At 47.0% G+C, this 72,089-nt stretch overlaps 1 protein-coding gene across 1 annotated transcript; it reads left to right on the forward strand.

Annotated features, from left to right (window-relative positions):
• Positions 1-18,861: 18,861 nt before the first annotated feature.
• On the forward strand, positions 18,862-52,869 carry LOC132390576 (uncharacterized). Its single transcript, XM_059963185.1, has 12 exons — positions 18,862-18,883; positions 19,612-19,791; positions 21,564-21,632; positions 24,491-24,595; positions 34,773-34,889; positions 35,473-35,604; positions 38,107-38,249; positions 38,692-38,756; positions 39,707-39,782; positions 45,720-45,859; positions 49,119-49,156; positions 52,703-52,869. Exons 1-12 carry the CDS (start codon positions 18,862-18,864, stop codon positions 52,867-52,869), a joined length of 1,254 nt encoding a protein of 417 aa, XP_059819168.1.
• The last annotated feature ends 19,220 nt before the right edge of the window (positions 52,870-72,089 follow it).

Consider the following 72,089-nt stretch of genomic DNA (forward strand, 5'->3'; position numbering starts at 1 on the left):
CTAACACGAAAGGGCGTTTTTATGGTTCTTGGAAGTCAATGCGGAGGTGATGTCAGGGAATTTTTTTCAACGCAGAGACTTGGGTGCTTGGAATGGTCTGTCGGCGTCGGTCTGGAATCGGATACGATAGGGTTCTTTAAGAATCTCCTGGGTAAGTACACGCAGCTCAAAAAATAGGAGATGTGAACCCCAGATAATTTCTAAGGTAAGGACATGTTTGGTACAGCATTGTGGGCCGAAGAGCCTGTATTTTGCTGCAGGTTTTCGATGTGTCGATATTTCTATCTTTCTCTCTCTCCCCGACTCTGTCTCTCCTCGTATTCCGAATCACTCTCACTCAATCTATCTCTACCAGCACTCTCTCAGTCTCTCCTCCTTGCCCGACTCTCTCTCACACAGTCTCTACCAGCAATCTCTCAGTCTCTCTCCCCAGCCAGACTCTCTCTCTCTCAACAACACTCTCTCAGTCTCTCTTCCTAGCCCGACTCTCTCTCTCACTCAGTCTGTCTCTACCAGCACTCTCTCAGTCTCTCTTCCTAGCCCGACTCTCTCTCTCTCACTCAGTCTGTCTCTACCAGCACTCTCTCAGTCTCTCTTCCTAGCCCGACTCTCACTCACTCCGTCTCTACAGCAATCTCTCAGTCTCTCTTCCCAGCCAGACTCTCTCTCTCTCAACAACACTCTCTTAGTCTCTCCTCCTAGCCCGAATCACTCTCACTCAGTCTGTCTCTACCAGCTCTCTCTCAGTATCTTTTCCTAGGCCGACTCTCTCTCACTCAATCTGTCTCTACAACACTCTCTCAGTCTCTATCCCTAGCCCGACTCTCTCTCACTCAATCTGTCTCTACCAGCACTCTCTCAGTCTCTCTTCCTAGGCCGACTCTCTCTCTCACTCAATCTGTCTCTACAGCAATCTCTCAGTCTCTATCCCTAGCCCGACTCACTCTCACTCAATCTGTCTCTACAGCACTCTCTCAGTATCTTTTCCTAGGCCGACTCTCTCTCACTCAATCTGTCTCTACAGCACTCTCTCAGTATCTTTTCCTAGCCCGACTCCCTCTCACTCAATCTGTCTCTACAGCACTCTCTCACTATCCCTAGCCCGACTCACTCTCAGTCAATCTGTCTCTACAGCACTCTCTCAGTATCTTTTCCTAGCCCGACTCTCTCTCACTCAATCTGTCTCTACAGCACTCTCTCAGTCTCTATCCCTAGCCCGACTCTCTCTCACTCAATCTGTCTCTACAGCACTCTCTCAGTATCTTTTCCTTGGCCGACTCTCTCTCACTCAATCTGTCTCTACAGCACTCTCTCAGTCTCTCTTCCTAGCCCGACTCTCTCTCACTCAATCTGTCTCTACAGCACTCTCTCAATCACTTTCCCTAGCCCGACTCTCTCTCACTCAATCTGTCGCTACAGCACTCTCTCAGTCTCTCTTCCTAGCCCGACTCTCTCTCACTCAATCTCTCTACAGCACTCTCTCAATCTCTTTCCCTAGCCCGACTCTCTCTCACTCAATCTGTCTCTACAGCACTCTCTCAGTCTCTATCCCTAGCCCGACTCTCTCTCACTCAATCTGTCGCTACAGCACTCTCTCAGTCTCTCTTCCTAGCTCGACTCTCTCTCACTCAATCTCTCTACAGCACTCTCTCAGTCTCTCTTCCTATCCCGACTCACTCTCACTCTCACTAAGTCTGTCTCTACTGTCTCTACAAGCATTCTCTCAGTCTCTCTCACTCCACACCCACTCTTTCGCTCGCTCTCCCTCTCTCTGCCTTTGACGTTTCCGTGTTCACTAATTAATTGCTGTTCGCCACGTTACGGGATGAGTGTGGGGTTCTTTGGAGAGATACAGAAGGTGTTCTCTGGGACGCTGCCTGAGAGAGTAAAATCTGTAAGCAGAGTTCGGAGCTTTTTTTTTCTCTCCGGAGCGGGTGAGTCTGAGGGAACTCATAACAGTTGTCTATATCATTACGAAAGATACAGATAGACCAGACAGCGGGTATTTTTACCCGCGGGTCTTGAATAACGTACATCAGAAACATGAATTAAGGTGAGAGGGTGTACGTTCCAGGTAGGTAAATTTGGCAAGTGTTGTTTTCACAAAGATTGTTGGGTGTTTGGAACATGCTCCCAGCGTTGGCGGTGGAGGGAGATCTATAGAAGCGTTTAAAACGCTCTGGAACAGACACGGGACTGTGCAGGGTATGGAAGGAGACGGACGCTGTGCCGGCAAAGGGATTTAGTTTAATTGGCATATCTGAACTTGCTGGGCGGAAGGAATTTTATTCGGTGATGATCCTTCTCTGCTCTGCAGAAAGAGCAGAGGGTGATTTGAACTCGTCTAGTGGGAAGCACAGTGTATTGGGTAGAGCAGATCATTTGGCGATGGATCGATAAACACAGAGAAAGGCCAGTTCACAGACTGCATAAGCTGTGAGCGAGACACACAGCCCTCACTGTGACACGAAGCTCGTCTTCAAAGGGACACAGAATATGTTTCTGTGTCACAGACCCAACCCATATCCGAAATGAAAACGGCCTCATCGTGACACTGACACACTGACAGGAACTGCACCACAGCAGGATCTCACCACTCAACGATGCCAACACAGAGTCACGCCCTGCGCTGTCACTCAAAAATACTCCTCCCTCTCCAAAACCACTCAATGACTCCTTAAAACACTCCTATAACACTCCCCGTCACCGTCACGCATTCCCTCCACTACACCACTCCGGCCTCCGTCTTTCATCCTTTTAACCATATAACAATTACAGCACGGAAACAGGCTATCTCGGCCCTTCTATTCCGTGCCGAACACTTACTCTCACATAGTCCCGCTGACCCGCACTCAGCCCATAACCCTGCATTCCTTTCCTGTCCATATACCCAGCCAATTTTAAATAAAATGACAATACCGAACCTGCCTCTAACGCTCCAACTGGAAGCTCGTTCCACACATGTACCACTCTGTGAGTAAACAAATTCCCCCTAGTGTTACCCCTAAACATTTGTCCCCTAACTGTCAACTCATGTCCTCTTGTTTGAATCTCCCCAACTCTCAATGGAAAAAGCCTATCCACGTCAACTCTATATATCGCCTGATAATTTTAAATACCCGTATCAAGTCCCTCCTCAACCTTCTACGCTCCAAAGAATACAGGCCGACCTTGTTCCTCCTTTCCCTGTAACTTAGGTGCTGAAACTCAGGTAACGTTCTAGTAAACTTCTGTGTACTCTCTCTATTTTGTTGACATCGTTTCTATAATTCGGTGACCAGAACTGTACACAAAACTCCAAATTTGGACTTTACAATGCCTTGTACAATTTTAACATTACATCCCAACTCCTATACTCAATGCTATGATTTATAAAGGCTAGCACAACAAAAGATTTCTTCACCACTCTATACGCATGAGATTCCATTTTCAGGGAACTATGCACCATTATTCCTTTATCACTCTGTTCTACATCATTCTTTAATGTCCTACAATTTACCATGCAGGTCCTATTTGGATTATTCCGACAAAAATGTTGCACCTCACATTTATCAGCATTAAACTCCATCTGCCATCGGTCAGCCCACTCTTCTAACTGGCCTAAATATATCTGCAAGCTTTGAAATCCTACTTCATTATTCACAACACCACGTACTTTAGTATCATTTGCATACTTACTAATCTAATTTACCACCAATCATCCTGATCATTAATGAATATGACTAACAACATTCGACCCAGTACAGATCCCTGAGGCACACCACTAGTCACTGGCCTCCAACCTGACAAACAGTTATCCACCACTACTATCTGACGTGTCCAATCCAGCCACTGTTGAATCTATTTTACTACTTCAATATTCATACCTAGCGATTGAACCTCCCTAACTATCCACCCGTGCGGAACCTTGTCAAAGGCCTTACTGAAGTTCATATAGACAAGATCCACTGCTTTACCCTCGTCTACTTTCCTTGTAACATCTTCAAAACATTCAATAAAATTTGTCAAACACGTACATCCACGCACAAATCCATGCTGACTGTTCCTAATTGGACCCTGACTATCCAGATAATTATTTATACCATAACCAAGAGTACTTTCCATTAATTTTCCCAGCACTGACGTCAAGTACCCTTTTTAAACAATGAAACCACATGAGCAATACGCCAATCCCCCGGCACCATCCCCGTTTCTATTGACATTTGAAATATTCTGTCAGATCCCCTGCTATTTGGACACTAAATTCCCTCAAGGTCCTAGGGAATGTCTTGTCAGGTCCCGGAGACTTATCCACTTTTATGTTCCTTACAAGCGCCAGTACGGGCTCCTTTTTAATTGTCATATTTTCCATAACTTCCCAGCTTGTTTCCCTTACCTTACACAATTTAATATCTTTCTCCATCGGGAATACCGAAGAAAATAAATTGTTTAAAATCGCCCCCGCCACTTTCGGCTCCACACATAGCTGTCCAATCTAATTCTCAAAGGGACCAATTTTATCCCTCACTCTCCTTTTGCTATTAATATAACTGTAGGCCCTTTCGGATTTATTTTCACCTTAGTTGCCAAAGCAAACTCGTATCTTCCTTTAGCTTCTCTAAATTCTTTCTTAAGATTCTTTTTACATTATTTATATTCCTCGATCACCTCACTTACTCGATACTACCTGTATTCATTGTAGATCTCTCTCTTATTTTCCGAACCAAGTTTCCAATATTTGTTGAGAACCATGGTTCTCTCAAACTTTTAACCTTTTCTTTCGACCTAACAGGAGCATAAAAATTCAGCACCCTCAAAATTTCACCTTTAAATGACCGCCAGTTCTCTATTACAAACTTCCCATAACACAAATTGTCCAATCCACAGCTACTAAATCCTTCCGCATCTCCTCCAAGTTAGTCTTTCTACAAGCAAAAGTCTGAAACCTGGGTCCAGTCCTACCCTTCTCCATAATTATACTGAAACTATTGGCATTGTGATCACTGGAGCCGACGTACTCCCCAACACAAACCGCCGTCACCTGACCTATCTCATTCCCTAACGCAAGATCCAACATTGCCCCTTCTCTAGCCGGTACCTCTATGTTTTGCTGCAGAAAAACTGTCCGGCACAAACTCTCCTGTCCATCCCTTTTACAGTACGGGCTTCTCAATCTATGTATGGAAAATTAAAATCTCCCACAATCACAACCCTGTGCTTACTACAACCATCTGCTGTTCCCTTGCAGATTTGCTCCTCCTATTCTCGCTCCCCATTAGGTGGTCTATAATACAACCCTATAAGTATTACTACACCTTTCCTATCCCTCAATTCCACCCAAATAGTCTCCCTAGATGAGTCCTGTAATCTATCCTGCAAGAGCAACGCTGTCATATTTTCTCTGACAAGCAACGCAACACGTCCTCCTTTTGTCCCTTCGATTCTAACCCACCTAAAGCTACGAAATACAGGAATATCTAGTTGTCTTTCACACCCCTCCTGCAACCTTCTTTCACTAATAGCTACAACATCATATTTCCAGGGATCAATCCATGCTCTAAGCTCATCCACCTTTCCTACAATGCTCCGAGCATTAAAATAATTCCAATTAAGACTTTTTCCACCTCTTCCTCTCTGTTTATCTCGGACCGTAGACATAACTTTACTGTCATCTTTTTCTTCATTCTCACATAAATCTGTTCCAACACGCTGATTCCCCATGCCCCTTCGTATATAGTTTAAATCCACTGAAGCCTCTCTAGCAAACCTACCTACCAGCAGATATGTACAAATGAAATCAGTATGTACGGGGAGGTGGTTTTGCAAAGTGAAGTCAGGGATTTAGCTATTAAAATAAAGGACAGGAACAGTACCCGTCCCAGTGTGTCCATATATAGGAAGTCCATACAGCTTAGCACGTGGTGTAAGTGGGAGGGCTCCAAAATTTGGAATAACTGCATTTTTTTCCAAGGAAGATGGGATCTGTACAGAAGAGATGGAAGATGGCTTGCAGATAAAATTGAGGGGAACCGATACCCTAGCGGGACGGTTCGTCAGTACTGTGCATGAGAGGTTTTGTGAGACTTGTTGTACTCTAGGTGCAGGGGGATGGGATTCAGATCTCCAGAGCAGATAGCGGAGTCGATATGGAGACAGATGTTGTTCAGACCTCAGAAAAAGTCAGGATTGAAAAGGAAGTGCATCATGCGACTGGTGCCCTGAGCTCCGTATATTTCAATGCAGGAAGCTTCTAAGAAGCGCAGTTGAGCTCAGGGCATGAATCAACACAGTGAAAATGATATTACTGCCATTATTGAGAATTGAGTGTAGGAGGAGTAAGCAGGACAGCACGAATTTTCGTGTTTTCCGTTTTTTAGTCGTGAGAATGCGGAAGGAATTTCGGGGGTGGGTGGGGTGTGACATTACTAGGCTGAGAAAATGCCAAAGCAGTGCACAGTCAGGACAGGCAAGAACATTCGTCTGAGTGAAGCTTTATGGTGGAAATGACAAATTGTAATTGTCTGGCATTGTTACAACTTCGAACATAGAATAGTTCTGCACAGTACAGCTCCTTTGAACCACAATGTTGTTGCCGACCCTTAAACCCTGCCCCTCATATAAACCCCCCCAACTTAAATTCCTCCATATACCTGTCCAGTAGTCTCTTAAATTTCACTAGTTTATTTGCCTCCACCACAGACTCAGGTAGCGCCTTCGACGCACCAACCACTCTCTGAGTGTAAAACCTTCCTCTAATATCCCCCTTGAACTTCCCTCCCCTTACCTTAAAGCCATGTCCTCTTGGTCTGAGCAGTGGTGTTCTGCGGAAGAGGCACTGGTCGTTCACTATCTATTCCTCCTAATATTTTGTACACCTCTATCATGGATCCCCTCACCCTCGTTCTCTCCAAAGAGTACAGCCCTGGATCCCTTAATCTCTGATTATAATCCATACTCTCTACACCAGGCAGCATCCTGGTAAATATGCTCTGTATCCTTTCCAAAGTTTCCACATCCTTCCTATCGTGCGACACCCACTCTGGACTCAGCATTCCAAGTTTGCCGTAATCAGGGTTTTGTAGAGCTGCATCATTACCTCGCGACTCTTAAACTCTATCCCACGACTTATGAAAGCTATGAAAGCTAACACCAGATAATCTTTCTTAACTATCCGATCAATCTGTAAGGAAACTTTCAAGGATCTGTGCACATGTACCCACAGATCGCTTTGCTCCTTCCCAGTACCAAGCATCCTATCAATTACTTTCTACTCTGCCTTGGATTCGGTCATTCCAAAGTGTATCACCTCATACTACTCTGTGATGAACCCCATCTGCCACTTCTCAGCCCACTTCTGCATCCGATCAATGCCTCTGCAATCTTTGACAATCCCCTACACTATCCACAACACCACCGAATTTTGTGCCGTCTGCAAACTTGCCAGCCCACCCTTATACCCTCACATCCAGGTCGTTAGTAAAAACCACAAAAAGTAGGAGTCCCGGAACCGATCCTGGTGGGACACCACAGGTCACAACCATCCAATCCGAATGTACTCCCTGCGCCAGTAAACTCTGCTTTCTGCAGGCAATCCAATTTTGAATCCACCTGGCCAAACCTTCCTGGAAACCTTGCCTTCTGATTTCTGAATATGCCTACCGTGTGGAACATTATCAAATGCCTGACTAAAATCCATGTAAATCACTACACTGCACTACCCTCATCTATATGCCTGATCAAATACTCAAATAACGATGTCAGGGTGGTTAGACAGAATACGCCCTTCACAAAGCCATGCTGACTTTTCCTGATCAGACCATAATTCTCTAAATGCCTATAGATCCAATCCCTAAGAAACTTCAACAGTTTTCCCACCACAGACGTAAGACTCACTGGTCTATAATTACACGGACTATCCCTACTATCTTTTTTGAACAGGGAGACAGCATTCGCCTCCCTCCAATCCTCCGGTATCATCCTCCTAGCCGGAGGCAGAATAATCTCTTCCCTCGCCACGTGGGGCAGCAAGTGGAATATTCTGTCAGGTCCCGAGGACTTATCCGTTCTGAAGTATTTTTACAACTCCAACACAGCCTTTCCCTTGATATCAACATGCTCCAGAACTTCAACCTACTCATATTGTCCTTACCGTCATCAAGTTCCCTCAAAATGGTGAATACCGAAGAGTTGTATTCATTGAGTACCTCGCTCACCTCCACAGCGTCCAGGCACATCTGGCCATCTTTATCGGTCCTTCCTTCACTTCTGTCAACGATTTGCTCTTCACCTCATTCATTGAAGAATGCTTGAGATTTTCATTTGCCCTCCTCGTCAGTGCCTTATCATGCCCTCTTCCTGCTCTCCTCAGCCCCTTCGTAAGTTCCTTTCTTGCTACCCTATATTCCTTAATATCCCCATCTGACCCCTGCTTCCTAATCCTCGTGTATGCTGTCTTCTTATATCTGACTAGATTTTTCACCTCACTTGTCACCCATGGCTCCTTCACCCTACCATTCTTTATCTTTTTCACCGGGACAAATTTAACCCGAACATCCTGCGAGAGATCCCTAAAGAACCTTAACATGTCCATAATACATTTCCATGCAAAGGCATCATCACAATTCAGGCCCGCAAGTTCTAGCCTTATAACCTCATAATTTTCCCTTCCCCAATAAAAAAAAATCCTGTTCTTTCTGATTCTATCTTATTCCATGATAATGTTAAAGGCCGTGGAGCGGTGGTCACTGTCCCCCAGATGCTTAACCACTGAGAGATCTATAACCTGACTCGGTTCGTTACGAAATGCAAGACCTAGTATGGCATTCCCCCTAGTCGGCCTGTCAACGAACTGTGACAGGAATCCGTCCTGGACACTCTTAACAAACTCTGTCCCATAGACACTAAGCATAGACACTAATCAGGTGCCAATCAATATTAGGGAAGTTAAAACCACCCATGATAACATTCCTGTGATTTTTTTCACTTTTCCAAAATCTGCCTCCTGTTCATCAATATCTCTGCTGCTACCAGCGGGTCAAAAAGTATTCCCAACAGAGTAACTGCTCCATTCCTGTTTCTGAATTCCACCCATACTGACACAAAAGAGGATCCTTTTACATTACCCAACTTTTTGCATTTGTAATTGCATCCCTAAACAGTAATTTCACCCCTACTCCCCTTTTCCTTTTCCCCGCTATCTATCCCTTCTAAATCACAGAATACAGGAATAATTGAGAATGCCTTCCTGCTCTGGTGCCAGACAAGTCTCCGCAGTGTCCACTACATCATAATTCCATGTAGGTATCCAAGCTGTCAGTTCATCAACTTTGTTTCTGATGCTTCTTCCATTGCAACACACACTTTAGTCCTTGTACATTACTATTTCTACACCCTTTATTCTGATTCTCTTTCCTCAAATCTTTATATGATAGATCTGGCTTTACTCCATCCACTATAGTGTATCCACTATTGCAGTTCTTGCATGACCTTTATCCTTTTCCACCTCACTATCTGCTCTAACATTTCGGTTCCCCTCCCCCTGCAAATCTAGTTTCAACCACCGATGTAGCACTGGCAAACCTTCCCGTAATCTTTAATCTCACCAGCCTTTCCCTGGCCTCCTCTCTCCTCCCATTCCTTCCTCTTCTGGCAGCACACAGTACACTCACAGAGCTTTAGTCCATGTATGACTGCGGAGTGTGTGATGGATCGTTGCGGAGGGAGCCTTACTCAGTCTACGTTTCCACGATTGTGTGATGGGATTCGATGGAGGGATTCTTGCCATCGCTCTGACTCCTCGTCATAGGTCAGTGGATTTTGGGCTTTAAGCAGACTCCAATTAGAGATATGGAAGACGAAAATGGCAATTCTCACGTTCTGCTCCAACGACTGCAATCTGAACGCCCTTTCTGTGGCCCCACACTACTCCCCTTCCTTCCTCTTATCTCAGCACACCATTCCTTCTCCATGATTCTTAAGGGAGAGAGTGAGCAGCATAGATGTACAAATGAAATCAGTATCCACGGGAAGGTGCTTTTTTCAAAGTGAGCTCAGGGATTTAGTTATTGAATTAAAGGACAGGTCTACTACCAGTCCCAGTGTGCCCAGACATAGGAATTCCATGCTGTTTAGCACGTGGTGTAAAATTTAGAATCATTGTATTTTTTGCCAAGGAAAGTGGGATCTGTATAGAAGAGATGGAAGACGATTTACGGTTTACACCTGAACTGAGGGAAACTGACATCTTAGCAGGAAGGATTGTCAGGACTGTGCAGGAGAGTTTTTGGGAGAGTTGTTGAACTCGAGTTGCAGGGTGGTGGGATTCAGATCTCCAGAGCCGATAGCGGAGTCGATATGGTGACAGATGTTTTTAAGAGCGCAGAAAAAAGTCAGATATCAAGAGTTTATGCATAATGCGACTGGTGCACTGAGCTCCGTATATTTCAATGCAGGAAACTTTAAAAAAAAAAGGCAGTTGAGCTATGGGAATGAATCAATATAGTGAATTATGACATTGTAGCCATTACTACTAATTGGATGTAGGAGGAGCAAGCAGGAGAGCACGATACTTTGGGTTTCCCTATTCTTAGTCGTGAGAAAGCGGAAGTAATTGAAGGAGGAGAGGTGACATTACTAGTCTGAGAAAATGTTACCGCAGTGGACAGTCAGGACAGACAAGGAAATTCGTCTAAGTGAGGCTGTTTCGGTGGAGATGACGAATAAGAAATGCATGGCAATGATACAACGTAGAACACAGAACTGAACAGAGCATTACAGGCCCTTCGGCCCACAAAGCTGTACCGACCATTAACCCATTCCCCCCATGTAACCCTCCACCTTGCATTCCTCCTTACACTTGTCTAGTAGTCTCTTAAATTTCACTAGTGTATCTGCCTCCACCACTGACTCAGGCACCAACCACACTCTGAGTAAAAACACATTACTCTAATATCCCCCTTGAACTTCCAACCCCTTACCTTAAAGCCATGTCCTCTAGTATTGAACAGTGGTGCCCTGGGGAACGACGTTGGCTGCCTACTCTATGTATTCCTCTTAATATCTGGTATACCTCTACCATTTCTCCTCTCATCCTCCTTCTCTCCAAAGAGTAAAGCCCTTGTTCCCTTAATCTCTGATCATAATGCATACTCACTAAACCAGGCGGCATCCTGGTAAATATACTCTATAACCTCTGCAATGTTTCCACATCCTTTCTATAGTGAGGCGACCAGACTGAACAGAGTTCTCCAAGTCTGGCCTAAGCAGGGTTTCCTGGAGCTGCATCTTTACATCGCGACTCTGAAACTCTATTTCTCGACTTATGAAAGTTTACACCCCATAAGCTTTATTTTCTACCCTATCTATCTGTGAGGCAAGTTTCATGGATCTGTGAACACGTACCCCCAGATCCCTCTGCTCTTCCCCACTACCAAGTATCCTGCCACTTACTTTATACTCTGCGTTGGAGTTTGTCCTTCCAAAGTGTATCACCTCACAGTTCTCCGAGGTGAATGTATCTGCCACTTTTCACTGGGAAATGAATAATCATGCGTATACGTCCTATCGAAAGGACAGATAGGTCAGGAGAGAGGGTGCGGTGGCTCTGCCTGTGAGGAATGAAATTCAGTCCCTTGCGAGGTGTGACATAGAATCAGGAGTTGTAGAGTCACTATGGATAGAACTGAGAAATTGTAAGGGTGATTTGTCATCACCTTTATTCCTGATGTTTCTTGTATTGTCGTACATGCACTTTAGCCCTTCTACCTAACTACTTTTACAACCTTTATTCTGTTTCTCTCTCCTCAAATGTTACATCTAGCTTTACTCCATGCACGTTACTTGCAGCTCTCGCATGACCTTTATCCGTCTCCACCTCTCTATCTGCTCTGACACTCTGGTTCCCCTCCCCCTGCAAATCTAGCTTAAACCCCCCGGTGCAGCACTAGCAAACCTTCCCGCACCAGTTCGGGTGCAACCCGTCCCGTCAGTTCAAGTCCTTCGTTCCCTGGGATAAGGCCCAATTGTCCAGAAACATAAAGGAATCCTTCCTGCACAAACTCCTTAGCCACGGATTTATCTGTATTATCTTCCAATTTCTGGCATCACTAGCACGTGGCACGAGAAGCAGTCTTGAGATTGTAACGCTGGAGGTCCTGTCCTTCAACTTTCCACCTGACCCCCTAAGCTCCCTTTGCCGGACCTCCTCCTTCTTCCATACCACGTCATTTATCCCTACATGGACCAGGACATCCGGCTGCTCACCCTCCCTCTTGAGAATACTGAGACCTCGTTCCGAGATGTCGCGGACGCTGGCACCAGGGAGGGAACAGCCCATCAGGGATTCTCCATCTCTCCCATAGAACCTCCTATCTCTACACCCCACCCCCCAACCATTGAATCCCCTATCATTACTGCTCTCCTCTTTTCACTCCTTCCCTTCTGAGCTGACGATCCAGTCTCGGTGTCAGAGACCGTGACCATTACAAATTGTCCCTGGTAGGTCGTCCACACTAACAGTATCCAAAGCGGTATACTTATTATTGGTGGGATCGGCCACCGGGGTGCTCTGCTCATTCTGTTTATGCCCCTTCCCTCCGTTCACAGTCACCCAGCTACCTGCCTCCGGACATTTCGTGGTGAGTGTCTCCCTGTAACTCATCTTTATTTCTGCCTCCGCCTCCCGAATGCTCTGAAGTTTATCCAGCTCCCGCTCCAGGTCTCTAACACGGTTTGTCAGGAGCTGCAGCTGGATGCACCTTTTGCAGGTGTAGCCATCAGGGACAACAGTGACTTCCCTGACTTCCCACAAACTGCAAACGGAGCACTCGATTGCCCTAAATGCCGCCTCTATTACCTATCCCAAAGCTAATTAGATTAATTAAAGGAGATTACCCGGCCTTACCCCACTGGGAGCAAACTCGTCCTCAGCATCTGCTCGCCGAAGCCTCTGGAGCAAAATACTTCCTACTCTGTTTCCCTCCACTACGTCCCCCGCTCCGTTAATCTGCTCGATTTTTAAACTCTCCCGGACCGAATTTCACGCGCTTGCGCAGTCGTGCCCCGTTCAAACTGAAGAAGTATTCCCTTGGAGATATGATGTGGTGGCCGTTACAGAGACTTGGATGACTTAGAGACAGGAATGGATAATACAAGTGCCGACTTTTTAAATTTTTCATAAAGGACGGGGGGGGGGGGGAGGCAAAAGAGGTGGAGGTGTGGCACTGCTGACCAGAGATAGTGACACATCTGCAGAAAATCTGGACGATCTGGTGGAATTAGCTACGGAGACTCCTCTTAGGATGACGATTGGGAACAGGAAAGGTTCAATAACTTTACTGGATTTTTTTTATAGGCCGCCCTACAGTAGCGGTAGTATCGAGGAGCAGATAGGGAAACAAATCCTGGAAAGTTATGATAATAACAGAGTAGTCGCGATGGCAGATATTAATTTCCCAAATATCGATTATCATCTCCCTAGTGCAAGAGGTTTAAATAGTTTGGAGTCTGTCAGGTGCGTTCAGGAAAGATTCTTGACACCATATGTACACAAGCCTGCAAGACGAAGATCTGTTCTTGATTTAGTATTGGAAAATTAACCTGGTCAGGTGTTAGATCTCAGTGAGATCTCACTATGGAAAGGATCTTGGTGATCGTTGTGATGCCTTACAGCAGACTGAAAAGCTTGAGCACGTAGATAATAAAAAAAAGAGGATGTGCTGGAGATTTTGGAAAGCATCGTTTGGATAAGTCGCCGAGCCCGGATGAGATGTACCCAAGGCTACTCGGGGAGATAAGGGAGGAGGTTCTTGAGTCTCTGGCGATGATTTTTGCATTATCAATGGGGACAGGCGAGGTTCCGGAGGATTGGAGGTTTGCGGATGTTGTTCCTTTATTCCAGAAAGGGGGTAGATATAGCCCAGGATATTATAGACCAGTGACTCCAATCTCAGTCGTTGATAGGTTGATGGAGAAGATCCTAAGAGGCAGGATTTATGCACATTTGTGGTATAATATATTTAGCAATAGACAGCATAACTTTGTCGAGGGTAGTTTGTGCCTTACGAGCCTGATTGAATGTTTTGAGGATGTGACTATACACATTGATGAAGGAAGATCAGCAGATTCAGTGTTAAAGGATTTCGGCAAGGCATTTGATAAGCTACCCCATGCAAGGCTCCTTTGTCTTATGGTCTTATGGTCTTATGGATGCAAAACTGGGCTGAGAATTGGCGGATTGTGTTCAACCCAGGTAAGCGGGAGGTGGTTCATTTGTGTAGGTTTAATATAATGGCAGAATATATTACTAATGGTAAACATTGCAGTGTGGCCGATCAGAGGGATCTTGGAGTCCGAGTCCATCTGACACTCAGAGCTGCTGCGCAGTTTGATTCTGTGTTTAAGAATACGGTGCATTGGTAATCATCAGCCGTGGAATTGAGTTCAAAAGCGAGAGGTAATTTTACAGCCCTATAGCAAACCGGTCTGACCAACCCCCCCCCCCCCCCCCCGGAGAACTGTGCTCAGTTCTGGTCAACACACCGCAAGGGTAATGTGGAACCTATAGGACTGGTCCAGAGGAGCTTTACAAGGATTTGGCCTGGATTGGGGATCATGCCTTCTAGTAATAGTTTCAGTGAACTCGCAGTTCTCTCCTTGCAGCGACGGAGAATGTGAGGTGACTTGACAGAGGCATTGATCGTGTGGATAGTCAGAAAGTACCCCACCAAATTTACTCTCTTTGGCTAGGTTATTAACAGCTCCCAGGGTGTCTACCATCTGGGATGTTCTTAATGGACATGTCTAAGTTTATTACACATACCAATAAAAAAAATCTCATACAAAATCAAATCAGCCGGTCATCTCTCCCTGTGTCCCACATCATTATTCTCGAAGGAATTACCCTTTTTTTACCGAATTGGACTGTAAAAGAATTTATCCTGGGAACAAACTGAAATAAAGACACAAACATCGGTGTTCGGTTGACCCCTCAACAGGTGACCCCGTTGCCCTACGCCTCCGCCAATGACAGGTTATCTCTTAAATTTATACATTGTATTTTGGGCACGAGCCAACAGCCAAATATACTCAGTGAGCGAATTCAAGAAGTACTTGTTGGATATCAGCTAGTCTACGAATGCTTCCCCGCGGTGCACAAAATTAGAACTGCACATCTGCAGTCAGTTACTCTTTTACCAAGACAGTGATGGATAAACGTTAACACTACCTCATTCCTGGTATGCAATGCTGCCAGCTTTTGTTAGATCGCACAAGCAAGGCAGCGTCTGCATCTTATCCTGTAACCTTCGTGACATCAACCTTTAGCCAGTACAGATTGGTAAAAGCATTTATTTTTTTCACATTCAGACAAAGTAACTGATCATGAGAACGTAGGATTTAGGAGCAGAATTAGACCATTTGTCCCATTCATTCTGCTCCACCATTACATCCTGCCTGATGTAATCATGTTAACATCCTTGTAAATCTCCTTTGCAACCTTTCAATATCGTTTTCACAACCTTCCTGTAATGAGGCGACTAGAACTGAGCACCGTATTCCAAGTGGGGTCTGATAAGGGTCCAATATATTTGTAATATTACCTCTCTGCTCCTAAACACAGCTTCACGATTGATGAAAGCCAATGCACCGGATGCTTTCTTAAGCACAGAGACAACCTGCGCAGCATCGTTGAGTGTCCTATGGACTCGAACATCCAAGATGTCTCTGATCCACCAAACTGCCGACAATCTTTCCATTATATTTGAACTCCAGAAAAAAAACAAACTCACACTTATCTGGGTTAAGCACCATCTACCACTTCTCAGCCCAGTTTTGAATCCTGTGACTGTCCTGCTGTAATCTCTGACTGACCTTATAATTGAGGGTATCTCAACAACCCCAACCATGTATACACCGCAAATTTACGAAGCAACAACTCCACACCTTCATCTAGGTAACTTATAAAATCACGAGGAGTAAGGGTCCCAGAACAGATCCCTGAGGAACTCTACTGTTCACCGGCCTCCATGCAGAATATGACCCATCTAAATCCTTCTGTGGGTTAGTCAGTTCTGCATCCAGAAAGCAAAGTCCCTTTCTGTCCCATGCACCCTTACTTTCCCAATAAACCTTCCCTGGGTACGTTATCAAATTCTCGTTGAAATCACTATAAGCCAGATCTGCTGCGCTACCTTCATCAACATGTTCAGACACATCCTGAAAAAATTTCAATCCGGCTCATAAGGCACGACCTGTCTTTGCATATCCATGCTGGTTATTACTAATCATATCATGCCTCTACAAATGTTCACAAATCTTGCCTCTCAGGATCTTCTCCTTCAACGTAGCAACCACTGAAGTAAGACTCATTGGTCTATAATTTCCTGGACTATCTCTACTCTATTTCGTGAATATAGAAACAACATCCACAACCCTCCAATCTTGCGGAACCTCACCCGTCCCCTTTGAAAATACAAACATCATCACCAGAGGCTCAGGTATCTCCTCGCTCGACTCACACCTCTATCAAATCACCCCACATTCTCCGACGCTCCAGGGAATTATGTCAAAACCTATTCAACCTTACACTGTAAGTCAGTTTCTCAAGTCCCGGCAACATCATTTTAAATCTTCTCTGCACTCGTTCAACCTTAGTAATATCCTTCCTATAATTAGGTGACCAAAACTGCACACAATACTCCAAATTCGATCTCAGCAATATCCTAAACAAGTTCACCATTACATTCCAACTCTTGAACTCAACACTTTGATTTATAAAGGCCAATGTATCAAACGCTTTCTTTACAACCCTATCTACTTGGGAAACCACTGTTAGTGAGTTATGCATCTGTACTCCCAGATCCCTCTGTTCTACTGCACTATTCAATCTCCTACCATTTACCTTTTATGTTCTACCTTGGCGTGACATTCCGAGGTGCAAAACATCATTTCTGCCATTTTGAAGCCAATTCCTTCAACAGATCCAAATCCCTCTGCAGGTTTTGAAAACTTTCCTCACTGCCCACTACACCTTAAGTCTTTGTATCATCAGCAAATTTGCTGATCCAATTTGCCAAAGTATCATCCAGATCATTGATATAGATAACAAATAACAATGGACCCAGCAATAATCCCTATGGCACACCACTAGTCATAGGCCTCCACTCAGAGCAGCAATCCTCCACTACCAATCTCTGGCTTCTTCCATTGAGCCAATGTCTAATCCAATTTACTACCCCTCCTTGTACACATAGCGTCTGAATCTTCCTAACTAACCTCCCATGCGGGACTTTGTCAAAGACCTTACTGAAATCCATGTATACAACATCCATTGCCTTCCCTTCATCCACTTTCCTGGTAACGTCCTCGAAAAACTCTGATTGGTTAAACATGACCTACCACGCACAAATCCACTCTGACTTTTTCTAATAAGTGTCTGTCTATTCAAATACTTGTAGATCCTATCTCTTAGTATTCCTTCCAATAATTTACCTACTACCGATGTCAAACTTATCGCCCTATAATATCCCGACTTACTTTTTGAGACTTTTTTAAAGAACGGTACTGCATGAGCTACCCTCCAATCACCCGGCACCTGACCCGTGGATTTCGACATTTTAAATATTTCTGCCAGGGCCACTACAAATTCAACACTTGTCCCTCTCAACGTCCGAGGGAATACCCTGTCAGGTCCTGGGGATTTATTTACTCTGAATTCCCTCAGGGCACAAGCACCTCTTCCTCTTTAATCTGTATAAGTTCCATGACCACCCTACCTGTTTGCCTTGTTTTCATAGACTCCAATCCAGTTTCCTTAGTAAATACAGATGCAAAAAAAAAAAAAAGAAACAACAAAAAAAAAACAATCAATACCTCTCCCATTTCTTCTGGCTCCATACATAGCCGAGCTCTCTGATCTTCAAGTGGACCAATTTTATCTATTACTATTCTTGTTTTCTTAACATACCTGTAGACACTCTTAGTATTATACTTCACCCTGACTGCCAGAGTAACAACATGCCTTTTTTCAGCACTCCTGATATCTTTCTTAAGTATACTTTTTATAGTCCTCAAAAGTATATAAAAATTACTCTTTTTATACTCCTCAAGCAAATTATTTCCTCCCCGTTGCCTATACATGTTCAACATCTCTCTCTTCTTCTCTATCAGAATTCCAATATCCCCCAAGAACAAATGTTCCTTATTCTTATTCAAGTTCTCCAAGGGAAGGGCTCTAGGACCCAAGCAGTTTGGCACCTGTGTCGTCGCAGAGCAATGTGTTGATAAATGCCTTGCTGAAGGACACAACACGCTGCCTCAGCTGAGGCTTGAACAAGTGACCATTAGATCACTAGACCAATGCCTTATCCAGTAGGCCACGCACCAACACTTTCACCCTTAACCCATGCCCTGTTTTTTTTTCTCCCCTGGCCTCAGCGTAAAACAGCCTGGTTGCATTCACTCCATCTATACCCATCATTGTTTTATATACCTCTATCAAATCTCCCCACATTCTTCTACGCTCCAGGGAATAAAGACCAAACCTATTCAACCTTTCTCGGTAATTAAGTTTCTCGAGTCTCTGCAATGTCCTTGCAAACCTTTTCTGCACTCGTTCAACATTGTAAATATCTTTCCTGTAATTTGGTGACCAAAACTGCACACAATGCTCCAATTTCGCTCTTACAAATGTCTTATCCAACCTCACCATTTCATCCCAACTCTCATACTCCGATTTATAAAGGCCAATGTACTAAAAGCTCTCTTTACAACCCTATCTACTTGTGAATCCCTCGAAGGTGTACAAAAAGAGTTAGAACATACTTAAGAAAGAATTCAGGAGGGGTAAAAGAAGACATGATGTTACTTTGGAAGTCAGGGTGAAGGATGATCCTAAGAGCCTCTATAGGTATGTTAAGAGCAAAAGGATAATAATGGATACAATTTGTGCTCCTGAAGATCAGAGTGATAATCTATATATGGAACCAAAAGAAATGGGAGAGATATTAACTGTTTTATTTTTGCATCAGTATTTATCAGTATCAGTATTTGTGTATCTGTATCCCCAGGTCCCTCTGTTCTACAGCACTCCTCACTGTCCTTCCATTTACCCTGTGTGTTCCACCTTGACTTTCCCATCCAAAGTGCAACACCTCACACTTGTCTGTATTAAACTCCATCTGCCATTTTCCAGTCATTTTCTCCAGCTGGTCCAAATCCCCCTACAAGCTTAGAAAACCTATCTCACTGTCCACTACATCTCCATTCTTTGTATCATCAGCATATTTGCTGATCCAATTTACCTCATTATCGTCCAAATCAATGATATAGATGAGAAATTACAGTGGACCCAGCAATGACCTCTGTGGCACACCACTAGTCACAAGCCTCCACTCAAGGAAGAAATCATCCACTACCACTCTCCGGCTTCTCCCATTGAGCCAATGTCGAATCCAGTTAACTACTTTATCATCGATACCTCGCAACTGAATCTTCTAAACTAATCTCCTATGTGGGACCTTGTCAAAGGCTTTATTGAAGTCCACGTCTGCGGCCATTCTCTTGCACTCTCGATCCCTCTCCACGGTTCCTCTCACAACACCCCGTCCTCCAGCTCTCGCTTCCTTTCTTTTTCAGCTGTACAGCTTGTGTTTTTTGGTGTCGGTCAGACTCCCTTGTCAAAACCGGCTTATTCTGACAACGGCTACTTCTCCTTCCTGAGCTCAGACACACAGAGGATCCTCCACAGGATAGACGACCGCGAAGCTTCCATGAAGAAGAAACGCACAAATACAGGCTCACGGGCACCTTCCCGAGGTGAGTGGGGCAGAAAGACAGAGAGAGAGTTTCATTTTGAGTCTGACTCCGAGAGCGAGTGTTGGATAGTGTGGATGGAAACCCCCTCTACGTTTGACCCTGGGAGTTTCTGATTGCACATTGAGGAGGGAGTGTCACTCTGTGTCTAAGCCCAGGACCTGTGAGACGCTACACTGGGAGATTCACTCTGTGTTTGACTGGGTCGATGATGAGGGAGCCTCAGCCCATTTCCCAACCTGATATATCGTACGTGGAGCCTAAAGCCTAAACACTCTCTGTGCCCCGGGTCCGCAGAGATGGAAGTCAGTTTCATCGTTGTTTTCTTGACTGTGTTCATGTAATTTGTCGAATCCTGTCGAGAAACCTCAGGGCAAACTTACAGCTGACCCTAATGATCCGCTGTTTGAGAATATGTCAGAGGGAACGCGCCGGACAGGATACACGGAGGAAGCAATGTGACGGTGGGGACGTCAGTGAAGCTGGCGTGCTTTAGGAAGGGGTGCGTGGAGCGACTGGCATAGGAGGGCATTATCGAAGCACCATCGTGGAGTGGGGTGTAGAGAGTGTGATGTGGGAGGACAGAATGTCATGCGGAGCAGTGTTGTGGAAGTGACGTGGTCGAGGCGGTGGGGTGGAAGGGTGAATGAGAGGGGAGCGCTTAGACCGCGAAAGGAGGGAGGGTTGTGGGATGGCAGCTAATAAGGTGCACCTTAAGAAGGGTGGTGTTTGGAGAGGGCAATGAGAGATGCAGTGATGAGGGAGCCCCCTTAAAATATATTTTGATCCCCTCTCGTATTTTCCATCTGCTCCCCCCAGCACTTTGCGCAAACCTAACCCCTTCCAGCTTCTCTATCCATTTCCCTCTCACACTCATTCTTCTGTTTCCCCACTCCTCCCCTCTATCCCTCTTTTCCCATCTCATCGAATCTCCCCTCTCTTGTCCTCACTCTCCTCCTTGTCCCTCATCACCCCCTCTCTTTACCCTCTAACTATTCTCCCTATACTGCTCTCTCTCATTCGCTCCTCTCTAACGCCACCATCCCTCTCTATACCTCCTTGAACCTCTCTTTCTTACGTACCCCCTCTCTCTCTCTGCCCTGTATTTCACGCTATGTCCCACTATTCCCTCTCTCTCACTCTTCATTTTCGCTCCCTCTGTACCTCCTCTTTTGCCTCGCTCTCGCGTGATTATACTGTCCGCTCTCTAACGATCTCGCAGCATCTCTCTACCATTTTTTACCCATTAACACTTCTCTCTCTCTTTGCTCATTTTCTTAATCCTCTCTCCTCTCTCACCTTCCCCCGGTCTCCCAATCTGGCTCTCCCTCTGCACTCTTTCCCTCACACTCTCGTTCCTTTTGACTCTTCCATCCTCTCTCCTCCAATATTTCTCCATCATGTACTTTCTACTCTCTCACCCCTCTGCCTCGCCTCTTAATCCTACGCTCCGCACTGACTACCACGCTTCCCTCACCTCACTTTACCCCTCTCTCCTATTTCTCCTCATTCTCTTTCCGCAATTCTGCTCCATTTTCCCACTCTTCATTATCGCCATTCTTCAGTCATCCACTCTCAACAACTCAATCCATCCATTTCACTCTCTTTGTCGCTGTACTCCCTGTCTCGCTTCCCTCTCTTGCCTCCCTTCAACCCGTACGCTGTCCCCAACCCAATCTCCCCACCGTCTCTGTACCCTCTTCACTTCCCTCTGCACCTAACTGTCCCTGATTCTCTATCGCGCTATCTCATACTTGTCTATCTCTCTTTCGCAGATGATCTGACCTCCACCTACACAGAACTGAACATTCGGAAAGTCGAAAGCCTCAGCAATAGACAAGCAGGTCAGTGATGGAACAGCGACCTCATTCTGGAGGGCTCACATGTCATACTCCCAAATGCTCAAGTGTGTAATGCATTCGTCTCCACCAATTCCCTGGCAGTTTGTTCCACAGACTGACCACCATCTGGGTAACAGACGGTTGTGAATCCGCTCACCAGTTGAATCTTTTTTCCCCTCTCTCCTTATACCTGTGCGCTCAGGTCCTCGATTGTCCAAGTCTAGGGGAAATTATAGCGCACATTCACTCTGCCTGTGCTCTTCGTGTCTTTGTATACCCTTGAAAGGTCATCCCTGCCCTGCAAGGAATAAAGTCGCAATCAACCCAACCTCTTTCCCTAACTCAGTCCCCGGCCTCCCGGCAACGTCGTCGAAATTTTCCCCTGCACTCATTCCCAGTTCGATGGCATCTTTCCAGGGACAGGACGACCAACACTGAACACCATACTCCACGAGTGACCTCACCGACGTCCTGTACAACTGTAACATGAGCTCCTTACTCTTGTACGCAATAGCCGATTGACAATGGACTTTAGGGGCAGGAGTAGGCCATTCAGCCCTTCGAGCCAGCATCCCCATTCATTGCGATCATGTCTGGTCATCCACAATCAGTACCCCGTTCCTGCCTTCTCCCCTTATCCCTTGTCTCCGCTATCTAACTCTTTCTTGAAAGCATCCAGAGAATTGCACTCCACTGCCTTCTTAGGTAGAGCATTCCATAGATCCACAACTCTATGGGTGAAGAAACGTTTCCTTAACTCAGTTCTAAATGTCCTACCCCTTTATCTTAAGCTGTGTCCCCTGGTTCTGGACTCCACCAACATAGGGAACAGGTTTACTGCCTGTAGTGTGTCCAATCCTTTAATAATCTTATATGTTCTAATCAGATCCACTCTCATCCTTCTAAATTCCAGTGTCTACAAGCCCAATTGCTCCAATATTTCAACATATAACTGTCCCGCCATCCCGGGAATTAACCTCGTGAACCTATGCTGCACTCCCTCAATAGCAAGAATGTCCTTCTTCAAATTTGGAAACCAAAACTGAACACAATGCTCCAGCTGTGGTCTCACCAGGGCCGTATACAAATGCAGAAGGACCTCTTTGCTCCTATACTCAACTCCCCTCGTTATGAAGTCCAACATGTCATTGGTTTTCTTCACTGCCTGCTGTACCTGCATGGTTGCTCTCAGTGACTGATGAACAAGAACACCTAGATCTCGATGTATTTACCCTTTTCCTAACTTGACACCATTCAGATAGTAATCAGTGTTCCGATTCTTGCCACCAAAGAGGGTAAGCTCACATTTATCCACATTAAATCGCATCTGCCAAGTACCTGCCCATTCACCCAACCTGTCTAAGTCACCCTGCATTCTCCTAAAATCCTCCTCATATTTCATACTGCCACCCTGCTTTGTGTTATCTGCAAATTTGCTAATGTTACTCTTTATCCCTTCATCTAAATCACTAATGTATATTGTAAATAGCTGCGATCCCAGCACCGAGCATTGCGGTACTCCGCTAGTTACTGCCTGCCATTCTGAAAAGGACCCGTTAATCCCTACTCTTTGTTTCCTGTCTGCCAACCTATTTTCTATCCATGTTAGTACCCTATTCCCAATACCATGTGCTCTAATTTTGCCCACTATTCTCCTATGCGGGACTTCATCAAAGGCTTTCTGAAAGCCCAGGTGCACTACATCCACTGGCTCTCCTTGTCCATTTTCATAGTTACATCCACAACAAATTCCAGAAATTAGTCAAGCATGATCCCCCCCCCCCCCACTTCATCCATGATGACTCGATCGGTCGTGTTATTGCTATCCAAATGTGCCGCTATTTAATCTTTTATAATTGACTCCAGCCTTCTCCACCACTATAGTCAGGCTAATGTCCTGTTTACCCACTCCATGCTCCCCCTGTCCGACTCCATGTTCCGCGGCGATACCAGCTCCCTGTTTCCAAGTCCCAGGTTCGCGGCGATCCTAGTCCCTAGTCCCCCTAGTCTGAGGTTCGTGTTCCTGTTTGACCTTGATTTTCCGATCTTCTGTGTAGCGAGTAAGAAACACCATTTTATTGTACCAATAAAAAAGTGTTTGTGTCGTTCCCCAGCACCCTTGCCACAGCTTGACATACCTAACCCTCTCTGCCCACCTGTCTGTCCTTTTGATTGGACGTATACGCTTGAATGTTCTTTTCCCAGCCCTGGTCCTCTTGCAGCTATGTCTATGTTATTCCTATAACATCTTACTTGCCATTTTCCAACTGAGCCTCAAGCTCATCCGCTTTATTTCTTATACTTCGTTCATTCATGTATACTACTTTTCATCCATCACTTCCCTCGCTTCTAACATCGATCCCTCTTGCACTTGGCCATACTCTCCGATCACTTCCTGAGCGTTCTGCCGCTTTAATTCTGCTTTCGTTCTTACGTTTTCTTATTCACTCTTTTCCTTTAACTCCATCCTTGTATTTACAGTTCGTCCCCGCTCCCCCCACTTACTAGTTTAAACACACCCGTGTAGCAGTGGCAAACCTACCTGCCAGAATGCTGGCCCCCCGCTTGCTAAGGTGCAAACCGTCCCTTTCCTTCTTCTCCATCCACACAGCCTGTTGACTTCTTCTACTCGTTCTGTCGCCCCATTCTCTCCCATTCTCCAGCCGAGCGCCTTCATCTCTGACCCTATTTCCGCTATCGATCCATCCCTCTATCGGCTGCTCTGTCTCCACCTCTCTCTCCATTCACTTCCTCATCTCCCTCAAATTGTGTCTCCGTCTCTCACTCCGCCCCACCATTCTCTTCCTGTCCCTTGCCCTTCTGTTTGTCTCTCTCTCACATTCTCTTGCTTTGTTTCCCAGATGGACTGGACCCCACCTACTCTCAGCTGAACCTTCGCCAAAATGAAGTTCTCATCCCGAAGAAAGAAGATCCTCCTCTTGCGTCGGGACGAGGAAGTCAGGCAGGTCAGAGTTCACGTTGATGACGTAATTCTGAAGTAGTCACGTGAAAAACGCACACGTGTACAAGTGGTAATGCATTTGCATCGACCATTTCCTCTGGCAGTTCCTTCCGCAGACGGCGCACCGTTTTTTAAACAAAAATTGTCATCCTGGTACACAGTTAAATCCCTTTCTGCTCTCTCCTCGGAACTGTGCGCTCTGTTCCTTAATTCTCCAAGTCTATAGAAAATGACTCTGTGCATTCACCTTGTCTGTGCCCCACGTGGTTTTATAAACCTCTGTAAGTCACCTATGAACTCCAGGGTATAAAATCTTAATCTGTCTGATTTCTCTCCATAATTCAGTCCCTAGAGTCTCGCCAATATCCCCGTAAAGCTCCCTCTGCAAACTTTGCTGCTCAGTGGCATTTTACATGGAGCAGGTGGACAAGAACTGAGCACTATACTCCAGGGTCCTGTACAACTAAGTCCTGTACAATGCAAAGTGACCTCTCGACTCCTGTACTCATAGCCTTGATTGATGAAGATGCAATCTTTACCGCCCTATCCACCCTTGACCTTAATTTCTGGGAAATGTTTTCGCGTAGCCCTGTGGCTATTTATTCTCTAATACTTCCCAGAGATCCTCCTCTTCACAGTGACTGTCTCACGCTGCTTGTCTTCCTGAAATAAAACAGCTTGCACTTACCCAAATTAACTTGCATAACAGGAAAAACTGAAACCTAAACCTACCTTGCATCGCCCGTTTCCGCCTAAGCTCGTTGAGCCAAAGTCCTTAAGCCTTCACTCAGCTCCCGGCCAATCCACTGTCAGCTGTATAAGGCTGTGTCCTTCTCAAATCTTCCCCGCTTCACTGCCCGACGTCACACGCCTGCGCAGTTCCGACACTCTTAACTCCGATGAGAAGAAGAAAAAAAAATCGAAATGGCTCTCTACGAACTCCCGTTCTGACCCTCCGACTTCCTTCTCCAAATGCAACACTGCCATGAAGTGCTCGGTATGCAACTGGCACCTCTCCTGTCTGCAATGTATGTGAGTGGCCCGGATGACAGTTGAGATGAGTGGTTTGGTCCGTTAGCAGATGATACGAAGATGGGTGGTGTTGTGGATCGTGTAGAAGACCTGAAAAGAATCCAGTGGGATATGGATCAGTTACAGATATGGGCTGGAGAAACGGCAGATGGAGTATCACACGGACAAATGTGTAATGTTGCACCTTGTTAGGTCAAATATTAAGAGATAGCGCACACTGAAAACCAAGACCCTAAACAGTGTTGATTAGCAGAAGGAGATTAGGGGCCAAAGTCGTTATCCGTGGGTACCCTTTCTGGGGTGTTTATCCAGTCATAGAACACGCTTGACTTTATCTTCGGGGGCACGGGTTCAAATATTCAGGAAGTTATGTTGCAGCGTTATCAAAATTTCTGATTAGTCTGCATCCGGCGTATTGTACACAGTTCTGTTCACCACATTATTGGGAGGATTAGAAGGCCTTGGATAGCCTCCGGAGATTTTGAACGGGAGATCCGACAGATGTTTCTAAGATCACAAGAGGCATAGACTGAGTCGACAGACAGTACCTTTTTCCAAAGTTGAAATATCTCATATCAGAGGGAATGCATTCGGGACAACATTGCAGGCCCATTCCTGTACTCCGATGGGTGGTCTCTATTCTATACCTGGAAATAATAAAACAATTTACTAACTCTACGAGGCAGGACATTCTAAACACACAAAGCCTACTTGAATATCCAGATTTCCATCCAAATCCTTGCCACTAGGAACAGAGGTCGTAGGGCGAATCGGTGCACTACACCACGATTCACGGACGTCCGCCGCTCTCTGAGGTCTGTACCCAGGCCAACTCTGAGCCCAAATTCCCAGTTCACCGTGAATCCCAGTCACCGCAACCTTGTCAATGTATCTCCCATGAAAGTGACGTTGCTGAATGCCCGTCTAAAATCAAGAGTTTCTCACCCCAATGAACTGCATGTTCAACTGTGATCTCTTCCTACGTCCATGGAATCTTAGAACTATAGAAGTTTACAGCATGTAGAACAGGCATTTTGGCCCTTCCTGCCTGTCCAAAACCATTTTTCTGCCTCGTCCCACAGACCGGAACCTGGTCCATACACCTCTCATCCATTTACCTTTCCAGGTTTTTTCTTAAATATAAAGTTAGCCCGCTTTTACCACTTCATCTGGCATTTCATTCCACACTCAACAACACTCTCGGTGTGAAGAAGCCCCCACCGCATCTTCTCTTTTCCCCTTCACCCTTAACTCATGTCCTCTGTGTTTTTCCCTCTAGCCTCAGTTGAATAAAAATGTTTGCTTGCATTCACTCTATCTATACCTATTTTCTAGAGGGCAGGAAAAATTTTAATTGGGGTAAGGCAGATTATGAGGCTATAAGGGTTGACACTTGAGTGTGTGAATTGGGAAGATGTTTTTGCAAGGAAATGTACTATGGCCATGTGGTCGATGATTAAGTATCTGTTGCATTGAGCCAATGTCTTATGCAATTTACTGCCTCACCATGTATACCTAGTGATTGAACAATCCAAACTACCCAGACAGAATATAAGGATTTGATCCTCCAACCTGAGTGTAGCTTCATCTTGACAGTAGAGGAGGTCATGGATAGACATATCAGAATGGGAGTAGGACATGGAATTAAAATTTGTGGCCACTGGGAGATCCTGCCTGCTCTGACGGACAGAGCGTAGATGTTCAGCCAAACGGCCCCCAGTCTGCGTCAGGTCTCAACAATATATAAGGCCGCACCGGGAGAACCGGACACCAGCAGAAAGCAGAAAGAGAGGGCTGATGGGAAGATGTGCTTCGTCGTAGTGTTATAAGGTGAGCGTTGGGATCGGATCATTTTGTGTCTGTTGCTTGAATTTCCAGCATCTGCAGTTTTCCTCGATTTATAAATTCCTGGATTACTTTTAGAGCCTTTTTAAACAACGGAAGAACATGAGCTGTCCTCCAATCCTCCGGCACCTCACCCATAGATACCGACATTATGAATATATCTGCCAGGGCTACTGCAATTTCAATACTTGCCTCCTTCAATGTTCGTGGGAATACCCTGTCAGGTCCTGAGGATTTATCTACTCTGATTTGCCTCAAGATAGCAAGCACCTCTCTTCCTCCCTCCCCAACTCTACCTCCGCCTCTCTCACCGCCACCCTCCCCGCACTCCCTCCAACTTCCTGTCCATCGCCCCCTCACCCTCTCCCCCTCTTTGCCCATCGCGCTCCTCCTCTGCCTCCTTGTCACTATCCTCTCTCTCACACTCCTTTCCCTAAATCTTTCTCTTGTTGTCTCACATCTCTGCCCATCACTTGCTTCTCTCTTCTCTCTCCCGTTCTCATTTCTCTTTATCCGCTTATTCCCTCCCCTATTCATACGTCTGTCACGCTCTTTCTTATCTGCATGACCAACTCTCTCCCAAACGGTCTTATCTCCACTTAATCAGAGGTGAACTTCTGGAAAGAGGGTCCCCGCATCGATGAGGACGAAGGTCGTCCCTTTGCCTCGGGATCAGCCGGGCTGTCAACCACTGCACAAGCGGTCAGAGTTTACAGTGATGAAGTCATTCCAAGGGGTCACGTGACTCACTCTCAAGTGTCCCTGTTTCCAATGCATCTGCATCGACCTCTTCCTCTGTTAGGTTCCATAGGCTGACCACCATCTGGGTAAAAGTGATTGTCTCTTGACACCCTAATTAAAACCTTTTATCAACTCACCCTAGACCTGTACCCTCTGCTGTCTTTCCTCCAAGTGTAGGGAAAATAGCTGTACACAATCACCGCTAGTAGTTTTACTCCCCCGTGTAAGTCACCCCTACTCACCATATATATAACATACAATGACAGCACGGAAACATACCATCTCGGCCCTTTTTGTCCGTGCCGAACGCTTACTCTCATTTAGTCCCACTGACCCGCACTCAGCCCATAACTCTCCATTACTCTGACAATACGGAACCTACCTGTACCACTTCTACTGGCAGTATGTTCCACACAGCTACAACTCTCTAAGTAATGCAATTCGCCCTTGTGTTACCCTTGAACACGTGTATGAACATTTCTTGCTTGAATCTCACTTACCCTCAATGGAAAAAAGCCAATCCACGTCAACTCTATCTATCCCCACATAAATTTAAATACCTCTATAAAGTCCCTGATCAACCTTCTACGCTCCAAGGAATAAAGGCCTAACTTGTTCAATCGTTCCCTCTAACTTAGATGCTGAAACCCAAGTAACATTCTAATAAATCTTCTCTGTACTCTCTCTATTTTGTTGACATCTTTCCTGTTATTCGTTGACCAGAACTGTACACAATACCCCAAATTCTCCCTTACCGATGGCTTGTACAATTTTAACATTACATCCCAACTCCTGCACTCAATGCTCTGATATATAAAAGCAAACATACCAAAAGCTTTCTTCACCAACCTATCCAGGTGAAATTACACCTTCAGGGAACTATGTACCATTATTCCTAGATAACTTTGCTCTACTGCATTCTTCAATGCCCTACCATTTACCGTGTGTGCCCTATTTGGATTTTCCTACCAAAATGTAGCACCTCACACTTGTCAGCATTAAATTCCATCTGCCATCGTTCAGCCCACTGTTCTAACTGTCCTAAATCTCTCTGCAAACTATGAAAACCTCCTTCGTTATCCACAACGCCACCTACCTTAGTATCATCTGCATACTTACTAATCCAATTTTACACCCCATCATCCAGATCATTAATGTATGAGACAAAAAACTTTGGACCCAGTACAGATCCCTGAGATACACCACTAGTCACCATCCTACAAACTGACGAACAGTTATCCATCACTACTCTCTAGCATCTCCTATCCAGCCACTGTTGAATACATTTTACTACTTCAAGATTAATAGCTAAAGATTGAACCTTCCTAACTAACCTTCCGTGCTTAACCTGGTCAAATATAGTGCATATAGACTGAAGTCCATATAGACAACATCCGCTGCTTTACCCTCGTCAACATTCCCCAAAACCTCTTAAAAAAATTTAATATTTGTCAAACACAACCGTCCACGCACAAATCCATGTTGACTGTTCCTAATCAGACCCTGTCTATCCAGATAATTATATATACGCTCTCTAAGAATAATTTAAAATTACTTACCCACCACTGACGTCAAACTGACAGGCCTATAATTGCTAGGTTTACTCTTAGAACACTTTTTTAAACTGTGCAACTACATGAGCAATACGCCAATCTTCCGGCACCATCCCTGTTTCTAATGGCATTTGAAATATTTCTGTCAGAGCCACTGCTATTTCTACACTGACCTCACTCAAGGTCCAAGTGAATAACCTGTCAGGACCCGAAGATTTCTCCATTTGTATATTCCTTAAAAGCGCCAGGACTTCCTCCTCTGTAATCGTCATAGTTTCGATAACTTCCCCACTCGTTTCCCTTCCCTTACACATTTCAATATCCTTCTCCTTAGTGAATGCTGAAGAAAAAAAAAATGTTCAATATCTCCCCCATCACTTTCGGCTCCACTCTGATTCTCTAAGGGACCAATTTTATCCCACACTATCCTTTTGTTATTAATATAACTGCAGTGACCCTTTTGATTTACTTGCCATTTTGCAAAGCAACTTCGTATATTCTTTCAGCTTTTCTAATGTATTTTTAAGATTCTTCTTAAATTATTTAAATTCCTCGAGCACCTCATTTCCTCCATGTGCCAATATTCTTGTACATATCTCTCTTTTTCGTAACCAAGTTTCCAATATCTCTTGGCTTTCACAAACATTTAACCTTACCTTTCAACCTAGCAGGCACGTAACGATTCTGTACCCTCAAAATCTCATCTTTAAATGACCGCCATGTCTCTATTACATTTTTCCCATAAAACAAATTGTCCCAATCCACTCCTTCTAAATCCATTCACATCTCCTCAAAGTTAGCATTTTTCCAATCAAATATCTCAACCCTAGTTCCAGTCAAATCCTTTTCCATAATTATATTGAAACTAATGGTATTGTGTTCACTGGACCCAATGTGCTCCCAAACACATACCTCCGTCACCTGACCTATTTCATTATCTAACAGAAAATCCAACACTGACCTTTCTCCGATTCGTTTCTCTAGGTATTGCTGCAATTAACTATGCTGCATACATTTTACAAACTCCAAACCATCCATCCCTTTTACAGTATGGGCTTCACAGTCCATGTGTGGAAAATTAAAATTTCCCTCAATAACAACCCTGTGCTTTTTACAAATATCTGCCATCTCCTTGCAAATTTGCTCGTCCACTTCTTGCTCCCCATTTGATGGTTTGTAATACTCTCCTATAAGAGTTACTACACCTTAGACTCCCTAGACGAGCCCTCTAATCTGTCCTTCCAGAGCACCGCTGTAATATTTTCTCTGACAAGCAACTCAACACCTCCGCCTCTTGCCCCTCTGATTCTATCACACCTGAAGCAACGAAATCCAGGAATATTTAGTTGCCAATCACAACCCTCCTGCAGCCATGTTTCACTAATAGCAACAACATCATGTTTCCATGTATCAATCCATGCTCTAAGTTCATCTAACTATGGACCTCGAAATCCATCTCCTCACCCTCCCTCTTAAGAATACTGAGAACTCCATCCGAGATATCGCGGACCTTGGCACCAGGGAAGCAACAGTCCATGCAGGAACCTTGTTCTCTTCCACAGGATCTCCTATCTGTCCCCGAAACCATGGAATCCCCTATCAGTACCGCTCTCCTCTTTTCCCTCCTTCCCTTCTGAGCTGAGGCTCCAGTCTCGGTGCCAGAGACGTAACAACTGCAACTTGTCCCTGGTAGGTCGTCTCCACCTGCAGTATCAATACGGTATACTTATTGTTGATGGGAACGGCCGCAGTGCACCCCTAAATTGAACTTCAATTTTGCGCGACTTCGCTCCGGAACTCAGTCCCTCGAGTCCCGACAACATTGTTCTCCTCATTTTCTCTCCTTCACTCACACATTACCCTCCCAAACATCACTGCCACTCTCCTACCCCATTTTCCTGCATTGTATCCAGATTCTCCCCACCAATCTCCTACAAACATTTCCCCACCTATGGCCTTCTTTCTCCCCATCTCTCCCAGACTTCCCGTCAGTCCTCTCTCCCCAGCTCCCTCCCTGTACTCCCTCCTACCCCTATTTCCTCCCTTTCACTTTCTGTCGCCCCACTCTCGCACTCCCAGCGACTCTCACATCAATCCTGTGCCCTCTGGTTTCCGAAACCTGAGGAAAGTCTCTGTTCATTCACCCTGCCTGTGCCCGTCATGGTTTTATGCAACTCTGTAAGGTCGGCCCTGCGCTGCAAGGAATAAAGTCTCGAATTTCCCGTCCTCTCTCCATACCTCAGTCCCCCGAGTCCAACATCCTCGTAAACTTCCAGCACAGTGGCCTTTCCTATATCAGGGCGACCGACACTGAACAAGAGCGGCGTCACTGTACATCTGCCTCGTGACCTCCCGACTCCTGTACCATCATCTTCCAGAGCAGTGTAACATCTGAGACCTTGTTAAAGTCCAGGTAGATTGAATTATTCCCCGTGCCTGATCTGTCCTTCCCGAGTAAATCCGCCGACAACTCTCTCTGGGTCTCAGGCCATCCAGTATCTCTCTCCCTCCTCCATCTTCCACCCTTCGGATCTCCCCCCTCCCTCCCTCTCTCACCGCTCCTTTCATTCTCCGTCTCTCCCTCCGTTTCTCACTTCCATCTCCCCGAGTGATTTACCATCTGGGATATGTGACAGTATTTGTTAAAGTCAGTGTACATTTTATCAACCAATCAAGGCAAACAGGTGCACCGGAATCAAATCAGTCTAATCTCCCCTGGCCCAACCCCCTTATACAGAGCAGCCCAACAATAGGTCACTGAAGTTCCTATCCATCAGGCCTGGTACACTGCCCTAATCAGCCGTCCAAATGTCTCACTCCAAAGATGGAATTCTGACATTTTCTCTCTCGTCGACACTGTCTACATTTCCTGCTGTCTCCGTGAAGCAGCCAGAATAACCATAAACTCCCATCTAACACATCCGGACTCCCTCCCATCAGGGAGAAAGGTACGAAAGCACGTCGGACCAGTCTCAAGGACGGCTTCTGGCCCGGTTCTATCGGGTGATATAACGGCCTCCCCGGACGATCAGATGGACTCCTCACCTCACGATCTACATCGTCGTGGCCCCTTACACTTTATCGTCGGCCTGCACTGTCCTCTCTCTGTAACTGTGACGCTTTATTCTGCAGGACCTCTCCTGTTTGTGATGTATATAGAAACATTCAAACATAGATAACATACAACACAATACAGGCTCTTCGGTCCATAAAGTTGTGACGAACATGTCCCTACCTCAGAACAACCTAGGACTGAACCATAGCCCTGTATGTTTCTACGCTCCATGTAGCCATCCAGGAGACCCATGAAAGACCCAATCGTTTCCGCCTGCCACACCGCCGCCTGCAGCCTATTCCATGCACTCACCACTCGCGAAGTAAAAAAATCTTACCCCTGAAATCTCTGTACCTACTTCCAAGCACCTTAAAAGCCAGTCCTCTCGTGCGAACGATTTCAGTCCTGGGAAAAAGCCTCTGACTCTCCGCACGATCAATGCCTCACATCATCCTGTTCACCTCTATCAGGTCACCTCTCATCCTCCATCGCTTCAAGGAAAAAAGGCTGATTTCACTCAACCTGTTCTCATAAGTCATGCTCTCAAATCCAGTAAACATTCTTGTCACCACCTCTGCACCCTTTCTCTGGATTCCACGACTTTCCTATAGTGAGGGCAACAGAACTGTGCACAGTTCTCCAGGTAGGGTCTGACCTAGGGTTCTATAGAGCTGCAACATTACCTCTCGGCTCCTAAATTCAATTCCACGATTGATGAAGGCCAATACACCATACGAATTCTTAACCACAGAGTCATCCTGCGCAGCTGCTTTGAGCTAGGACCCCATGAACTCTCTGATTCTCCACACTGCCAAGAGTCTTACCATTAATACTATATTCTGACATCGTACTTGACCTGTCAAAATGAACCACTTCAACAGGGTTTCGGCCCGAGAAGTCGTCACTACCTCCTCCCATAGATGCTGTCCAGTCTGCTGAGTTCTGCCAACATTTTGTATGTTTATTTATTTCTATCATCTGCAGATTCACTCGTCGTGCACGTCATACATAACTGGGCTGAACTCCATCTGCCACTTCTCAGCCGGTTTTGCATCCCGCTGTAACATCTGACAGCCCTCCAACAGTCCACAAAACCCCAAACATTGTGTCATCCGCAAACCTCCGAACCCATCCCTCCACGTCATCATCCAGTTCATCTCTAAAAGTCACGAAGAATACGCGTCCCAGAACAGATCCTTGATGCACTCCACTGGTAACCGACTTCCATGCAGAATATGACCACTCTGCAACCACCCTTTGCCTTCTGTGGGCAAGCCAGTTGTGGATCAACAAAGCAATATCCCCTTGGATCCCATTCCTCCTTACTTTCTCAGTAAGCCTTGCATGGGGTACCTTACAAAATGCTAAGCTGAAATCCATATACACTGCATCAACTGCTCTTCCTTATCAATGTGTTTAGTATCCCCACAAAAATGCAATCAGTCTCGTAAGGCACGATCTGCCATTTACAACGCCATGCTGACAACTCCTAAACATATTATACCTCTGCAAATGTTCATAAATCCTGCCTCTCCGGATCTTCTCAATCAACTTACCAAAAGCTGAGGTAAGACTCACTGGTCTATAATTTCCTGGGCTATCTCCTCTCACTTTCTTGAATAAAGGAACAACATCCACAACCTACCAGCACTCCGGAAACTCCCACGTCTCCATTGATGATGCAAAGATCATCGCCAGAGACTCAGCAATCTCTCCCCTCGCCTCCCACAGTAGCCTGGGCTATATTTCGTCCGGTACCGGCGATTTATCCAATTTGATAGTTTCCAAAATTACCATTACATCCTCTTTCGTAACATCTACATGCTCAGGCTTTTCAGTCTGCTGCAAGTCATCACGACAATCACTAAGATACTGAAGTAAAGTATTCATTAAGCAGTTCCTATTGTCTTATTAAATATTTATTGTGATCTTCTGGTCGTATGGTGTCTCCACAGCTGCGCATGAACAACAGTCGAAAGTGAAGATCGGAAATAGACCGTTCCTTCTGATCTGCCTACTCTGCCTAGTTACAGCTGCCCTCATTGTGACAGTGGCCGGTCTCTCGATCCATGGTGAGTGGAACCGGCTCCGTGTGGAGTCAGACCGTAAATAAAGAGAGTGGACTAAACTGTTATTGTAAAACACCACAACGACACCGACACGGCCCTTACCGTAACACCGGGTAAAACCCATCACCATAACACGGACACACCCCTAACCGTGATAAAAACACGGCCTGAACCGTAACACAGTCAAGACTCGTCCTGACACCCACACGCCATTCACTGTCGACCTCGTCCCGGCCGCCGAAACAAGCAAAGCCGAGGTCTCGGAGGCCTTCTCCTCCGGAGATTCCGGACCGCACGGTAGCAGCGGCGGCGAAGCGGGCATTTCAGAAGATTCTCCAGATGTTCCTCCACGCTCTCACGTCTGTCTCCATCAAATCAGGATTGTGCTCGGATCCCTACTTAACAAGTAGCAGATATCCATCTCCAGAGAGGCCGCGCGCGCTGCGTCGCGCCGCCATTTTCCCCTCCTTTACTGGGACACCCTTCACCGTCACACCGACATAAAACTCTCTGTGACCCGTGCGGTAGCGCGATGCTGACTCACGTATCACTGCAAACGCGAATCATCCTTCACCATCTCTCTCAGTATCGCAGATACGTCAGTCTCTTAAACGAATGCAGAGCGATCCCAGTCACCAGTTCGCTGAGATGGAAACGAAGTACAGATCTGTCAACGAAACCAAGGCTCAAATCTGTGAATTGTTGACCAGCAGAAGAGGTGAGGCACCATCCCCTTCTTTCACCCGCTCCTCATCACAGTTTAGGCATGGAGAGAGGAAGCGTCACTCTGTGCTTGACATCGGGAGTGTATGGTTATGGTATGGAGGTTGTTTCACTCTATGTCTTACTCTTGGAATGTCAGACGGGACAGTATGGATCCAGCTTCTCTCTGTGTCTGTCAGCGGGATTGTGTGATCGGACAGTGCACCGAGAGATTCACCCCATGTCTGACCCCTGAAGTGCGTTATCCACCGTGGAGAGAGAGCTTCACTGAATCCGGGAGTGTGTGACGGGACGGTGCAGAGGGGGCTTTACTCTGTGTCTCAATTCGGGATTGTGTGGTGGGATCGTGGAGAGAGAGGGACTGTATTTGATTGCAGGACTGTGTGATGGGAGAGTGCAGATGGACGTAAGGGGACGTAAGGTGGGAAATTCACACTGTGTCTGACCATGGTCTTGTGTGACTGGACTTTGTGGAGCGATCTTAATTCTGATCTCTGACGTGGGGCATGTGTGAGGAGCGGTGTCGGGTGAACTTCACTCTGTGGTTGACGCTTGGAGTGTGTGATGAGACGGTGTGGAAGGAGCAATACCCAGAATCTGACCGTGGAAGAGTCCGATTGGACGGTGTGCAGGAAACTTCACTCCACGTCTCACCACTGGAATGTGCGATGAAGCCATGGAGAGAGAGATTCCCTCTGCGTCTGACACAGGCAGTGAGTGACGAGGCTTTGTAGAGGGAGCAAAACTCTGTGTCTTACTCCGGATGTGTGTGATGGGACAATGTGGAGGGGAGCTTCACTGGACGTTTAAGCATGGGCGTGTATGAAAGACTGTGTGCAGGAGGCTTCGCTCCACGTCTGAGACCGAGAGTGTGTGAAGGGTCCCTGGAGAGAGAGACAGTGTGCGTGTGATGGAAAGCTATGGCGGGGGAGGGGTTCTGAGTGCGTTTGGGGGTGGTCACCTGTGTTCTTTGCGCCGGGAACGGTGACGCCTGTCTGGATGGTGTTCCGCTCTGTGTCTGATACCAGGGGTGTGTGATAGGAAGGTGCGGATGGAGACGCTGTCGTTTTCCGACCCCTGTATTGTGTGATGACACTGGATAGAAGGCGCATCACAGTGTGACTGACCCCGGGAGTGTGCGGCGGGATGGTGCAGAGTGTGTCTAATTTCCTATCTGATCACGGGCGGGGGATTGGGGTAGTGTGGAGGGAGGTTCACTTTGTGATTGTCCGCTGGACTGTGTGATGGGAGAGTGTACATGGAGCTTCACACCATGTTTCACCCGAGGAGTGTGAGATAGTGTGGGTTAGGGTCAGGGTCGTGTTGATGGGACAGTGTGGAAGGAGCATCACTCTGTGTCTGACACCGGGAGAGTATGGAGGAACCGTGAGACAAGAGCTTCATTCTACGTCTGTCTTCGAAAGTGTGCGACGGGACATTTTGGATGGAACCCAAATTACTGTCTGCCCCGTCAGCAAGTGTGATTGAATAGACTGGAGGGACTTTCACTCCATAACTGTCTCCGGGTGCCTGTGATGGGAGGGTGCCGAGGTAGTTTCCTTGCGTGTCTGATGTTGGGAGTGCGTGATGGGACGCTGTGGAAGGAGATTCACTCTGTCTGATCCCGAAAGAGTGTGATGAGACGGTGCGGACGGTGCACACTGTTTCTGAACCTGCGCCTGTGCCATGGGAGAGTGAGAATGAGCTTCACTCCATGTCTTTCTCCGGGTGTCAGTAATCGGACGTTGCTGAAGGAGCTACACTGTGTCTGATCCCAGGAGTTTGCGATTGGACACTGTCACAGTAGCCGAACTCTGTGTCTCACTCTCGAATTTGTGATGGGACGCTGTGGGGGGGGGGGGAGAGATTGAGATTGATTCCCTCTGAGGCTGGTCTGATACCGGGCATGCACGATTGGAGAGTTTGGAGGGAACTTAATTCTGGTTCCAAACCAGAGCCTGTTGGGACGGTGCTATAGAGAAATAGAGCATCGCTCTATTTCTGACACACCGGGTTTGTGATGGGTTGCTGTGGAACGATCCTCACTTTCTGTCAGACTCCGTGAGTGCATCTGGGACGGGGTAGAGGAAGCCTGAATCTGTGCCTGACTTGAGAGTCTGTGACAGATGATGTAGAGGGAACTTCGCTCTCTGCCTCATCCGGTGAATCTGTGACGGGACGTTATGGAGGGATCTTCATTCTGTGTCTCTCCCGGGGCGTGTGCGATAGGACAGTGTGGTACGAGATTCACTCTGTGTCTTGACTCCGGGAGTGTGTGATGGATGGTCTGGGGAGGAATTCGCTGTGCCTTATCCTGTGAATGTGCGATGGGACGATGCTGGGGGCGGAAAATTTCCCTTTGTGACTGACCTCAGGTGAACGTAGCGGGACCGCATGACGTGAAATTCACTATGTGCGTCACCCCGGATGTGTGTGATGGGAAAGTGTGCAGGGAGATTCACTCTGTGTCTCACTGTTCCTTGTTCGTGATTTCCAGAGCAATACTGTTCCGAGAATTGGATCAGGAATAATAACCGGTGTTATTACGTCTCCACGCTTCAAACAGATTTCTCCAGAGCGATACAAGAATGTTCATGCCGTGATTCAAGTCTGCTGGAAATCATTTCAAGGGATGAAGCGGTATGTGTCACAGCACGGGAAGATCCCACAATATCACAGGAATCATCACACACTCGCGGATTCAGGCACAGATTGAACACACAACATACATTCCCAGCACACACTCACGGGGTCTAACACAGAGTGACTTTCATTCCACATCATCCCTTCACACACTCCCGGGGTCAGACAGACAGCGGTTCTCCCTCCATGCGTGACGTCACGCATTCCCGAAGTCTGACACAGAGTGATTCACCTTCCACATCGTTCCATCACACACTCCCTGGGTCAGACACAGAGTGATTCACCCTCCACACCGTCCCATCACACACTCCTGGGGTCAGACACAGAGTGAAGCTCCCTTCACACCGTCCCAACACAGATTCCTTTTGTAGTCATCTGAGAGAAGGTCCGTAGATAGATTTCGATTCTTGGCATTAATGAAATAAATTTAATTTCTCAGAGCTTTGTATCCAACAATATTGTGTCCAAGAACCTTGAGTACTGGATTGGAAAATGCGAAGACGGGTAAGATTTGGACTGATGTGTGGGGTGAGAGTTGAGTATTCAGGTAGAGCTGATGGGATTATGTGGGATTCGTTTATGGACTGAAGTAGTTTTGTGGGAAAAGGGAGGGGCATTGGAATTTGCCTGTAGACTGTACGCGGGTACAGTGTAGGGTGATACAGTGGGAACACTTTGGGTCTGACACGAGCCTGCCGGGTATGGACAGGGCAGTTGGATTATTTCGGAAACGGGCATGGGGCAGCGGGGATAGTTCAGTACTCAGGGATTATTTTGGTATGACCTATTTCGGTGGGACAGCGCTGTTCAGTGGGATCATTTCGGAGATAGTCGCCGGGCAGTGTGGCGAGAGAGCAACAGCCGGATTTGCTTGGTGAATGACATAGATTTGACGGGCGAGAGTAGGAGAACTGCATTAGTTTGGAGACCAGTACAGGGAGATGGGCACACAATGGGTTAATGTGATTAGTTCGGAGGCAGTCGCCGGGCTGTGAGGAGAGGGAGAAACAGTGTGATTCGTTTGCTAAATGACGTAGATCTGAGGGAACAGAGCTCGGCAGGTGGATTAGACGGTGGTAGAGTGGGGGTTGTTCGCGGACTGAAACAGATCAGAGGGGAGAGGATGGGCATGTTCTATTCGTATGGGGACTGACAGAGGACTGTGTTGAGGAAGCGGTTCTGTGGGATTAGTTTGGGGGATACGGGGCTGTGGGGAGACATTGGGTCAGTGCCTTCGTTGGGGACAGATTGTGGGTAGACATTGGGACCGTGATATCTGTCTGGGTACCGACACCGGGCCGTGGGGGAGGGCGATTGCGTGGAATGAGTTTCCGGACTGACACAGTCTGTTAGGAGAGAGCAAAATCATGGGAATAGCTTGGGGACGGTCTCGGCTCGAGTTCTCTGGTGGAGCTGTTTTGTCTCTGTTGAAATTGTTTATCCCTCTTGAATAGGAATGTGGGCTCCGGTTTCCTGAAAAAGGTGAACGCCTCTGGAGCGCTCCCTTGCAGACAGTGTGATCTGACTTCAGTCGGAAGGATTTTCCCTTGCGATCTTGATCGCCTTTCATCTGCGAGAAGTCGTTGTTGCCGGATATTCCTGAAAAGATCCAGGGTCTCTGTCAACAGCCAGTGGAGGCGACGTGAACCAAATGACTGCCCCAGTCTCCTCTTCACTCTCACTCCCCGATCCTTCCAGATTCCCTGCTGCACCAATTCCACGACTTATCGCAACCACATGGTCTCCACCAGACTCCGACAAGACTCTCTTGCTGTCTATCCCCTTCTTTCCATCCATTCCCTCGTCCCGCTGTTTCTGCTCCCTCTGCCCCCTCTTTCTCCTCTCTCCACGTCCATACCGTTCTTTCCCTCTATTCCCCCGTCCCGCTCTTTCTGTTATCTCTAACCCCTCTCTCACCTCTCTCCCGGTCCATCCGCTTCTTTCCCTTCATTCCCCCGTCCCGCTCTTTCTGCACCCTCTACCTATCTTATTATTACCTCGTACTTCCTCCTCCCACTTTCTTCTGCTCCCACAACCCCCCTATTTCACCTTTCTCCCCGTCCATCCCCTTCTTTCCCACAATCCCCCCGTCCCGCTCTTTCTGCTTCCTCTACCCCCCTCTTTCACCTCTCTCCCCGTCCATCCCCTTCTTTCCCTCTATTCCCCCGTCCCGGTCTTTCTGCTCCCTCTACCCCCTCTTTCAACTCTCTCCCCGTTCAGCCCCTTCTTTCCCTCCATTCCACCATCCCGCTCTTTCTGCTCCTTCTACTCACCTTTCTCCCCGTCCATCCCCTTCTTTCCCTCAATTCCCCCGTCCCGCTCTTTCTGCTTCCTCTACCCCCCTCTTTCACCTCTCTCCCCGTCCATCCCATTCTTTCCCTCCATTCCCCCGTCCCGGTCTTTCTGCTCTCTCTGCCCCCCTCTTACACCCCTCTCCCCGTCCATCCCCTTCTTTTCCTCCATTCCCGTCTCGCTCTTCCTGCTCCCTCTACCACCCTCTTTCACCTCGCCCCGTTCAGCCCCTTCTTTCCCTCCATTCCACAATCCCGCTCTTTCTGCTACCTCTCCCCACCTCTTTCACCTCTCTCCCCGTCCATCCCCTTCTTTCACTCCATGCCCTTGTCCCGGTCTTTCTGCTCCCTCTACTCACCTCTCTCCACGTCCATCCCCTTCTTTCACTCCATTACCCCGTCCCGCTCTTTCTGCTCCCTCTTCCTCCCTCTTTAACATCTCTCACCGTCCATCCCCTTCTTTCCCTCAATTCCACCGTCCCGCTCTTTCTGCTTCCTCTAACCCCCTCTTTCACCTCTCTCCCCGTCCATCCCCTTCTTTCCCTCAATTCCACCGTCCCGCTCTTTCTGCTACCTCTCCCCACCTCTTTCACCTCTCTCCCCGTCCATCCCCTTCTTTCACTCCATGCCCTTGTCCCGGTCTTTCTCCTCCTTCTACCTCCCTCTTTCACCTCTCTCCACGTCCATCCCCTCTTTCCCTCCATTCCGCCGTCCCGCTCTTTCTGCTCCCTCTAACTACCTTATTATTACCTCGTGCTTCCTCCCCTCTATTTCGACATTCTCTCTTCGTCAACTATCACTGCTCCATCCTCTCGAACTCCCTCCTCACTCTTTCTGTGTCTTCCTCCTATCCCATTCTCCATCAGTGCTCGCATCCCCATTCTCCCCACGACACACCGACAAATCTCTGTCCCCTTTGATCTCCTGCTTTGAGGCAATTTCCAGCCCGTGCCGTTTTTTTCCACCCCCTACTGCTCGCCCTTTCTCCGCCGGCTCTTTGTCCTCTCCCTATGCCAACTCTTTCCCAGTTTTTGCTCCCTCTCTACCCTCTTTCTACCCCTCTCTTTGCCTTCCCTCTCCGTCTCTCTGTACTCTCAGTGTTTATAATGTCCACTTTCTCCTTTCCACTTACGTCTCACCGTCTGGTGCTCGAGAACCCAATACTGTGTGAACGTTTGTGCCTATTTCCTCTGTCTGTGCCTCTGTTGGGTTTATGGAACTTTGTAAGTTTACAAAACTAATCCAGGGAATAAAGTCCCAAACTCCGTCCCTTTCTGCATAACCCTCAATTTCCTGCAATATCCCCGGAGAACTCCATGCACTATTTTTTTCCAGTTCAGTGGCATTTTTCCTGAAGCATAAAGCCTCACCGACGCTTTGTACCACTGCAGCGAGATCTCCCGACTCCCGTGTTCAGTGTCCTGACCGGTGAAGTCCAGCGTGCCCAGTGTCCTGTCCTATCGAATATTTTTCACCAGAATCGCTATTTGATTTTTGCCCTGAAATGTATACGGCATGCAATTTGTTCTTTAGCTTCATCAGTACGGCAAAAATATGTAGAGCTAATGTAAATTACAAACATTAATAAATACAGCAAAAATGTCCAGTGTGTGCTCGTGCTTTCAGAGATGTGATGGCGCAGGGTGAGAAGATGTTCCTGAATCGTTGTGTGTGGGTGTTCAGGCTCCTGAGACTCCTCCCTGATGGTAGTAACGAGCAGAGAGCTTCTCCCGAGTGGGGAGAGTAGTCAGTGATGGATGCCGCCTTCTCGAGGCATCGCCTCTTGACAATACCCTCGATGGTAGGGAGGTATGTGACCGTCAGAGTGGCGGCTGAGGCTGGAACCCTCTGTAGCCCGTTACTATTCTGTGCGTTGAAGCATCCGCACCCGGCTGCGATGCGGCTAGTCAGAAAGTTCCCCACCGAAAATCCATAGAATTTTCCTCATCTTCACTGAGAGGGCATCCCCTCAAACTCCTAAAGCTGTGATCCCTTCCGAACGGAGACAGCTGTGGATGGTTTTGAACCCAAATGCAGAGTCAGGTCTGGAATTAATTCAGGCTCAGACTCTAAGTAAATAAGACGGCACCAGCCCAAACCAAAGACGACATCATAAGCAGTCCTACCGGAGACGGGACTCTTACGGTTGAGCAGTTCTGCGGTTCAATTTATCCTGAGCCCAGCATGTAGAAACATCCACAAAGGAGCCATGCCAGTAGTTCTGCTTCATTAGAGGTATGAGGAGGTTTAGCATGTCATCAAAGACTCTGCAGCTGTACAATGGAAAGCTTTCTGACCAGTTGTGTTATGTTTTGGTTTGGAAACTCCAAAGCAAACGAGCGCAAGTGACTACAGAGAGTGGTCTCAGCTGATTCTCATGAAATCTATAAAAAGTTCTGCCTCAGGAAGATGACATCCATCATTAAGGACGCCTACGATATGGGTCATGACTTCTTCTCAATGCTGCCATTAGGCAGGAAGAATTACATTTCAAGGTTCCACACTAACACCTTCGTCACTGACCTGAAACTACCTAAATAAATTCTAATTTTATCTACTGTGTTGCTGCTGTAAGGAGTTAACTTGCATGCCATTTATACTCTGACTATGTATGTCCTTGACAAAAACTTGAAACCAATTTCCCCTCCTATTTTTATATCATCAGCTAATTTAGTAATGTTTGGACCCTTCATCCAAGTCACATAGAACTTTAATAGCTGAGGCCCTAGCACTGATCTCTGTTGCATATCTCTTGATATATCTTGCCAACCGGAAACCGAAAAAAGACCCATTTGTGACTTTTACTTCCTGTTATTTTATTTCTTACACCATGAGCTTTTATTGAAATTGTTTCTTTCTTATTTTGAACAAGACTAGATTTCCCCTGATTCGTACTTCTATTAGCTTCCACCTTCAGTAGGTCAACCACAGTACTGACTGATACATCTTCTATTTGCCTCTTACAGTTCTTTAGTGATAGACTTTACATGAAAGAATGTGGTATGAAACAATTATATCTCTGAATCTCAGAAGAAAAGTGAGAGTTAACCGTACTCCAGGAAATAGACTTGTGGAAACGTGGATGCCTGTTCTGTTGAGTCGGGCACATGATACCTTATTTGTGTTTGCATGAACGTGTTGGACCCACTATAGATCCTCTGAGTTGCTGACACACAGTAACCGAGGAACTTTAATTAATCCAATACGACACAGGAGAAGAATTAGGACATCGGGACTGCTGGCCGTTTCATCGCTGATCCATTGTCCTTATAGCTCCGGTCTCCCGGCTTCTCCCGGTATACCTTCATGCCTTCAATAATGAAGAATTCTTCAAACTATGTCTTAAATATACCGAAAGACCAGTAGTCCCCGGCTGTTTGTGGGTTTGAGTTCCGCAGTTTCACCACGCTCTGGCGAAGGAAATTCATCTCCTTTCTGAAGATATCTGTCTATTCTCAGGCTGTATCTTTTGATCATAGAGCCCCCTGCAACAGGAAACATTATCTGAACATCAACTATATCATGACCAATCGCAATGCGAAAACTTTCTATAAGTTTAGCCTTCATTATTCTGAATTCCAACGATTAGAGGCCCGGAGCCAACAAACTGTCTTCCTGTGTCATGCTACAAAATTCGTGAAATTATTTCGGGAAACTCCTTTGAAACCTTTCCAATATAAGCAAATACTTTCTCCGATAAGGGATCTCAACCTGCTGACAATCTTCCAAATCGGGCCACACAGTTCCTTATTAATTCTAAGAATTGCTGGGTTGAGGGAGGCTACACATAATGGCTGAACCGCGAGCGTGTGATGGGGCGGGGAAGAAGTTTAAATCTGTGTCCGTACCAAGGAAACTGTGATGGGACGGTGTGGAGGGAATTACCTCTGTGTCTGACCCCGGAAGTGTGTGATGGGACGGTCTGGAGTGTGTTACTTCAGTGTCTGACCCCGGAAGTGTGTGATGGGACAGTGTGGAGGGAGATTCACTGTGTGTCTGATCCCGGGAGTGTGTGATGGGACGGTGTGGAGGGAGACTCACTCTGTGTCTAACCCCGGGAGTGTGTGATGGGACGGTGTGGAGGGAGTTACCTCTGTGTCTGTCCGCGGGAGTGTGTGATGGGACGGTGTGGAAGGAGTTACCTGCGTGTCTGACACCGGAAGTGTGTGATGGGACGGTGTGGAAGGAGATTCACTCTGTGTCTGACCCCGGGGGTGTGTGATGTGAAACTGTTCAGGGGGCGTAGATCTGTGCCGGACTGTCGGAATCATCTGTGAATAACATTCTGGCGTTGGGACAGGTTTCAATGAGAGTGCACTAGAAAACAGCCCCTCGCGTTTTTTTTTTGAAACAGCAAGCAAATGATGGAACTGATTAACTAGCAACGTCGAGAAAGACATGACAGGGTGACAGGGCTAAACCTTTGTTTCTTTGTTTTCAGTTAATCTATTGTTTGCTTCTTCATAACTGCACAGTTAGAACTGTAAGGATGCCTGGCTAGAGAGTCGACTGTTCTCATTGCAGGACATGGGACGGAAGAGAAACCTCCAGTCATGCATTAAAAAGTGGGAGTGGTGTGATTTAAACTACAGTCACAGTGGATTGAAAACCGGACTGGCATTATAGGTGCGGACTGGTTGTTGGGGAAGCTCTTCGTAATTCCTCAGACAAAGTCAGGAAGCAAACTGTTGAGCCTACTGGGACTCACGCTCCAGTGGTCCTCACTGAGCTGAGTACGTTTCATTGCAGGATGTATTGTACGAAAGGCAGATGAGCTCAGGACCGGGGCAAACTCTGTACTTATGATATTACAGTCATTACTGGGAGGTGGCTACGGGCGGGCAGGACAGTTAGCTCAACATTCCGGATTTTGGTTGAAGATTAAAGAATTCAAGGGAGATGGGCGGCTTTAACTGTCACATCAGATGCATTGACGAACACAGGGGAAGAGATGTTTAATGTGGCTGTTTCGCTCTAAGTCTGACTGACGCAGTCGTTGGGACTGCGCCTCGTTTGTTTGAACCACAACCAATCAGGGAAGCGGATTCATAAGCAAAGACTAAAACACTTGAGACAGAACCCACTGTTGATGGATTTGTTTTCCGTTTATGTATCATTTCCTTCAGTTAGAGCAGTAGGCAATGCCTGGCAGGATAATTTAATGCTCCTCTTGCAGGAAGTAGGACGGTGGGAGAACCGCAGTGTCTCTGACGACTTCACCTGTGAGAAGTTCATCCTGATGCAGCTTCACAGAATCGGCGTTAAGGGAATGGAACTGGAACTGGATGAACTCGGAATTATTCGGGAAGCTGTGGGGTGATAGGGAGGACATATAGAGAGCAAGCTAGACCCAATGTACAGTTCACAGGAAACTGGGTGACAGTCAGTAGGATGAAAGGGGTTAAACAGCTTGACATAGCCTAGAGAGCACCGTGTGGCCAACCCCGTCAATAACAGGTCTACCACCTTGTATACTTTTGGATGGGGGGGAGGGGTCAAATTGCCAAGTAGCGGTAAGTGTCTCAGGTCAGGTCTCTGCCACTGGTTTTAGCTCGTGGTTCAGAAGGGAATGGGGAGGGCGAGATGAGGAGACGTGTGATGAGAGGGGATCTTTTGTTAGGGGATGAGAAAAGACGTTATGTGTGTGATAGAGGGATTCCTGGATGGTATTGTGCCTGTGTGTGTGTGTGTGTGTGTGTGTGTGTGTGTGAAAGAAAGAGAGAGAGAGAGAGACAGAGAGAGAGAGAGAGAGAGAGAGAGAGAGAGAGAGAGAGAGAGAGAGAGAGAGAGAGAGAGAGAGAGAGAGAGAGAGAGAGAGTGTGTTTCACTCTGTGTCTGACCACGGGAGAATGCAGAGTGTGGGGGGAACAAGCTGTGTGACGAGGCTCAGTGGAGTGGACTCCACTCCACTTCAGGGGTCTCTAATGGGGCGGTGTGGAAGGAGCATCGCTCTGTTTCTGACACACTGAGTGTGTGATGTGATAATTTGTCGCGGGGATCATTCTGTGTCCTGCTCAGTGAGTGTATCAGGGGAGTGTACAGATAGCCTCAATCTGTGCCTGATTGGAGAGTCTAAGATGGATGATGTGGAGGGAACTTCACTCTGTGCCTGATCCTGTGAATCTGTGATGGGACGTTGTGGAGGAAACTTCATTCTGTGTCCCTCTCCAGGCATGTGCGATAGGAAAGTGCGGAACGAGATTCACTCTGTGTCTTGAATCCGTGAGTGTGTGACGGATGGTTTGGAGGGAAGGTCACCGTGCCTCATACTTGGTAATGTGCGATTGGACGGTGCGGGAGAGATTCACTGTGTTCCTTTCTCCTGATTTCCAGAGCAGGCCTGTTCCAAGGACTTTGTTACAAATACTGACAGGCGGTACTACGTATCCAAATTTGCAACATCTTTCCTAAAAGCGATGAAAGAATGTTCAAAACGTGAATCAAGTCTTCTTGAAATCAATTCCCGGGATGAAACGCTATGTGTCACAGAACGATAAGATCCCAGAGTAACACAGGAATCATCACACATACGTGGGATTAGACACAGAGAGAATCTCCCTCCACACCGTCCCATCACACACTCCCGGGGTCAGACACAAAGGGAATCTCCCTCCACACCGTCCCATCACACACTCCCGGGGTCAGACACAGAGTGAATCTCCCTCCACACCATCTCATCACACAGTCCCGGGGTCAGACACAGAGAGAATCTCCCTTAACACCGTCCCATCACGCACCGGGGTCAGAAACGGTGTGAATCTCCCCCCACACCGTCCCCCCAAACACTCCCGGGGTCAGACACAGAGTGAAGCTCCCTCTACACTGTCCCATCACACACTCCTGGTGTCAGGCACAGAGTGAATCTCCCTCCACACCATCCCATCACACACTCCCGGGGTCAGACACAGAGAGAATCTCCCTTCACACCATCCCTTCACACACTCCCGGGGTCAGACACAGAGTGAATTTCCCCTCACACCGTCCCCCCACACACACCCGGGGTCAGACACAGAGTGATGCTCCCTCTACACTGTCCCATCACACACTCCCGGGGTCAGGCACAGAGTGAATCACCCTCCACACTGTCCCGTCACACACTCCCGGGTTCAGACACAGAGTGAATCTCGCTCCACACCATCTAATCACACACTCCCGGGGTCAGGCACCGAGTGAATTGCCCTCCACACCGTCCCATCACACAATCCCGGGGTCAGACACAGAGTGAATCTCCCTGCTCACCGTCCCATCGCACACTCCCGGGGTCAGACACAGAGTGAATCTCCCGCCACACCGTCCCCTCACACACTCCCGGCGTCAGACAGAGAGTGAATCTCCCTCCACACCGTCCCATCACACAATCCCGGAGTCAGATACAGAGTGAATCTCCCTCCACACTGTCCCATCACACACTCCCGGGGTCAGACACAGAGAGAATCTCCCTTCACACCGTCTCATCACACACTCTCGTTAACAGTTTTCGATTCTCGGCATTAATCAAAGGAATTTAATTTTACAGAGTTTTGTTATCTGCTCTCTTATCCGCCGGAACGTTACATACTGGATTAGACAATGCGAGACCGGGTGAGATTTGGACTGATCTGGGGTGGGAGTTGGGGAATGACACTGTTTTGAGGGGAGAAAGTGGGATTAGTTTTCGGACTGAAGTAGATTCGCGAGAAGAGGGTGGGGTAATGGAATTTGCTGTCGGGAGGGGATGATACAAGGTTTAGGAGCGATACGTGTCTGTCGCGGGACAGGGCAGTGAAATATTTTGACGATGGTCAGTGGGCTCCGGGGATTATTTCCCTGGGATTATTTTGGTGACTAACGCAGGACACTGGGGATTGTGAGATGCCGTGGAATTAGCTTGGAGTCTGACACAAATCTGTGGGGAGCAGGAGGCTGAGTCGGATTAGTTTGGCGACAGGCCTTGCTCTGTGAGAAAGAGTTATGCAGCAGGATCAGTTTGGGGTCTGACACTGATCTGGGGGAGAGATTAGGACAACAGGATTAGTTTGGAGACCGATACGGGGATGTGGGCACAGAGTTGGTCAGCGGGTCCAGATTGCCGTCTGACGCAGGGCTGAGGGAACGGTGAGGGGCATTGGGATTAACCTGGAGACGGACATAAACTGTCGGGAGGGAGAGGAGCCGTGGGATGGATTTGGGGACCGACAGAGCGTTGGAGGATCAGATTGTGCCGATGGGATTAATTCCGGAACAGCGTATGTCTGTCGGGGGGTGGGGTATGTGGGACTTTGGAATATTTGGATTTGTTGGGGGACTGACATAGATCTGACGGGAGGAAGTGGGTGTGTTCGATTCGCATTGGGACTGCCACAGGTCTGTAGAGACCGCGGGACGACGGGCCGGAGGCTGTGGGGGAGGTGGTTAGTTGGATTAATTTGGTGACTGGCACAGAGCAGCGGGGAGACATTGGGACACTGGAACTATTTTGGGAACAACACAGGGCTGTGGTGATTGCGCGGATTTAATAGGATTAGTTTGGCAACGGGCTCGTCTTCCGCCGGATCTGTTTTGTCTCTGTTCACATTTTTTAACCATTTATTGATAGGGATGATGCCACTGGTCTGCTGTACAATGTGTCCTCCGGTAGGTCCTCCTGCAGTGCATGCACATCGAGTGGAGGGAGTGACATTTGCCTGCATGAGAAGCACCATTTCATCTGCGAGTATTCTGCCCCCTGCTGGCCGGATATTCCTGAAGAGATCCAGCTTCTCTGTCAACAGCCCGGAGAGACGACTTGAATCAAATGATTTCCCCTTTCTTTCCCTTCCTTATCTCTCCTCCACTCTCACTCAGCCCATCCACTCAAAATCCTCCTTGCAGTCTCTGCCCCTACCTGTTACTCTACTCTCCTCTTTTGGCAACCCCGTTCTCCCCACCACACATGGACAAACACCGCTCTCCATCTATCCCCTTCTTTCTCACCATCCTTTCCCCAACCAGCTCTTCCTCACTCCCACTATCTCTCTCTACCGTCTTTCCTCATCCTACTTCCTCGACCTTTCTCCGCCTGCTATTTCTCCACTCTCTTCCAACTTTATATTTCTCTCCCTTTTCCCCCTCTCTACCGCACTCTCTCCTTCTCCATTCCGTTCCCTCTAACACCTGCGTCCCTCTGATCTCGCTCTTTCTATCTCCTCTCCACCCACTCTGACCTAAATCCTGTCCTTCTGGGTCGCGATACTGCAGCTCTGGGTGAAAGTCTATGCGCATACCGTCTGTCTGTGCCTCTCTTGAGTTTATGCAACTCCTTAAGGTTACAACTGCACTCCAGCGAATAAAGACCACTTCCTCTCTCCATCTTTGTTACTCGAGTCCCGGCAATATCCCTGCAAATCTCCCTGTACACTCATTCCCGCTCAATGGCATTTTTCCCAGAGCAGGGCGTCCAAAACTGTGCTGGCTCACTGACGTCCTGTACCACGGCAACGTGACCTCCCGACAACTGGACTCAGTGTGACTGGTGAAGACCAGAGGGCCAAGTGTCCTGTCCACTCGCATCGGATGTTTCCTACTGGAATCTCCATTTGATTTATTATCTAAGACTTACATGGCCTAGAACTTCTCTTTCTGCAGCAACAGTGCGGCGCAAAAACGTAAAATTAATGTAAACTACAAATATTAATAAATACCGCAAAAATGTGGAGTTAATTCTCGTGCGTTGAAAGATGTGATGGCGCAGTGGAAGAAGATGTCCCATTGCCTCTCTGTGTTTTGGAATTTCTTCCCGTTTAGACGATCGTCCGCACATTTATCTCGACAACCAATGTGCACGACCATGCATTTTCCAACATTGTGTTTCATTTGCCAATTTGCTGAACATTCTACTATTCTGTCTGTCCTTCTGCATCCTGGTTTTCTACTGTTTGGTAAGTTGATGGAGAAGATCAACCAAAATGAGCTAATTCACACTTATCTGGGTTGAACGTCTGCCACTTTCTTGCTCAGTTTTGCTTCCCACCAGTGTCCCGCTGTTACCTCTGACAGCCCCCCACACTATCCACAACACCTCCAAAGTTTATATCATCAGCAAACGGGCTAACCACTCCCTCCACTTCCTCATCCAGTTCATTTATAAAAACCACGAAGAGTAAGGGTCCCAGAAGAGATCCCCGAGACACTCCCCTGGTGACCGACCACCAGGCAGAATATGACCCGTCTGAAAGCACGCTTTACCTTCTGTGGGCAATGTCCTCTTTGCTCCTACGCCTCCTTACTTTCTCAGCAAGCCTTGCTCGGGTTACCTTATCAAATGCCTTGCTGAAATCCATATACATTAAATCTACTGCTCATACTTCATCAAAGTGTTTAATCACATCCTCAAAAAATCCAATCCGGCTTGTAAGACCTGCCCTTTAAAAAGCCATGCTGACTACTCCTCGATTTAGTTTATTAATTGAAGGAAAGTCAATATGTTTGGCGTCAGGAATGATCTGGCAGGTGCGGATTCGGCCAGGTTGTTTTCTGGCAAAGATGTACCTGCTAAGTTGGCGCTGTTTCATAAGAATTGTGGGAGGTTTGGAAGGAGAGTGGACATTCAGTCTAGAGGATTGGGGACCACACACTGTGAATGGGGAAGAGTGCCGGGTAACCAAGGGGCGGAGCAGTTAAGCGTAGAGACTACGTTTGACGTTTCGGTGATTCCTGATTAATTTCTGGACGCTCCGTTAACGGAAGAGTGAGTGTCTTTGGGGAAGATACAGGGGGATTCACTAGGATGCTCCCGGTATAGAGGGCACTATCAATAGGCAGTGGGCAGAATTTCGGTTTCTTTTCTCTGGAGCTGCGAAGGCGGAGACAACTGGCAGAGGGTTATCTCACTAGAACAGACACAGATAGTCGCCAAAATACAAGGTTGTTGCTGGAATTAGTAAGCATGCCTTATGAGGTTGAATTAACTCGTTCTTTTCTCCTTGGAGCGACGGAGGATGAGCGGTGAACAGACAGATGTGTACAAGATAATGAGAGGCATTTATCGCGTGGACAGTCAGACCCGTTTTGCCAGGGCTGAAATGGCTAGCACAAAAGCGCATTGATTTATGGTGCTTGGAAGTATGTACAGAGGAGCTGTAAGGGTAAGTTTTTTTACGTAGAGTGGTGAGGGCGTGGAATGGGCTGCCGGCGGCGGTAGTGGAGGTGGATACGATAGGGACTTTTGAGAGACTCCAGGCTGGCTGCATGGGGTTTGGAAAAATAGAGGGGTATAGGTAAACCCTAGGTCGTTCTAAGTTAGGGACATGTTCGGCACCGATTTGTGGGCCTTAGAGCCTGTATTGTGCTGCAGATTTTTCTATGTTTCCATGTTGCCTATGTTATAGACACCAGTATATAGGAGCGAAGAGTGACTCGATTCCGCAGGTGTGGCCAAAATTAAAAATAACTTTCAGTTTAACATTACGGTTGGAATGAGAACTTCAGACATGTGTATCACTAGATTCTCTTCAACTGAAGGTGCGAACTCCACAGACGGAACGGTTTCATTATATTTCAATAATTTCAATTTATATTTCATTGTAATTCCATCACACAGGACTGCCCATGAATACAGCCACGACCTGTCTGCTAACTGCAGTACCAACAGTCCCACATGGCACAAAGCACACACATTATGTATAAAATAGAAAGATAGCAAGCTTATGCAGGCTATCAGTAAAACACATTCACGTATTATGTGCACGTGTGCGCGCACACACACACTCACGCACACATACACACACACACACATTTATGCATCTTCAAACTCCTGGGCACTTCAAATACACGGTAACTTACATTGTTCAGAGAGAGATTGTCTTCTGCCGAACAAACACTAGGGGGCAGCACAGACTCCTGCCTGGAGACAGCGCCTTGCCTCCTCCATCTTGCGCAGCTCCTTCATTTCGTCTCCCATGAGCAACCCTCTCACTTTACACCTGAATTTTATTGGAACTAATAAACCATCGATCAGGTTTGCCATTAAAAAGGGAAAGTGGTGAAATGTAATAGAGTTGCAGGGACATGTAAACAAGAACGCCATTGCTGATAGCTGTGTGGTTGTTAGGACAGATGTTGTTAAGGCCTTCGACAATGTCAAGAAGCAAAGCGTTAAGCCTGCTGAGACTCATGTTCTGAGCTGCGTACGTTTCAATGCAGGAAGTACTGTACTAAAGGCCGATGAGCTCAGGGCAGGGGTAAACGGCTGTAATTATGATACTATGCACAATAGTGAGACGCAGTTGCAAAGCGAGCAGGAGCGTCAGCTGAACATTCCCGTTTTCGGTTGTATTCGTCGTGAAGAAGCGGGAAGTATTGAAAGTTGAGACGAGGTTTTATTGGTCACAAGAGATTCATTGACAAACTCGGGGGCGCGGGGGGGGGGGGGGTTGGGTTATGTGCCTTTTTGACAGGGACGTTCATTTATAGGGAATACAGGGAGATGGCTGTTGTGCAGTCTGACGTGATTTAGCTCAATTGGCATATCACAACATTGTGGGCCGAAGGGTCCATTCTGTTCAGTGATTTACGCTCACTGCTCTGCAAAAGCGGCAAAAAAAAACAGATTTAAACTCATCGAGTGGACAGATGAGGGGATGGGGTAGATCAAGGACTTTGACGATTGATTGAGAAACACAGAGAACAACCACATCATAGACAGCAGAGGCAGTGAGCGAGTCACACAGCTGTCACTCTGACACCTACTCACCCCTCACCATGACATGGACACAACCCCGACCGGACGCTAAGCGACCCCATACCGTGACACCCACACGCATCCTGCTGTGAACACTCTGCGGAACAGCGTTGGAACTGGATCTAGATAAACTCGGAATCATTCGGGAAGCTGCCGGGGTGATAGGGAGGGCGTGTCGGGTACAGGAAACTGGGTGACGAACAGGAACGGGTTAAACAGACAGAACCAGTGCAGAGACCCCTTGAGGCCAACCCGCTGAATAACAGGTAGACCAGTTTGGTTGCTTCTGGATGGGAGGAGAGAGGTGCAAATGATCAATCAGGGGAAAGGCTCACCGGTCAGGTCTCTGGCAGTGACTATGGTTCTGTGGCTCAGCAGAGAGGCGGGTGAAATCTGACGAGCTGTGTCGATAGGGTTGTCTTTGTTAGGGGAACTGAAAAGCGGTACTGTGGACGATATCGAAATTCCTCGATGGTATGCGGTCGTTACCGTCACCACTATATACGTAGAAAAAGGGAGCCGATGTGCAGGTGTGGACAAAATTAGAAAAAAATGCATTCAGTTTAAAATGTGGCTAAAGAGTTATGGTTGGAGCGTTGATAATATGTATAAAATATCAAGCTAGCAAGCTTATGCAGGATATCAGTCAATATATTCACGCATTATGTACACACACACACACACAAACACACACACACACACACACACACACACACACACACACACACACACACACACACACACACACACACACACACACACAAATTTATGCAGCTTGAGGCCCCTGGGCATTTTGAATGCCACGGTAATCTACAATTGTTCAGAGCAGAGTGTGTCTTCTGCCGAGCGAACACTGGGGGGCTGCACAGACTCCTGCCTGGAGAACGCGCCACACCGCCCCCACCTCGCTCACCTTGCTCAGCTCCTTCATTTCCTCTCCCATGAGCAACTCTCTGAATTTACACCTGGACTGCAATCGAGCTGACATCCCAGCTGTAAGGTTTGCCATTAAAAGGGGAGAGTGGTAGTATAAACTAGAGCTGCAGGGACATGTAAACAAGAGCACCATTACAGATAAATGAGTGATTGTTGGGTCAGATGTTGCTAAGACTTCTGAAAAATTCAAGATGCAAAAGGTTGAGCCCGCTGGGACTCATGTTCTGAGCTGCGTACGTTTCAATGCAGGAAGTATTGTTTGAAGGGCAGATGCGCTCAGGTCGGAGGTCAACGCGTCTATGCCTAACACGACAGATATTAGTGAGACCAGATTGCAAGTGGGAGAGTACCGTTTGCATCAGCTATGAACCAGACATACAACCCTCACTGTGACACGGAGGACACAGCAGGATTTGAGCACTCAACGATATCAACACAGAGTCAAGCCCTGCGCTGTAACTCGAATACAGTCTTCCCCGTATGCATAACACCTTCTCTCTCCAAAACCATACCCCGACTCCGTCGCCCTCCTCCTACACGATTCCCCGTCACCGTCACACAAATTGCGTTACACCACTTCCGTCTCCGTCAACCATCCCTCGCCTACATGTAACCCCGTTTCGTGACCCACATCCTCCCCTGCACAACTCACACAAAGTGCTGGTGGAACAGAACAGGCCAGGCAGCGTCTATAAGGAGAAGGTCTGTCAACGTTTCGGGCCGAGATCCTTCGTCAGGACTAACTGAAAGAAAAGATAGGAAGAGATTTGAAAGTAGTGGGTGGGGGAGGAAGGAGAAATGCGAAATGATAAGAGACCAGACGGGGTGGAACATATCTAAGAGCTGGAAAGGTGATTGGCGAAAGTGATACAGAGCTGGAGAAGGGAAAGGATCATGGGACGGGAAGCCTAGTGAGAAAGAAAGAGGTTAGGGAGCACCAGAGGAAGAAGGAGAACAGGCAAAGAGTGATGGGCAGAGAGAAAAACACCAACAATTAAATATGTCAGGGATGGGGTAAGAAGGGGCGGAGGGCCATTAACGGAAGTTAGAGAATGCAATGTTCATGCCATCAGTTTGGAGGCTACCCAGCCGGTATATACCGGCTTCCAAACTGATGGCATTAACATTGACTTCTCTAACTTCCGCTAATGCCTCTCCCCTTCTTACCCCATCTCTGATACACTTAGTTTTTTTTTTCTCTGTCTCTGTATTACACCTCCTCCCGTTCCACAGGATATCAATCAACAGGATCTGAGCCTCTCCACAACTCTGCATGCACAGGCCGGTCATGTGATTCCATACCACTTGCATCAAACTCACTACCCTTTCCCTGGCCTCCTCTCTCCTCCCCTTCCTTCCTCTAACGGCAGCACACAATCCGATCACACACACACACACACACACACACACACACACACACACACACACACACACATCATCATCTACGAGAGACACACACAATTCAAGACTACTGGAAAGCCGAAAGTCTGGGTATTGGTGAGTGGGGAGACCGGAGGAGGGAGAGGGCTCCACACTTAAGCTGACTCCGGTAGGTTGTGCAGCGACGGTGCGGGATGTGCATGTCTGACCCCGGGAGTGTGATGGGATAATATTTAGAGACCTTCTATGGTTATCCGAACCAGGGACTGCGTGTTTGGATGTTGTGGACGGAGCTTAACTCGGTGTGTGTCCCCGGCGTGTGTGTTGAAACAATATGGAGGGAGTTGCACTCTGTGTATGATCCCGGGGGTGTGTTTGGATCGTTGCGGAGGGAGCGTTACTCAGTGTATGTATCCAGGAGGGTGTGATGGGATTGTATCGAAGGATTCTCACTCCGTCTGTGACTCCTGGCCATGGGTCAGTGGATTTCCATTCAGAGATAGTGAGCAAGAAAATGGTGCCTGACACGTTCTGCTCCAACGGCTGCAAACTGAACACCCTGTCTGTGGCCCCACTCTCCTCCACTTCCTTCCTCTTTTCACAGCACACCATTCCGTCTCTATGATTCTTTTTTATTTGTATTTTTTTTATTGAGGCAAGGACACTGTACAGAATAATAATGGATTACAATTTCCTCCATTTTGCTTTTGTATCTTACCCGGAAAGAAACCTCCCCTCACCGGCCCTCCCCGATCATACAATGACAGCTAATGTATTTACAATACAAACCTTCACAAATAGAGGTACGGACATTTCACAGCCAAACCCCCACACTACATCAAGACGAAGACCCACACAAATCTACAACATCACAGATGATTCAGAATACACTCATATTACAATTCATCAACCACCCTGTGAGGTAAACCATATGCGTGTTAAAACAAAAGCAACTTCCGAAGTACAATCAAATGCCCTCAGCTATTTAGTAATTCCTTAAGACTCCCAAAATATGACAAGAGAGACCCCATTTCAAATAGAACTTTCTCACAGAGTGAATTTAATCTTTTCTAATTGCAGAACAATGCGTCCTCTAACCAAGCAGCAGCAGATTGGTGAGTGGCAGATTTACAGACCAGCAAGATTCAGCGATGTAAGTGAAATGATATCCCACTTGTTTGCATTTAAATCCAAAACTTCAACTGCCTCAACAAATACAGCTGTAAGCGGGCAAGGTCTCAGTGTTACCCCCAAAACTTTAAATTGTATGAGTCCGAGTCTAGCACATGATGACGAGGAATGAGCCCCATTCAGTGCTTTTGCCCAATATTCCTCAGCCAGATCCACACCAAGGTCATCCTCGCAGCTGGTCGTAGTTTTATTTAGATCTCGAACTTCCAAAGACATCAGCTGAGAGAATAGTACAGAGATCAGCCCTTTATTATTAAAGCTAAGAGTGAGTTTGTCCCACAACATAGCAGTTGGTAGATCAGGAAAAGAGGGAATTTTCCTTGACAAAGTGGAGAATATGCAGGTATTGAAAAAAATGTTTATGCGGAAATCCATATTTCCTGCACAGGTTATCAAAACTATTAAATATATTTTCAGTGCACAAATCCTTAATGTGCATAAGGCCGTTCAAACCCCATTCTCTAAAAACTGAATCGAGTGTGGATCCTTTACCTCTGCTCAAATCCGGTTCATTGCAACACACTAAATCTAGTATGGCCTTCTCCCTGGTAGGCTCCAGTACAAGCTGTTCTAAGTACCCATCTCGGAGGCACTCCACAAACTTTATTTCTTGGGATCCAGTACCATCCTGATTTTCCCATTCTACCTGCATGTTGACATCCCCCATGACAAATGTATCATTACCTTTGCGACATGCAAATCTTAACTACACACTTACACACTACATCTAGACTACCATATTCGGGCCTGTAGATAAATTGTATTAGGGTGTTTCTACCCTTATAATTTTACAGTTCTATTCATACTGACTCTACATCCCCTGTGGACATTGTGGGTGGATATATAAGAAACATAGAAAATTTACAGCACAATGCAGGCCCTTCGGCCCACAAAGTTGCGCTCAGCATGTCCCTACCGTAGAAATCACTAGGCTTACAAATAGCTATCTATTTTCCTAAGCTCCATGTACCTGGACAGAAGTCTCGTAAAAGAGCCAAATGTATCCGTCTCCACTACCGTTGCCGGCAGCCCATTCCACACACTCACCACTCTCTGCGTATAACACTTACCCCTGACATCTTCTGGGTACTTAGTCCCCAGCACCTTAACCCTGTGTCCTCTGGTGACAACCATTTCAGCCCTGGGAAAAAAGCCTATGATTATCCACACTATCAATGCCTCTCATCATCTTATACACCCCTATCAGGTGACATCTGGTCATCCCTTGCTCCAAGGAGAAAAGGCCAAGTTCCCTCAATCTGCTTTCATAAGACAATTTCCCCAGTCCAGGAAACCTCCTATATACTTCGTATAGTGAGGCGTCCAGAACTGAGCACAGTCCTCCAAGTAGGGTCTGACCAGGGTCCCATAAGGCTGCAACATTACCTCTCTGCTCCTAAATTCAATGCCAGGATTGATGAAGGCCAATACATCGTCTGCCTTCTTAACCACAGTGTCAACCAGCGTAGTTGCATGGAGCTTCTTATGGACTCGGACCACAAGATCTCTATCATCTTCCATACTGACAAGAGTCTGACCATTAAGACTTTATTCCGTCATCATATTTGACCGACCAAAATGAACCACCTTACACTTATCTCGGATGATCACAATTTGTCACTTCTCAGCCCAGTTTGGCATCATATGAATGTCCCGCTGTGACGTCTGACAGCCCACCACACTATCCCCAACACATACCTGAGAAATACCTGATCGCCTACTGCGGCATGAGACAAGGCAGGTGACAGAGTTTTATGCCAGGGTACACATTGCATCTACTGATCAGAAAGTCATTAGTTTCAAATAATTATCGGAAACCATAGGACGTTCGTATGGTTTAGATTCTAAATTGGAACAAGGAGAAGTTTACCTTGGATCAGAATGTATCTGGAATGTGTGGATTTGGAGAAGATGTTTTCTGGCAAATAGGCTCTTGGTAACTTAGAGCACAAGCGGTGCTTACTTCGTTGTAGCCGGGAAAGACCTATACTGTGAATAGACAATGGGTGCAGAAGTAGACCATTAGGCCCTTCGAACCTGCACCGCCATTTTGAGATCATGGCTGATCAATTCCTATCAATACCCGGTTCCTGCCTTGTCCCCATATCCATAAGATCCTTATCTAGTTCTTTCTTGAAAGCATCCAGAGTATTGGCCTCCACTACCTGCTGAGGCAGTGCATTCCAGACGCCCACAACTCCCTGGGAGAAGAAGAATAGTGGGAAGTGTTTAAGGATAGATGGATTTTGCGGTACAAGGCTGGGGAATACACAATGTGAATAGAGGGACCCCTCCCGTCCCCTTCACTCTTCCCTCCCTTAAAAATCTCCATGTCTCCGAACCGAATTCCCTCCCCCATACTCTTATTCGCATGCGTCATCCCGTCCTCCCCTATACCCCTCTCCATTACCGTCTTCCCATACCTCCACTACGCCCCCCAGTATATCTGCACCTCACTCCGCAGCACCACTCTCTCTCTGTGATCAGAGGGATGTGTGATGAGGAAGGGGAATATTGGAGCCAGTTGTCACACCTCCTCCTTTCCACCGGATATTGACCTCTGGGTTCTGAATATTTCCACAGCTCTGCGTGGATACCACGCCCTCTAGTGTCCGCTATATCACCAGCAATATATTCCCATTCCGGCCTCTGCCCACCCCCCCCCCTTAGTGTGTGTGTGTGTGTGTGTGTGTGTGTGTGTGTGTGTGTGTTTGTGTGTGTTTGTGTGGTGGTAGTTGCTGACAGCAGTTTGGTTGCTCTGTTTAATGTTCTGTGGCTCAGAAGGGAATGTGCGGGAGAGCAGAGACGAGCTGTCCTGACAGAGGAATCGGTAATTAGGTTACCAAACGGAGTCTCTGTGGAGAGAACGAGAGTCCTGGATGGTATGTTGCTGGGACCCATGTTCTGTGTTGCGCAGTTTTCATAGAATCATAGAATACTTACAGCACAATACAGGCTATTCGGCCCACAGGTGTTAGCCGAACATGCCGCTGCCTTAGAAATTAATAGGCCTACCTATAGCCCTTCAATAAGCTCCATGTACCCATCTAAATGTCTCTTAAAATAACCTATTGTATCCGCCTCAACCACGGCTGCCAGTCGCCACTTCCGCGCACTCAGCACTCTCTGAGTAAAAAGCATACCCCTGACATCTCATCTTTACCTACTTTCCAGCTCCGACAACCTGTGTCCTCTTGTGGCAGCCATTCCAGCCCTGGGAAAAAAGCCTATGATTATCCACACTATCAATGCCTCTCATCATCTTATACACCCCTATCAGGTGACATCTGGTCATCCCTTGCTCCAAGGAGAAAAGGCCAAGTTCCCTCAATCTGCTTTCATAAGACAATTTCCCCAGTCCAGGAAACCTCCTATATACTTCGTATAGTGAGGCGTCCAGAACTGAGCACAGTCCTCCAAGTAGGGTCTGACCAGGGTCCCATAAGGCTGCAACATTACCTCTCTGCTCCTAAATTCAATGCCAGGATTGATGAAGGCCAATACATCGTCTGCCTTCTTAACCACAGTGTCAACCAGCGTAGTTGCATGGAGCTTCTTATGGACTCGGACCACAAGATCTCTATCATCTTCCATACTGACAAGAGTCTGACCATTAAGACTTTATTCCGTCATCATATTTGACCGACCAAAATGAACCACCTTACACTTATCTCGGATGATCACAATTTGTCACTTCTCAGCCCAGTTTGGCATCATATGAATGTCCCGCTGTGACGTCTGACAGCCCGCCACACTATCCCCAACACATACCTGAGAAATACCTGATCGCCTACTGCGGCATGAGACAAGGCAGGTGACAGAGTTTTATGCCAGGGTACACATTGCATCTACTGATCAGAAAGTCATTAGTTTCAAATAATTATCGGAAACCATAGGACGTTCGTATGGTTTAGATTCTAAATTGGAACAAGGAGAAGTTTACCTTGGATCAGAATGTATCTGGAATGTGTGGATTTGGAGAAGATGTTTTCTGGCAAATAGGCTCTTGGTAACTTAGAGCACAAGCGGTGCTTACTTCGTTGTAGCCGGGAAAGACCTATACTGTGAATAGACAATGGGTGCAGAAGTAGACCATTAGGCCCTTCGAACCTGCACCGCCATTTTGAGATCATGGCTGATCAATTCCTATCAATACCCGGTTCCTGCCTTGTCCCCATATCCATAAGATCCTTATCTAGTTCTTTCTTGAAAGCATCCAGAGTATTGGCCTCCACTACCTGCTGAGGCAGTGCATTCCAGACGCCCACAACTCCCTGGGAGAAGAAGAATAGTGGGAAGTGTTTAAGGATAGATGGATTTTGCGGTACAAGGCTGGGGAATACACAATGTGAATAGAGGGACCCCTCCCGTCCCCTTCACTCTTCCCTCCCTTAAAAATCTCCATGTCTCCGAACCGAATTCCCTCCCCCATACTCTTATTCGCATGCGTCATCCCGTCCTCCCCTATACCCCTCTCCATTACCGTCTTCCCATACCTCCACTACGCCCCCCAGTATATCTGCACCTCACTCCGCAGCACCACTCTCTCTCTGTGATCAGAGGGATGTGTGATGAGGAAGGGGAATATTGGAGCCAGTTGTCACACCTCCTCCTTTCCACCGGATATTGACCTCTGGGTTCTGAATATTTCCACAGCTCTGCGTGGATACCACTCCCTCTAGTGTCCGCTATATCACCAGCAATATATTCCCATTCCGGCCTCTGCCCACCCCCCCCCCCTTAGTGTGTGTGTGTATGTGTGTGTGTGTGTGTGTGTGTGTGTGTGTGTGTGTGTGTGTGTGTGTGTGTGTGTTTGTGTGTGTTTGTGTGGTGGTAGTTGCTGACAGCAGTTTGGTTGCTCTGTTTAATGTTCTGTGGCTCAGAAGGGAATGTGCGGGAGAGCAGAGACGAGCTGTCCTGACAGAGGAATCGGTAATTAGGTTACCAAACGGAGTCTCTGTGGAGAGAACGAGAGTCCTGGATGGTATGTTGCTGGGACCCATGTTCTGTGTTGCGCAGTTTTCATAGAATCATAGAATACTTACAGCACAATACAGGCTATTCGGCCCACAGGTGTTAGCCGAACATGCCCCTGCCTTAGAAATTAATAGGCCTACCTATAGCCCTTCAATAAGCTCCATGTACCCATCTAAATGTCTCTTAAAATAACCTATTGTATCCGCCTCAACCACGGCTGCCAGTCGCCATTTCCGCGCACTCAGCACTCTCTGAGTAAAAAGCATACCCCTGACATCTCATCTTTACCTACTTTCCAGCTCCGACAACCTGTGTCCTCTTGTGGCAGCCATTCCAGCCCTGGGAGAGAAAAGCCCATGACTATCCACAAGATTAATGCCTCTCAGCATGTTTTCCACCTCTGTCATGTCACCTCTCACCCTCTGACACTCCAAGGAGAAAAAGCCGTGTTCACTTGACATATTATCATAAGGCATGCTCCCCAATCCAGGCAACATCCCTGTAAATTTTCTCTGCACCCTTTCTATGGCTTCCACATCCTTCCCGTAGTGAGGCGACCGGAACTGAAAACAGTACTCCAGGTGGGGCCTGGTCAGGGTCATATATAGCTGCCAACTTACCTCTTGGCTCTAATTTGTATTCCACGATTGATGAAGGTTAATACACCATACGCCTTATTAACCAGAGTCAATCTGGACTCGGACCCCAAAGTCTATCTGATCCAGCACAGTACCAACAGTATTACCAGTAGTACTGTCAGATTATTGAGCTACCAAACAGAACCACTTCACAAGTGTCTGGGTTGAACACCATCTGCTACTTCTCAGACCAGTTTTATATCCAATCAATGTCCCGCTGTAACGTGTGATAGCCCTCTACACTATCCACACACCACCAACCTTTGTGTCATCATCAAACCTATGAACCCATTTGTCCACTTCCTTATCCAGGTCATTTATAAAGAACACGAACAGTAAGGGTCCCAGAACAGATCCTTCAGGCACCGCACTGGTCAACGAACCCCATGCAGAATATGACCCGTACACACCAACTCTTTGCCTTTTGTGGGCAAGTCGGTTCTGTATCAATAAGGTAGATAGTGTAGTTAAGAACGCTTATTGTTGTTAGCTTTCATAAGTCGAGGGATAGAGTTTAAGAGTCGCGATGTAATAAAGCAGTTCCATAAAGCTCTGGTTAGACCACACCTGGAGTACAGTGTCCAGTTCTGATCTCCTCAATGTAAGAAGCATTAGAAAGGGTACAGAGGAGATTTATCAGTATGTTGCCTGGTTTAGAGAGTAGGAATTATGATCAGAGTTTAAGGGAGCTAGGGTTTTACTCTTTGGAGAGAAGGACGATGAGAAGAGACATGATAGATGTATATAAGACATTAAGAGAAATAGAGTGGACAGCCAGCTCCTCTGCCCCAGGGCTCCACTGCTCAATACAAGAGGACAAGGGTTTAAGGTAAGGGATGGTAAGATTCAAGGGGGATATTGGAGGAAGTTATTTTACTCAGGGAGTGGTTGGTGCGCGGAATGCTCTTCCTTAGTCAGTGGTGGAGGCAGATACACGAGTGAATTTTAATATTTAATAGCATACTAGACAGATATATGGAGGAGTTTAAGGTGGTGGGTTACATGGGAGGCTGCTTTGAAGGGGCCGGCACAAAATTGTGGGCCGAAGAGCCTGAAATAGGCTGTACCAAACCGTGACAAAAAAAATACGCTCTTTGTCGTAATAGAATCAAGACTCATGCTGACACCGACACGCCATTCACCATCCCATCAACAATGCTGTTACAGTAGCACGGTCACGACATTCACCGAGACACAGATACACTCCAGACCGCGACAGTGACATGGCAGTCGCCGTGACACACACGATACTGAGGTAGACCCACAGTGTCACATCAACAATACCTCAGCTTGACACAGAAGACGCATCTCTCTGTGCCAATTTCACCACCTTCTCTGTGACACTTATCACCATGACACTGACACAACGTTCCCTGCGACCCATTCGGTAGCGTGACGCTGACTCACGTGTCACTGCAAACGCTAAACATCCTTCACCTTCTCTCTCAGTATCACAGATTCGTCAGTCTAAGGTCACCTCCGACCGAAACCGTCATGAGATAAACTCAACCGTTGAATCCAAGGCTTCTCCGTTCAACTCTGACCTATCCGATCTTAACCGAGTGCACAACGATGTCCGTCACCAGTCCAATGAGATGGAAACGAAGTACAGATCTGTCAACGAAGCCAAGGCTCAAATCTGTGAATTGTTGACCAGCAGAAGAGGTGAGGCAATATCTCCCTCTTTCACCCGCTCCTCATCACAAGGCAGGCATGGAGAGAGGAACCGTCACCCCGTGCTTGACATCAGCAGTGTGTGAAGAGATGGTATGGAGGATGATTCACTCTGTGTTTGACCCTACGAGTGTGATGGGACTGCATGGAGGGAGTTTCCCTCTTTCACTGAATCCAGGAGAGTGTGATGTGACGTTGTGGATGTGGATACATTCTGTGTCTGAACACGGGATTGTGAGACATAACATTACAGCTTCACTCTATGTCTCACTCGGGAATGTCTGATGGGACAGCATGGATCCAGCTTCACTCCGTGTCTGATAGCGGGATTGTGTGACTGGACAGTGCCCAGAGAGATTCACCCAATGTCTGACCCTTGAAGTGTGTTATGGCACCGTGGAGAGAAGGGTTCACTCTGAATCCGGGAGTGTGTGACGAGACAGTGTAGCGGAGTCTTCACTCTGTGTCTGAATCCCAGAGGGAGGGTTGGGATGGAATAGAGGAACCATCACTATGTGTCTGAAATCGGGACTGTGTGATGGGAGAGTGTGGATGGAGCTTCACTCTGTGTCTTACTCAGGGACTGTGTGAGGGGATAGTGCAGGGGGACGTTCATACGATGTGACACCGGATTGTGTGATTGGATGTTGTGACACCGGATTGTGTGATTGGATGTTGTGGAGGGAGTCTGAACCCGTCAGTGTGCCATTGGAGTGCGTGGGCGGAACATCGCTTTAGATGCGCGTGATGGGATGGTTGAGAGAGACAGGAGGTGTGTGATGTAGGGAGTTCGTAATGAGGAAGATTTACACAGTGTTAGGTCGGGTGTGTGTGATGGGAAGGTGTGGAGGGAGCTTCTCTCGTTTTCTGATCCCTGTGTTATTTGATGTCTCCGCGTAGAAACAGCATCATACTGTGCTTGACCACGGGAGTATCCAGCGGAGGTGTTTTCAGCGAGGTTATCTCTGTGTTTATCGGCAGGACTGCGTGATGGGAGAGCATGCAGTGAGCTTCACTCCATGTTTGACGCAAGGAGGGTGTGATAGTCTGGTGGAGAGAAAGCTTCAGTCTGAGGCTGACACGGCCGTGTGTGATGGGACAGTGTGGTAGGAGCATCACTCTGTGCCTGACACTGGGACAGTATAATGAGACCGTGAGACAAATGCTTCAATCTTCGACTGTCCCCGAGAGAATGAGACCTGATATTGTGGATGGAACCCAAATTTCTTCTGCCCAATCAGGAAGTGTGTGATTGAATGGTCTGCAGGGGCTTTCACTGCCTTTCACTTTCACTTCCTTTTTCGCCTGTGTTGGGACGGTGCCGAGGTAGTTTCATTGCGACTCTGATCTCGGGAAGGAGTGATGGGACGGTATGGTGGGAGGTTCACTGTCTGTCTCTGAACCCGGGAGTGTGTAATCAGACGTTGCAGAGGGAGATTCACTCTGTGTCTGACTCCGGGAGTGTGTGATGGGACGGTAAGGAGGGAACATCACTCTGTGTCTGACCCCGGGAGTGTGTGATGGGACGGTGTGGTGGGAGGTTCACTCTGTGTCTGACTCCGGGAGTGTGTGATGGGACGGTATGGAGGGATCATCACTCTGTGTCTGACCCCGGGAGTGTGTGATGGGACGGTATGGAGGGACCTTCACTCTGTGTTTGACCCCGGGAGTGTGTAATGGGACGGTGTGGAGGGAGATTCACTCTGTGTCTGAACCCGGGAGTGTGTAATGGGACGGTGTGGTGGGAGCGTCACTCTGTGTCTAACCACGGGAGTCTGTGATGGGACGGTGTGGAGGGAGATTCACTCTGTGTCTGACCCCGGGAGTGTGTGATGGGACGGTGTGGAGGGAGATTCACTCTGTGTCTGACCCCGGGAGTGTGTGATGGGACGGTGTGGTGGGAGGTTCACTCTGTGTCTGACCCCGGGAGTGCGTGATGGGACGGTGTGGTGGGAGGTTCACTCTATGTTTGACTCCGGGGGAGTGTGACTGGCTGGTGTGTAGGGATCCCTTTTCTATGTCTGTCTTCCGTCGGATGCAATGGACGGTACGCACGGAGATTCACTGTTCCTTGTTTCTCATTTCCAGAAGAAGGGTGTTACCCGGACTGGATCAGAAATGAAAACCTGTCTTATTTTATATCCACGGTTAACACTTCCTACGATGAAGCGAAGCAGTATTGTTCGAACTCTTATTCTACACTTCTTGAAATAAATTCAGCAGAAGAAGCGGTACGTGTCAGATCGACGGAAGATATACCCACACCAGAGTGAAGCTCCCTCCGCACCGTTTTTTCGCACATTCCCGTGGTCGAACACAGAGAGCTCCCTCCATACAGTCCCATCACACACTCCCGGGGTCAGACACAGAGTGATGATCCCTCCATACCGTCCCATCACACACTCCCGGGGTCAGACACAGAGTGAATCTCCCTCCATACAGTCCCATCACACACTCCCCGGGTCAGACACAGAGTGAATCTCCCTCCACACCGTCCTATCTCATTCTTCTGTGGTGAGGCACGGAATTAAGCTCCGACAACACGATCCCTGCAAATTCTCCTGGGGTCAGACATAAAGGAACACTCCTTAAATTTAGCTCGAATTCAATCGTTAATTATAGCGATTTATTTCCACAGAAATTCGTTTTCAAATCTGTACGCGACAAAGGCGGTTCATACTGGATTGGAAAATGCAAAGATGGGTGAGATTTGGGATCTTGCAAGTTTCTGAGAGGAAAGTGGGTCGTCGGATTGATACAGGCTGGGAGAGGCGAGTGGGCAGTGGATTTATTTTGGGGACTGGCACAGGCTGCGGGAAGGTTGTGTGCAGTGGGATTAGTTTGTGGTCAGACACGGGTGGCTAAATGGTGTGGACATTGGTATGAGTTTGCGGACAGTCATGGGCTGTGGGGAAAGTGTGGGCAGTCGGGGCATTTTGGAAACAGAGAAAGTTCTGCGGTGAGAGAATGGGAAATTGGATTTTTTGGGGGATCGACACGGGTTGTTGGTAGAGATGGTGCAGCAAATCCGATATAACTATATAACCATGTAAAAATTACAGCACGGAAACAGGCCATTCTGGCCCTTCTAGACCATGCCGAAAGCTCACTCTCACCTAGCGCCACTTACCTGCACTCAGCCGATAACACTCCATTCAATTCCTGTACAAAAACCTAATTTTTATTTGTTAAATGACAAAATCAAACATGCCTCTACTACTTCTATTTTAAGCTCGTTCCACACAGCTACCACTCTCTGAGTAAAGAAGTTCCAATGAAGTTCCAAAGTTCCGTGTAGCCCCGAAACTTTTGCCTATTAACTCCCAACTCACGTCCTCTTGTTCGAATCTCCCTAATCTCAATGGAAAAAGCCTATCTACGTCAACTCTAATTTTAAATACCTCTATCAATAACCCTCTCACCTTCTACGCTCTAAAGAATAAAGACTTGTTCAACCTTTCTCTGTAACTGACGTGCTGAAACCGAGGAAACGTTCCAGTAAATCTCCTCTGTACTCTCTCTAATTTGTTGACAACTTTCCTGCAATTCAGTGACAGAAATGTAAACAAAACTCCAAATTTGGCCTCACCAATGCCTTGTACAATTTTGACTTTACATCCCAACTCTTATACACATTGCTCTGATTTACAAAGGTCAGTATACAAAAAGCTTTTTCACCATCCTATCCAAATGAAATTCCACCTTCAGGAACTATGCACCATAATTCCAACATCACTCTGTTCTACAGCATTCCACAATGCCCTACAATTTACCATCTATGTCCTACTTTGATGAGTGCTACCAAAATGTAATACCTCACACATATGTTTTGAACTCCATCTGCCATCACTCAGCCCACTCTTCTAACTGGCCTAAATCTCTCTGCAAGCTTTGAAAACCTAATTCATTATCTACAACGCCACCTATCTTAATATCATCTGCATACTTACTAATCCAATTTACCACCCCATCATCCAGATCATTAATGTATATGACAAACAATATTGGACCCAGTACAGATCCCTGAGTTACACCACTAGTCACCGGCCTCCAATCTGACAAACAGTTATCCTCCACTACTCTCTGGCATCTCCCATCCAGCCACTGTTGAATCTATTTTACTGCTTCAATATTAAAACCAAACGATTGATCCTGCCTAACTAACCTTCTGTGCGGAACCTTGTCAAAGGCCTTACTGAAGTCTACATAGACAGTATCCACTGTTTTAACTTCGTCAACTTTGCTAGTAACCTCTTCAAAAAGCTCATTAACACCTTCAACGCATAAATCCATGTTGACTGCGCCTGTTCACACCCTGTCTATACAGATAATTATATATCATCTCTAAGAATACTTCCCATTAATTTACCCACCACTGACGTCAAACTGACATGCCTATAATTGTTAGGTTTACACTTAGATTCCTTTTTAAACAATGGAACCACATGAGCATTGTGCCAATCCTCCGGCACCATCCCCGTTTCTAATGACCTTTGAAATATTTCTGTCAGAGCCCCTGTTATTTCTACACTAACTTCCCTCAGAGTCCTAGGGATATCTTTTCAGGACCCGAAGACGTATCCACTATTTTATGCTTGAAAAACTCCAGTACTTCCTCTTCTTTAATCATCATAGCTTCCATAACTACCCGACTTGTTTGCCTTATACAGTTCAAAATCCCTTAGTGAATACCGATGAAAATAATTTTTTCAAAATCTCCCATATCTCTTTTGGCTCCACACATAGCTGTCCACTCTGATTTTCTAACGGACCAATTTTATCCCTCACTATCCTTTTGTTATTAAATTGACTGTAGAAACACATTGGATTTATTTTCACCTTACTTGCCAAAGCAACCGCATATCTTCTTTTAGCTCACTAATTTCTTTCTTAAGATTCTTTTTACATTTTTTATATCCCTCGAGCACATCATTTACTCCCTGCTGCCTATATTTGTAGCAGATCCCGCTCGGCTCTTTTTTTTCCGAACCAAGTTTCCAATATTGCTTAAAAAAACATGGCTCTCTCAAATGTTAACATTTCTTTTCAACCTAACAGGAACATAAAGATTCTATACCCTCAAATGTTCACCTTTAAATGACCTGCATTTCTCTATTACATACTTCATATAAAGGAAATTGTCCCAATCCACTCTTTCTAAATCCATTCGCATCTCCTCAAAGAGAGATTTCCTCCAATCAAAAATCTCATCTCCGGGTTCAGTCCTATCTTTCTACATAATTATATTGAAACTAACGGTATTGTGATCACTGGACCCGAAGTGATCCCCAAATCATCCCTCCGTCACCTGACCCAACTCATTCCCTAACAGCAGATCCAACACTGCCTGTTCTCTACTTTGTATCTCTATGTATTGCTGCAAAATCTATCATGTATACATTTTACACACTCCATACCATCCAGCCCTTTAAAAGATTCGGCTTCCCAGTCTATGTGTAGATAATTAAAATCTCCCAAAATCACAAACTTGTGCTTACTACAAATATCTGCTATTTCCTTACAAATTTGTTTCTCCAATTCTCGCACCTTATTAGTGGTCTATAATTGTTACTACACCTTTTCCATTCTTCAGTTCCACCCAGATAGCCTCCCTAGACGAACCCTCTAATATTTCCTGCCTAAGCACCGCTGTAAAATTTTCTCTGACAACCAATGCCACACCTCCTAATCTTGCGCCTCCAATTCATTCACACCAGAAGCAACGAAATCTCCGAATATTTAGTTGCCAATCACAACCCTCCTCAACAATGTTTCAGTAATTGCTACAACGTCATATTTCCAGGAATTAATCCATGCTCTAAGCTCATCTACCTTTCTTACAATGCTTCTAGCATTAAAATAGATGCATTTAAGAAACTCTCCAGCTCTTCCGCTCTGTTTATCCCTAAAGATGCCAAACAACTTTATTATCTTTTTTTTCCTACTTCCCTACATCTTCGGTCTGAGTGCACCCCTTATCTATCAACTGCCTATCCTTCCTCACACACTGTCTACAAGCTTCCTCTATTTCTGAACTACCCTCCTCTCTCCTCGTCTCTTCAAATTGAATCCTACCCCCAGCCAGCCCAGTTTAAAGTCTTCCCAGGAGCCTTAGCAAATCTCCCGGCCAGGATATTAGCCGGCCGAGGATTCAAGTGTACCCTTTCCTTTTTGTACAGGTCACGCCTGCCTCAAAATAGGTCTCAGTGATCCAGAAACTTGAATCACTGTCCCCTGTTCCAATCCGTCAACCACGCTTTTACCCTCCACCTCATCCATTCCTATTCTCACTGTCACGTGGTATAGGCAGGAATCCCGAAATTACTACATTTGAAGTTCTTCATCTCAATCCCCTTCCTAAATCCCTATAATCTCCTTTCAAGACCACTTCCCTTTCCCTACCTATGTCATTGGTACCTATATGTACCACGTTCTTTGGCTCCTCACACTCCCTCTTCAGGATATCCTGGTCACGATCAGAAACATCCCGGACCCTGACACCAGGGAGTCAAACTGCCATCCGGGTTTCCTGATTGCGTCAACAAAATCGCCTATCTGACCCCCTAACTACTGTCCCCTATTACTGCTGCCTTCTTCTTCCTTTCCCCACCCTTCTCAGCTACAGGGCCAGACTTTGTGCTGGTGGCGCGGTCACTGTCGTTTCCCCTAGGTAGGTGGAACCCCCCAACAGTACTCAAACAGGAGTGCATATTGTCAACGGGTACAGCTACTGGGGTACTCTCTATTACGGGACTCTTTCCGTTCCCTATTCTAACTGTGACCCACCTGGCTGCCTCCCGTGGCGCTGATGGGACCTCCTGCCTGTAACTCATCTCTATCATCATCTCCCTCTCCCTGAACAGACGAAGGTCATCGAGCAGCAGCTCCAGTTCCATAACGCGGTCCCTTGGGAGCTGCAGCTCTGCGCACCTGGCACAGTGTACACATCCGGGAGGCTGGGAGAATTCAGGACCTCCCACATCCGACACCGAGAACAACAAACCGCATTCACACTCATCATTTCCACTTTCCTCAAATAGCAGGAAACATTAAAAGCTAAACCTACCTTGTCTCGCCCGTTTCCGTCGAAGCTCGTTGGAGCAAAGCCCTTAAGCCGTCACTCTGCTCCCGGCTCACAGCGCTGCCCGCAAAACGACGCTGCCCGCTGAATCTTCTCCCCCTTTCCTGTCCAACGTCACACGCCTGCGCAGTCCCGCTTCTCTTAACTCCGGCGAGAAGAAAATAAAATCAGAATGGCTTCCGCTGCACTCCCGTTCAGATCCGCAGACTTCCTTCTCCAAATGTGGGAACTGACATGAGCTCTGGGAAGAGAGTGCGAAGTCGAAGCTCTTTTGCGAACTGACCCAGGTTGTGGGAGAGAGTGAGGCAGTGGGAGAACTTTGGGGCCTGACACATGTCTATGGGGAGAGAATGAATGAGGGGTGTACTTTCGGGACAGACACAAATCTGTGGGGAGAGAATGGCTCAGTGGGAGTACTCTGGGGACTGAGACACGTCCGTGGGGAGAGCATGGGAAGCGGGAGATATTTTGGTGATTGACACAGGTCTCCAAGAAGAGGGTTGGGCAGTGGGATTATTTCAGGGACCGTCACGGTGCTGTTGGGATAGATTCAGGCAGTGGGTGAAGTTTGGACTGACACTGATCTGTGGGGTGGGAGTGGTGAGTGTGAGTACTTAGGCAGAAAACACAGGCCTGTGGGGAGAATGTTGGGTACTATTATTATTCTGGACTCTGACACCGATCTGCAGGGAGAGAGTGAGGGAAGGGATTACTCTGGTGACTGACACAGGTTTACAGGGAGAGAGTGGGTCAGTGGGAGTATTCAGGAGAAAGACACAGGGCTGTGCTGGGAAAGTGGGGTTGTGGGACGTTGGGGTGCCACAGGTAAATGGCGAGGGAGGGTATCAGATATTTTGGAGACTGATTGCTAGAGGTGCGTTGAAATTGTTTACCCCTCTTTGATAGGAAAGTGGCTTCGAATGTCCTGTACCGGATGAGCGGTGGAGTCCCCGAGTGTGGTGCATGTACATA

This window comes from Hypanus sabinus, unplaced genomic scaffold (assembly GCF_030144855.1).
Source record: "Hypanus sabinus isolate sHypSab1 unplaced genomic scaffold, sHypSab1.hap1 scaffold_960, whole genome shotgun sequence".
Lineage (NCBI taxonomy): Eukaryota > Metazoa > Chordata > Chondrichthyes > Myliobatiformes > Dasyatidae > Hypanus > Hypanus sabinus.

Coding starts and splice junctions, on each gene's coding strand:
- LOC132390576 (XM_059963185.1), top strand. CDS start 18,862: ATGATCCTAAGAGCCTCTATAG. Junction 18,884..19,611: donor GATCCTAAGAGCCTCTATAG/GTATGTTAAGAG, acceptor TTTCTTTTTCAG/CTGTACAGCTTGTGTTTTTT. Junction 35,605..38,106: donor ATTGTTGACCAGCAGAAGAG/GTGAGGCACCAT, acceptor CGTGATTTCCAG/AGCAATACTGTTCCGAGAAT.